This window comes from Muscardinus avellanarius (genome assembly GCF_963383645.1).
Source record: "Muscardinus avellanarius genome assembly, chromosome: 3".
NCBI classification, from domain to species: Eukaryota; Metazoa; Chordata; class Mammalia; order Rodentia; family Gliridae; genus Muscardinus; species Muscardinus avellanarius.
In genome coordinates, this window is record NC_137788.1 from 14294144 (window position 1) to 14365581 (window position 71438).

The window sequence follows — 71438 nt, forward strand, 5'->3', positions numbered from 1 at the left end:
AAAGATTATATAAACAAATAGAAAAGGATACAAATTATAATGGAAAAGTTTTAAATTTGACTACATCGAGTACTAAAATTTCTGTAGGCTAAGACAATCACAAAACAAAGTTCAGGCAGACGACCGCATTTGGAGAGAATGTTACAACAGAAAAAGAATAGTGTTCGGAATACACAATGCTCTCATAGACTCAAAAAGAGAAAGACAAAGAGCGCAATTAAAAATACTGAATAAAAGAAAGCTCAAAAGAAAATACAAAGATAACCCAAAGGACTGACGAAAAGATGTTAAGAATGTACTTAAGACTAAGCTGGTAAATAACATGGGTTTTTAAAAATATTTTATTGTGTGCATTTTAATTTTACAGCATATTGGGGTACAAAGTGTCAGAAAAATACGTGCACACAGCTCTTGTCACCCTCCCTACCGAGTCCCCCCTCCTTGACAATACTTTTTTAAAAACTGAATTGTAGCCGGGCGTGGTGGCTCATGCTTGTAATCCCCGCGCTTGGGAGGCAGAGACAGGAGGATCGCGCAGGTTCGAAGTCAGCCGCGCGCGCTGGCTTAGGAGACCCTGTTTCCAAATAAAAATGTAAAAATAAGTCTGGGAGTGTAGCCCGGAGGTAGAAGGGCTTCCAGGAACCCCAGTACCACCAATAAATAAATAAATAAATAAATAAATAAATAAATAAATAAACAAACAAACAAAATAAAATAAAAATTTAATTGTAGCTGGAATATTGGCGCACACCTGGAATCCCTATGTCCTGGAGATTGAGATGGGAGGATCACAGATTGAAGGCCAGCCTCGGCAACTCAGTGAGACCCTGTTTCAAAGTAAAATATCAAAAAGAGGTGAGACCCTGTTTCAAAATAAAGAATAAAAAAAATAGGGCTGGGGGTGGGGTGTAGATCGGGGGTAGAATGCCCCTGGGTTCCATCCCCAGCACTTCAAAAAATAAAATACAATAAAACAAAAATAAAAAGGGTGTGTAGCTCAGAGGTAGAATGCCCTCAGGTTCAATCCCCAGTACTACTACTACTAATAATAATAATAATTCTATCATACAGATCCAATTAGCCAAAAATGATTTCATCCCAGTATCCTCGACCAGTTGGCCCGTGCCGTGCCGTGCTGTTTGGACCGTGGCTGGGACAGTCACTCCGGGGCGTAACTTAGTGGTATGTACCAAGGCAAATGTGCGCCTGTTCTAGGACCCAGCACTTCGCTCTAGGTTTATAGAGACCTAGAAAACTCCATGCTCAGCCTTGATTGTGACCGAAAAAAAAAACCCAAAATGTTCTCCTATAAGGAGGGGAACTGATTACTGTTTTTTAAATGTGCCATGGTCATATGATAGAATATTATACATCTGTTAAAGGAATGACCCAGACTTGTGAATGTCAGCACGGATTGACTCACGTGGTGTTCAAAGCACGCTGTGCAGCGTTTAAGCACACAGCAGTCGTCACAGATTGTTTTTACCTACAAATACATAAGGCAAAAATGAAAACATGGGCAGACAGGCATAAACAGACCCACAATCACGGCTGCCCCTGAGAAATGAGGACGAAGACTGGGACTCGGAAGGGAATGAAGGAACTCCGTCATTATTATTTTGTTTTGGTCTGGTTTGGCTTCTGCATTTTTGCAGGCCTGGAGACCCAAAGTAATTTTGTTTTAATTTTCTTATTTTACAAAAGCTTGTGAATCAAATAGGATGAATGTTAACATCTGTGAATTAGAAGGGGTGAGTAGACGGGAGACACTCCTTCCCTCCCTCCCTCCCTCCCTTTTGGGTTTTTTTTGGGTTTTTTTTTTTTTTTTTTTTTTTTGGTGGAACAGGTATTCCTGGAAGCCTTTCTACCTCCAGGCTACACTCCCAGACCTATTTTTTTAATATATTTTTCTTTGGAAACAGGGTCTCTTAAGTCAGCGCGGCTGGCTTCGAACCTGCGTGATCCTCCTGTCTCCGTCTCCCAAGCATGGGGATTACAAGCGTGTGCCACCACGTCTGGCCCCTCCTTGTTTTTTAAATAAGAATTAAACAAAACATACTGACCTCTCCTTCCTAGAGGTGGAGGAGGAAAATAAAAAATTAAAATGATCTGTCGTTTCCTTACACCCTCTCATCTACATCTTGGGATAAGGATGATGAGAACCCAGAGAGCCTTGGTGGGTGAAGAGGTAATGCTTTGATGGGGTGTTTGTCTGCGGGGTACCGAGGACTTAACTCAGGGCTGCTCTACCACTGTGCTATATCCCAGACCTTTTTATTTTTTTATTTTGAAATGGGATCTTTCTCGCCAAGTCACTGAGACTGCCTCAGACTTGCAATCCTCCTGCCTCAGCCTCCCGAGTAGCTGGGCTTACCAGCATGGACCACCATGCCTGGCTCTTCGGTGGTGTTTCTATGGGTGAATGGAAGTCTGCCTCTGTGGTCCAGGGAGAGAGGTAGAGAGAGGAGATCGCAGGCAGAGGGGAAGACGCAGAGCTCTGTGCTGTGGTTTGCACGCCCTACCCTAAAACTCCAGTTGGAATGCCATCCCCATCGTGAGGTCTTAAGAGGGCGGAAACTTAATCAAACTATGGCGTTTGGAGGTCATTAAGGTTAAATGAGCCTCTGGGTTAAATGGGGCCCTAATCCGCTGGGACATGGCTTTATAGAGGAGGAGAGGCCTGAGCTAAGATGTGCCATGTGGCATCCTGTGCCACCTCGGGCCTCCACAGAGGGTCTTTACCAGCAAGAAGGACCTCACAGATGTGGCCGCCGCGTCCTGACCTCCCGGCTCTAACAACTGTGAGAACGAACCTTCTTCCTTTATAAATTACCCAGTCTGCAGCATTCAGTTATAGCAACAGAGAACAGACAGAGACAACCCAGAAACCTAAAACGGCACACCTGCTCAGAGAAGCTTTCAGGGAGGGTCCTGGAGGGACTGGGGAGCCAGGCGTAGGACCTCAGACTTCATCCTGTGGTCTGGGGAACTCAGGTGGCAACGTCCCGCTAAGTGGGGCCCCAGCCCTGCTTCCTGTGCACGGAGGGTTAGCGAGCTCCATTCCACTTGAAGCGAATGAAGGTGGGTCAGCCATTGCTGTGGCGGGGCCCTCTGCCTCGTCACTCTCCCTTTTTAAAAGCCGCGGCTCGAGGGCAGCTCATCCACAGAGACCATAACGGATCACTGGGCCCCAGGGGGTCAGAGAGGAGGGAGCAGCAGCTTGTAGGAGTTGTCCAGGATACCAGCTGCCCAGGGCCTGGAGGTCACTGCCCAGGGGTGACTGCAGTCCCTGCAAAGAAGAGGAAGCCCCCGGCCCCCAGGGAAGCGCAGCCGTGGTTCAACGTCCTCTCTGGGGACAGTTGGGCGGGAAGAACTCAGCCCCCCAAGATTTATGATCCTGCCCGTCCAGAGTCCAATATCAGGGCCACTTAAAATTTTTCATTATTTATTTTGAAATAGGGTCAGGCTAAGTTGCTGAGGGTCTCACTAAATTGCTGAGGCTGGCCTCAAACTTGCAATCCTGTCTCAGCCTCCTAAGTACTACGATTACAGGCATCCGCCACCGCGTTCGACTCGGGCTTGAAGCCTAGCGTCTAGCAAAAGAGGTACTGGGACAGAACCACATGTGGGCAGAACCACAAGGTGACTTTCACGGGCCCCTTCTTCCATATAAAGGCAACCATATTAGTGATATATGTTAAAACATTTTCATCTACCCAAAGTTTACTTTTTCCTTCTAACTTAAAAAAAAAAACTTAAATATCTTTATAAACCACTGGCACCGTGCATACTGTGTTTAATGAATAAGTCAGACTTGGAGGCACAACAAAGGGAGACCACGCAGGAGGCATCACAACAGTCACTGGGGTTGGTACTGATGCCGTTGCCATGGTGATGAGAGGCTGGGGCAGATGAGAAAGCTGTTGGGGAATCAGAACTGAACTCTAGGAGAGAGGGGGAAGGAGGAGGGTGGGGGAAAGGAGCCAGGCCCGGCCACCAGAGAAGCGCCTCGGCTTCCCACCCCTCGTGCAATATGAACGAAGGCAGAGCAGGACAAACTAATTGGAGCTATTTGCAGCCTAACTGGAGCTGCTTCCCGGCCCTCCAATGGGATGACCCTGCTCTGGGAAGAGGGCATCCAGAGCAGTTAGCACCGAGGAGCCCGCTCCCTTCCAAGAACGTCACTGCCAAATGAGCTCCCGGGAGAGCAGCGACACGGGCTTTCCGGAGCAAGGCAGGAGCAGGGAGCCAGCCCCCGATACGGATGTTCCTTACAGCTTCATCCATCAGCGGGCAGGCTGCCCAGCTGGCATCGGTGCCCCGTGTGGAGCCCACACCTCAACGGGAGGTGGACACGGCCTGGACCGCGGGCTGCTGTCAGCGTGTCGCTTCTCCACCGAGCTGAGCCAGCAGCTGAGGAGAAAGAGAAATGGATCCCAATTAGGTGCTGCCACAAGCTGTGACAGGATGGCAGGGGGCCTCTCCAGCTTCACACACACACACACACACACACACACACACACACACACACACCTCTCCTCTTCTTAGAAAGCTGGGTCAGCATCCACTGCCTCAAATGCTGTCCCCAAACCCAGCACTCAACTCCTTACCAAGCAGAAGAAAGCAAGAATGTGGGGTCCCTACACCCTCATCCGACAAGCCAACCTAATGATACCTCCTGCAACCATCCCGGGGTGACCCCCCTGAAATCCCCGCTCCTCTCCCCCCAGCACAGGCCAGGAACTTTGCCACGGGGAACCTATTATGACCAGCCCAAGGCCTGAACAACCCCAGTTGTTCTCAAACCTGAGAGCACCGGAGTCTCCTGGCGGGGCTGTTCAGATGCAGACTACTGTGCTCTGCCTTCGGGGCTCTTGGTTCGGCAGGTGGGTGGCCCAGGGAACCTGCACTCCCAGCCAGTTCCCAGCTGGCGCCAGCCTGGGGCCATGATTTGAGAACCAATACCTTTGCCTTTGTTCAACCTTATCCCATCTTGCACTTTGACCTTTTTACCTGACCTCTGAATCTTTACGTTTCTCCTAACTTGGCTTTTAACCTTGTCTTTCTACCCAAGCCCTTGTCTCCTCCAAAGCTGCTTTGACTCCAGGGCTAAAGGCTCCGACTCCCCGCCTGGCCCTTCTACAGGCTCACCTTACACCCTCTGCCCACACTCTGCCCGTCGGAGCGTTGCAGGAGACTGTCTCCCCTTCTTCAGTTTCCCCTTGATTCCCGAGACAGGATTCCTAGAAGGCAAAATCAGAGACGGGTTTCTTTATTTATTGACCGGTAAATGGCTCAGTTGACAAACTCACAGAGCTGAACAGAGGGCTCACATAATTTTTATACCCTTGATCTCTCACTTTGGAGAGGAGAGGAGTAAGTTTGAAATTTATTATACCTAGCAAGGTGCTTAAGTTAAATACCATCTCCCAGCTCTCTCCAGGCTCTCTCTTTGGTTTATATTAAGAAGAGCTCCCCATCATGACTCCGGGTTGCCTAAGAAACAGCTTCTGTGTCTTTCAGAAGCGTCTGCTCACTTGCTCGTGGGCAACCAGGGGGAGAGTTGGGGAACCCTTACTCTTTCCTGTCTTAGCTCTATACTCCTGACAATATTTCTAAGGCCCTGACTGGGTGTCCTATCTCAAGAGAATAACCAACGGGCACTTTCCTTATGTCTAAGAAGGACAGTGGGGTCAGCGATGCTCCATGCCCCCCTCCGGCCTCACCAGATGCCCTCATTTGCACATCAGTTAAGTGTCGGCCGCAACGTCTCCCCTGGTTCCATGACGGCCACGCGTGTCCCCAGGCCTTTGATGCCAGATCCCCCACTCCGCTCCTCTCTATTCAGTTTCTGCACGTGGTAGGGATGCCTCCAGCTGCAAGTGGCAAAGTGCCCAGCTACCAGGGCTGAATGAAGCCCATCGAGGTGCCTCCTTCACGCACTTTACTGTGTATTTTCCCAGAAGTCGGCCAGTGAGACCATCGAAGATTAGATCACTATCCGTGCATAAGCGTCTTTGTAATTCTTTCACCTGGATCTCAGGATTACAACACGCAGCCACAGTCCAAGCGTAAGATCCCTCCCCCCCAGGATGGTACTAAAGGCAGCACTCGGAGGCTGATGGGAGGTAGAGCTTCTCCCCTGGCCGGCTCCTTTCTCAGGGAGGAAGAAGCTCCCTCCTCCCAGCAAATCCTCCTACATCTCATCAGCCAGCACTAGACAGGTCACAGAGCTCTACTATCAAAGAGAAAGGTGGTGGTAAGGATCGGAACAGATAACCAAGACCACGGACCACAGCGTCCTTCAGAACCAAATGTCCTGCAGTATCCTGGGAGCTCCTGAGTGGCCAGCGCATTCAAGGCTATTGGACAGTGAGGCTGTTGGTCCATGACCGTCTCCTTCTAGTCTCGTGCCCAGCACACTGACTCCACTCACTCAACACGCACGCGTCACCCCAAGGTGATCGGGTGTGGCCCTCTCGGCAAGCTCTGTACGGAGGGCACGGTGGAAGGTGCCCGGGCTCTGCAGTCAGAACAAATCATCTCTGAACCCACCATTTTCAAGCTGTGTGGCCTCAGGCAACTCTCTTAGCCTGAGTCTCACTCTTGACCAAAAATACTGAGGATTTAATATGATGAGACATGCAAGGATGAGACATAGCCCAGCGAGGGCAACACTCGGGGAGGGACGTCAGAGCGGCAAACGCTTCCCGTGAAAGGCGTTCTGTTGAACACTTCACTGAAGCTGACGCGCCAGGTCTCAATATGACCCAACGAGGTTAGCACACCCATCATCTGCAAAGAGTAAACTGAGGCACAGAGAGGTTAAAGAAGTTGCCCGAGAACACAAAATAGAAGATGGCAGAGCCGGGATGTTGCCTCGGCCCTGGGCTCTCAACCCCTGTGCCATGCTGGAGTTTCCCCTGATCGGTGTGGCTGGGGCAAAGGCCCAGGCACCTGGCAGCAGGACCCACTCAGAAATAACCAGCATGGCGAGCAGCCGCCAGCCTGAGACGGCAGCCCCACCATCCAGAGGCTGTCAATGCTGTCAGCGCTCTCCATATCCCGGCTGATTGACAGCTGGACCCACGGACTCAGTCCCCAAGGACCACCCCCCTGATGCCAGCCCCAGCTTGACCTGGAGCCTCAGTCTCTGTAAACCCTCCCTGGACTAATTAGTCGAGTGGAGACCTGCCAACACGGCAGGCAGGCTCTCCTCTTGCTCACACTCAGCCCCTGACCCCGCCGGCCCGGATCCATAATGCATTTGTACGACTTACGTGTACCCTTGTGGGATCTCGTGTTGTGTATTCTCCACAGCTGGCCGAGTTGCTAAACAGCAGACCCAAACCCAGACCCACCCAGCAGAGAAACACAGGGATGGCCGTCTCCCCTGCAAGAGGACTGGCCCCCAAACTCCGCAGGCAGCTGACTCCCTTCCGATGCCAGCACCTGATAAAAAACATCCCGTTCTAAAATCAATCCACAAGTGTTCGTCCATCGATTGTGTTGACTTGTTTATATATATTCTATCTATCTTGTTCCGCCGCGTGCATAAGAAAAGCTCGTGGCGAGTTTCAAGACGCGGGTAACCAGACACAATAAATAGATGTGGAGTCGGGACAAAAGAAAGGCAGGGGTAATGTGAGGCAGAGATTGACCGAGTTACAGAACGCTGCTGTCTGCACGGTTGACTTGCAGCGCTTGCTGGGTACGAGCTCCCTACTGGGCAGAGCAAGAAAAACTAAATGCATCCACTCATCAGATTCCTGGGGCCCATGAAGGAAAAACAAAGCAGGTATTTGGAGAAGGAGCAGGACAAGAAAAGTCAAGGAGAAGAAGAAGGCCAGGTGGAGGGGAAGCCAGATGTGGTGGCACACAGCTGTCATCTCAGCTACTGGGGAATGGTCCCAGGAGCCACCCTGGACAACTTAGAAATAGCAAAAAGAAGAAGAAAAAGAGAAACAGCCCCAGCAGCATGGGCCGCAGCACAGGGGTCCCGGTCCTGAGATGAACCAGTGAAGCAGGCCCTGGATTTGGCCCAGGTTTTAGGGAGGGGTGCAGAGAGGAACCGCAAACCCAACCCGATCCAGCTTAGATCTAGTCCTCACCCGAAGGTCAGGCCCTGATGCTACCAAAAGGTTGCTCCCAGCAGGGCGTGGTGGCACACACTTGTAACCCCAGTACTCAGGAGGCAGGTTCGCGGCCAGCCTCAGCAACTTAGTGACACCCTGTTTCAAAATAAAAAAGAGTTTTAAAAATTGGACTAGGGGTGTCGTTCAGAGGTAGAATTCCCCTGCGCTCAATCCCTAGTGCCACAAAATAAAGGTTGCTTTAAAGTCCTGCCTGCCCTGAGTAAGTGGGCCTGGCATGGGGAAAGGGCTGGCACTCACCACCCCCCAGGCTGCTCACCTGGCCCCTGGGCGTCTCTTCCTCCTTGGTCTCACCTGGGTCCTGCCCCTGGCAGCTCAGGACTCAAGGAGCTGTAGACTCACCGCCATCCATGGGCGGTCCTCCCATCGTCCACCCTTGGCAGAAGACCGCTCATCTCGGGGCATGAATAAACAAAATGTCCCCAAGGCCCAGACGGGCCACCTCCCAACCAGTGATATGATTCCCCTGGGCACCCAGAGGCTTCGACCCTCCAGAGAAAGGAAGGGGCTGCCTTTTTTTTTTTTTTAAGCCTACAAAGTGCCAGGTATTGTGCACCTTAACTCCACCCAGGCGAACTTGCCGGATCTTCCCTCCGTGAAGTGCATACCTCCAGACCCGACACCCGCGTGGAGCCCAGGCTCTTCCAGAAATTATTGGATACTCAGATGTCTCAAAGATACCTGTGATCCCCACAAATACCTGTGACGATGCTCACAGTGTCCCCAGAACCTCCTCTACTCCCCTTCCCAAGTTCGAAGTCTGGGGAAATGACAGCAACATCCAATGGCCCGGGGTGCATGGGTCCCCTTACCCGTCTCTTCCCTCGTTCCTCAACACATCTCCCACCAAGCACTGCCAATTCTGCCTCCTACGTGGCTCTTGGAAAATTCTTTCTCCCTTTTGTGTTTTTGCCTCCCTTCCTGATTGGCCAATTGTCTACCTGGCTCTTTATCTTTACGTTTTTTTTCTGGTACTGAGGTTTGGACGCCCAAAGTATTCTGCCTCTGAGCCACACTGCCAGACTATTTATTGATTTTTTATTTTTTTATTCACCTATTCGTTTATTATTTTGAAATAGGGTCTCACTAAGTTGCTGAGGGCCTCACTAAGTGGCTGAGGCCAGCCTCAAACCTGCAATCCTCCTGTTTCGGCCCCCTGAGTACTGGGATCCCAGACATGCGACACTGAGCCCAGCATGGCCGCCTCCTCTTGCGTGAGCCCCTCTGAGAACTTCTTTTTTTTTTTTTTTTTTCAGATCTGGGGATGAAACCCAGGGGCATTCGACCTCCAAGCTACACCCCCTGCGCTATTTTTTATTCTTTATTTTGAAACCAGGTCTCACTGAGTTGCAGAGGGCCTCACTAAGTAGCTGAGGCTATCCGCGAACCGCAATCCTCCGGTCTCAGCCTCCCGGATGCTGGGATTACAAGCGTGCGCCACCACGCCCGGCTCTCTGAGAACTTTTTATCTGGGCTTGGAGCATCAACTCTGGTCTCAGTGCATCCTTGGCCCTGCAGCCAGGATAATCTCTCAGGACACAAAGCACATCTCTGATCGTGTCCATCCTGGTCAAAACCCTTCACTGGCTTCTTCTTAAGACAAAGACCCAGCCTCCGAGTGGAGGTCAACCCGTCCCCTGCCCACTTCTCCAATTGCCCCATGATGTCTGCTCCTCCCCAGCCCCATCCCAGCCACCTCTCCATCCTCCTCTGCCCGGCATGTTCTTCAACACAGGGCTGCCCTTTTGACTCTTGCTCACCTTCTTGACTTCCTCCCGGCCTTCCCCTTCTCTCAGTAGCTTCCCTGACCCCACAGCCTGGCTCAGATCCTCCCTGAGCTTTCACGGTGGCTTGCACCTGCTCTTCAGGGCCTTCACCCCAGCCAGGATGGTGAGAGCCCAGCCGGCCGGCTCCAGGTCCCCCTCACACAAGGGCAGCTGATTGGCGCTGGGCAATACTGGATACTGTTGAAAGAACCTTGAATAGGCTTGTGGTGGGTTAAAGAGTGGCCCTCAAAGCCATGATGGAATCAGATCTGAATTCCGGGAGCCTGCAGATGTGACCTGACTTTGGGTCTTTGCAGACAGTCGTGAAGATCTTGAGATGGGCAGATGGTCCCAGGTTATCTGATGGGCCCTAAATACCATCACACGTGTCTTAATAAGAGGACAGCAGCCGGAGTCTTGACCTTGACGCCCAGATAGAACAGAGAGGGACTTGAAGGTGCAGGCCTTAATGATCAGAAGAGCACGGCCACACGCCAAGTCAGGCCCACACTTGCCAGAAGCTGGAGGGGGTGAGGAAGAAATGATTCTCCCCTGGAGCATCTGGAAGGAACACGGCCTTCCAACACCTTCCTTTCGCCCCCATTCTACCTGAACCTGGACTTCTGTCCCCCCAGAACGATGCAAGAATAAACGCATGTTGTTAAAAAGCCACTAAGTTTGTGGGAATTTGTTACAGCAGCTACAGGAGCCTGATACATACTACGCAGGTGATAAAACCAAGCTCGGAGCAGCTAAGCCATTTGCCAGGGCCATGTGGCCGGTCCAGCCCTGCCTGGAACTTCCCTCAGGAAGCCCCTCAGGAAAGGACCACCTCTCCAATAGGGAAAGCCCAAGGAGGCTCAGGTCCCTGAATAGCAACACAGTGCTGCAGAGAAACGCACCCAACCTGCTCAGGTCTCCCTGCCGGAATCTCTAGACCCCACCCCATTGTTCCCTCCTTCCCATTCTCCTGCTCTTCCCTTCCTCCATCTCACAGGACAAGAGACACAAGTCCCGGGGCCGTGCAGAATGCAAAGCCAGTGTCAACATCACCTCGAAAGCCTGGCCTGCTGGCTCACTCTAAAGCAAGGGCCACCACCTTGCATTTCACCAGGCAACAGCAAGCCTGGGGCACAAGCTAGCCACAGGCTACGTGGCACATCTCCGTAACCCCCAAGGCGTTTCTGCGAGACAAGACATCCCATCCCCATCTTTTGGCTGGGGAAACTGAGGCTCCAAAAGGCAAAGAGCTTTGTTCAAGGTTGCTCAGCTAAGAAGTGGCCGTGTTGAACTTCAATCCGTGACTGTAACCTAGCGCTTTTCCTACCCGCCCCATGGCTACCAGTCCCTGCCCAAAGAGACGGCTGGCCCCTATTCAAAGAAGAGCCCAGGTGTCCAGCCTTCTCCAATCGTCCTCACCAAGTCTTCGGCCCCAAGTTCCCATCTATTCACCCCCAAAAATGAAGCACTGCTACCCCTAGCTGGCCCAGGCTCATGGGAGTCAGAAGCAGTAAGAGATACAAAGTTGTGTTGAAGGTAAAGGCTTCTGCCTGGGATTATTATTATAAACACTGTACACTCGACTCTTGGCTTCTCACGCTAATGGGAGGGAGCAGCGGTGCAGATAATTAAAAATGCATTTATAGTTGGCTTCAGAAAGAGTTTTTGTTCTCATGTTTGGATATGGGTGGGTCCGGTGTTCTGGGAATTCAGTGTGACTTCATAATCCTGCTGGGAAAAATAATAATGATAACAGACAGAAGACTTGAGATCAACAAGAAAGCCTCCTGCTCTCCGCCCAGCTTTTCCCCCCGGCTCTGCTGAGGATGGAAATATCACCTCCAAGGTGCATGGGAAAGCACTCCCCGCCCCAGAAGAACTTCAAAAGGAATGATGTTTTAAATCACTACATTTGGGATGGTTTGTTACGCAGCAGTAGGTAACTGATACACCCCACTGTATGTTCCTGGGATGTCTGCGTCCTCTCTAAAGTTTCAACAAATTCCTGACCACTCTAGCGCCCAGTGTTTTGCTATTTCTAATCCCTTCATCTGGTCCCCGTATCTCCCCCTACCCTCTTCCTTTCCCAGATCCAAACCCCATCTCTGTACCCAGCTATCCTCCCAGATACCTTATAAAACGTTCCGAGTACAACAGCCTATACCAAAGGTTGGGGCTGGGGAGGCACAAGGATTTTCATATCACAAGATCTCAAGCAACTTACAGCGGGTGCTAGAAATCTCTGTTCTTAAAAAAAAATGTTCAATCACTGACTGGCAGCTTCCTTTCCTGGCTGGGTCTCCCTGCATCTGCCTCCGCCCGCCCTTTCTCTGCTCTCCCGCGCCCCCCCCCCACGCCTTCAAATCCCGGTGCATGCCTGGCTGGCGGTTTAGCTATCTGCCATTTGCAGAGACTTCCCGCTCTGCGTCTTATCTTCCGCCCCAGAAGATTGTGAAAATATTTTTGCAAAACAAAGATAGTTTTCCCTAAGGGCCCTCTGATGCCAGATATTAAACTAATAGTTGCACTTTTTAATCCCGCTACAGAAGCGAGGGAGGGCGCTTCCAGGTGTCCCTCCCATGTCCGTTCTTTTCTTCCTTCTTATCTTCAGATCACTAACTTTAATTCAGGGTAGCTAATTGTCTGGGCTCCTTTGCAGCCCAGAGTGGACGGGAGACATCTTAAAGCCTTTGAGGTGTAAGCAGAAATCTGCAGACGGTTTGCAAGGGTGCTTGTACTTTCCTGATGTCGGTACTGCTCGATCCTCCTGCATCTTCCTGCCTAGGATGTAGACCCGATGTCTGGCAGTGCAGCAGCCATCTTGCAACCAAGAAGAAAAAGTCACAGGCCTGGGACGACAAGGCAGAAAGACAGACCAATTCTGCACTCTTAATGACCTCCTTCTTGACACATCTGGACTGCTGGATTCGGCACTCCATGCTCAGTGTGAAAAGTAAACCATTTGCTCAGGTTTTTCTGTCTCTGCCTCTGAATGCAAGCTTATCCGATCCAATAAGTAATCACATTTGGATTTCAAAAGACCTTTTTACTGCGGCTGCTTCAGGTAACAGGATGGCCACGTCAACCTCAAACTAGATATTAAACAAAGTTGCTGATGATGTCAACTAAAGCTTCTCTCCAGTATGCGTAGCTTGCTAGACTTGAGAAATTGTGAGTAGAAAGAAACAGCTGGGAACCCCTACCTCATCCCAGAACAGACAGAGCCTGAGCCCTCCTGGGGCAGAGATGTGCCCGTATCCACGTCAGTCTCCTCGACGACATTCCCTGCTCAGAGGGGACCCCTGGGCGCATCAGTGGAGCAACTGTGTGATGGTTGACACCGAATGTCCCCAGAGGGAGCAGGCTGGGAGCGTCTACGCCAGCCCTCTGTCCCAGGGTGGCCCTGAGGAGGTGGCTTCCGCTGGGCACTGGGCGGACGAGATTCCTCGGGGAGCAGCCCAGCATACCCCAGCATACCTGGTCCTCACGCCTGGCTGCGTCCCAGCTCAGTCACTGCACAGGTGGATACAGGTGGCAGGATATTGATTCAACGAGCTGCTCGTTTGCAAAATGACAATATCAACTGCTCCGTCTTATGGTTATAAGAATCACGTGGAAGGATGCATACCGCATACCTACCACCTGCTCACGGGGATAGGTGCTCGCTTTCCTACCGCTGCCGGCAAGGAGGTCATTTGGGTGCTGGAACCGGTCAGAGGATAGCAACCCAATGCATGAGAAAGAGAGAGGGGGACCAGCAGAGGGACCACCTGGCCTGGGGGAGCGAGCCCCAAGCTCAGAGCCCACAGCACCTGCTGGCCCCACTGGGACCCTCCTCGAACCCCCGTGTGCCAGGACTCGTCCACACGTTCCCCTGGCTTCTAGGTTACGGTAAGGCATGATCAGGGAGGGGGCTCCTGGACCAGAAGCGAGTGTGGGCCACCGCCCAGGCCTGGCCTCACGCTGCCCATCAGCCCAGGCCTCCCGGCCTCCGTTCCCAGATGACAGGGGACCCCTGAGGCCCCCCCAGAAAGGGCAGCTCTTCAGGGGCCGGACAGAGCCTCCCGCTGGAGCCTCGGGCCAGCGTCCCCACACCAAGCAGGGACCTCCAAGGACCATCTGGCCTCGGTGGGTCCATCCCGGGTGCGTATCCGAGACCGGGAGCATCGGAAATGAGCGGAAAACATGAAGTACACGTGACTCACTGCTCTGGGAAACTGAGCTGGACGGGCCTTCATCCCCTCCCTCACTCATCCCCTCCCTCATTCATTCCTTCCCTTCTTTCATTTCTTCCTTCCTTCCTTCCTAGTCAGTGACAATGTTGGCAATAACCCATCAGGCCTCCAGTGGCCCCGGCTTCCCACGAGGCCCCATGCCTGCACTGGATACAGTGACGTGAATAAGGTCTTCCTGGAGTCCACTGTCGGAAAGCAAAAGCAGAACCCAGAGCAGTAGGGGCTGTCACCGGGTCCGGAGGCGAGCCCCAGTGAGGAGGGAGACCCGGCCCCCCAAGCAGAGCCTCCAGCCTAGCTCTCCCGGGACTGTCCCGTCCTGGGAGCCCCGGCGGTGCCAGGCTCGCGGGGCCAGCTGGCCACCCCATGGGAGGGAGTGCCCCACACCCCAGCCTGCAATGGGAAGAGGACGAGGCAGAGGGACGCCGGCAGGGCAGGTGACGGCCTTCCCTCCTCCACCCCGGGCTGTGCCTCCCGGTCCTTCCTCCCCAGCCCAAGCTGTAGTGCGGGGCAAATGGCCGCTGCGTTCTCCGTAATCATCTTCCTCCACCAGCAGAGAGCCAGGGTGCTGCGTGCACTGTGCTCCCGGCTCCTGGGCTTGCCTTCCCTGTCACCCGTCTCCAGGCCAGCCAGAACTCTGGACCAGACGCCCCCTGGGCCGCCTGGGCTGGGTGCAACAGCCCTGGTGGGCGCTCCCTGGTCCTCGCCTCGGGAAAGTGACCCGCGCCGGCCTCCCACTCCACCCAGCTCCTGCTGCACTTGACGTATCGGCCTAATATCCCTGGAATTGTTTTTTGCTTTGTGTTTTGTTCCCTTAAACAGCCCCTGGGAGGCCCTGGTGCCTTGCTCTAAGCATGGACACTGTTAGCAATTGCCCCTGGTAGCTCCAGCCCAGCCACGATGATGCCCAAGCTGGGTTCCGGGGGACTGGAGGCTGGCGTCCTGCGGCCGAGGAGGGGGTAGGCTTTTGGAAGCTCTGCCCCTCCAGGAGCCAGAAGCAGGTCGGTGCATTAATCTGCACCCTGTTCCAGGTTCAGACCCAGAGAGGAACAGAGCCCTCCCACCAGTGGGCTGGCTCCACCTACCCTCCCCCTAACCGACTGCCCCCTCCCTGTCTCCAGAGTCTATAGTTTTTAAAATTCTTCCCCAAATAATCATTTGCCTAAAGCCAAGCATGATGGCACATGCTTCTAATCCCAGAATTTGGGAGGCTGAGACAGGAGGATCTTGGTTCAAGGACAACCTCAGCTACTTAGCGAGACCCTTTGCAACTCAGTGAGACCGTTTCAAAATAAAGAATAAAAATAAAAATTACGGCCGAGTGTGTAGTTCAGAGGTAGAATGCCCCAGTACCACACACACACACATACACACACACACACACAAAAAAAATAGATAAATAACCATCTGTCTTTCTCCTTACTCCCTTTCCGCTTCCTCCATAGACAGGTGGGCAGTGCCCTGGATGATCCCAAGGACCGGGCTCCAGCCAGGGTTGGTGCTCCGTGGACCAGCCCCCGACCCTGGACTTTCAGCATCTCCTCTTTAAATAAGAGTAAAACTTTCTGCCTCGCTCATTTCCCTGGGTATTCAATATTTACTATGGGGCAGACTCCCCCGTGATCAGGCTGGTGTAAAAGTAAAATCAGAGCAGCAGCAACCGCGATAGTATTAACCAAGTGCCAACCACAGCGCTGGGCGCCCCTCCTCGCCATCACCTCCGACGTCGCCTTCGCCCACCGCGCCGACGTTTTGCCCGGTGTGGGCCGTGTGACACGCTGCTGGCCCTCCACCACGAATGTCAACCCAGTGAGCACCCGCCCCAGTGCCACGAGAAGGACGCGCCCCGTTAGGGTTTCTCAGCCATGGACGCTGAGTCTTAAGAGAAGAGGTAGGACTTGCCCGAGGCCACAGTGTCACAATGCAGCCAGAACTCAAGTCCAGGTCAGTAGGACTCGCGAAGCCCAGCTCTCAACCATCACGTTCAACACCTCCAAAATATCATAACGCCGCCAGGCACGATGGCGCAGCGCTTGTGATCCCAGTACTTGAGAGGCTGAGACAGGGGGGCCGCTGGTTTGAAGCCAGCCTCAGCAGTTTGGCGAGACCCTGTTTCAAAACAGAGAATAAAAAATAGGGCTGCGACTGTAGCTCAGAGGAAGAACGCCTCTGGGTTCAATTCCCAGGACCAAAAAAAAAAAAAAAAAAAAAAAGATAAAAAATAATAATAATATAGAGTAACACATCTGAAGGTGGGATTTAAAAGCAGATAACATTCCACGAAGCTGACAGTGGGCAGCAGCGAGGCCTGGGATGCATCTCTCCTCCCTCACAGCCCTGGGATACACGCCTCGGGGTCCTTCACTCCCAGATTCAATCTGGGCTCTGCCGCTCGCTGGCTGTGTAGCACCAGGCAAGTTACGTCACCCTCTGGAGCCTCCATGTTTTCATCTGTCAAATTAAGTCAATGCACGGACTCCTCCAGGTTGCTATGTGGGAACTAGCCCGGTGGCCAGGGCGCAGACTCAGCGAGTCCTCGTCTCCCTTCCTCCCCGTCCACAGCCCTGGCCCCTCGGCCATAGAGTGGGGTCCTTGGTGGGACTTACACCCCAGGGTTCCCTGTGAGATCAGGCTGAGCCTGGATTCTACCTGGCTCCTCAGCTCGCTGGCTCCTCCCCGCCTTTTACCGTTCTTACTCCATCAGTGAGAGTCCTCCCGCAGAGAGCCTAGAGCTCCTCCCCTCAGGCTTTGCTCCTGGGGCAGCCTGACCTGGGCTGGACAGAGCCACACAAGGAGGCTGCAGAGAGTGGGGGAGGCCAAGCCCAGAGCCCCAGATCTGGGCCTGGCCTTGGCTAAAGAGGCTGGAAGAGCTGTGCTGAGCAGGGAATTCTTCCTGGAAGAAAGCTCCAAGCGCCTGGGGCTGAGCCGGGCGTGGTGGCGCACACTTATAATCCCAGTACTTGGGAGGCTGAGACAGGAGGATCACAGGTTCACGCCCAGCCTCAGCTACTTAGTGAGGCCCTCCACAATTATGAGACCCCGCTTCAAAATAAAGAATACAAAATAGGGCTTGGAGGTAGAAGGCCCCTAGGTTTCATCTCTGATACTACAAAAAAAAAAAAAAATACCATTGGGGGCTGCTGCCCCTCCTCACCTGCCAACCGGGGGATCGCCGAGGTCCCTGCCGTGGCGCTGAGCCCACCCGCCATGAGAGCAAAGGGTCACAGGGGACTGTCCCATGCGAGATGTCTCGGCCTGGGGCATGGCACTGCGCGAGCCCGCACAGCCTGCTCCAAAAAGCAAAGATGAACAGCCCACAGGACACCTGGTAAAGCCCACTCCGCCACTTCCCTGATGGGAGAGGAGCCTTGGGAGTGCCCCATGCCAGCTGTCACCTTGGTTAAGGTCCCTGGCCCCTCTGCACCCCTGGCACCGTGAGCCTGTGGGAACAGGGCCATGCCAGGCCCTGCACTCCAAGCCAGGCAGCCAAGGTCAAGCCCTGACATCCCAGCATCCCACTCCGCTCTCTTTTTTTTTTTTTTTTTTTTTTTTGCGCGATACTAGAATATAGCCCTAGGGCTTTTCTACCTCCAGGCTAAACTCCCAGACCTCTTTTATGTTTTATTTGGAAACAGGGTCTCACTAAGTTGCTGAGAGCCTCACTAAGTAGCGGAGGCTGGCTTCGAACCTGCACGATCCTCCTGTCTCAGCCTCCCAAGCACGGGGATTACAAGCTGCGCCACCACGCCCAGCCCCTGCTCTGCTGTCTTCTAAACGGGGGTGCCATCTCGGTGTTCATTTGTTCACCCCACAAATATATTTTTCAGCATTTCAGGCTCTGTTGAGTCTTCAGACCGTGCTCGGGAGTAAATAACAGAAACAGCAGAACACGCAGAGCCGGGCGACTGCGTCTATTGCAGGAGAGTCATGGGTGGGGCAAGGACCCAGCCCCGCGTGAAACCTCTGCCACTTCCCAAGCTGTGCGATCTCGGGCATGTTACACGACCTCTCTGTGCCCCAATTTCTTCATTGTAAAATGAGGGCGATGGTAGTGCTTCCTTGACCCGGTTCGTGGGAATGGAAGGGGAAGGTGCCGCTCTGGGGTTCCACACGGCACCTGGCTGGCTGTGAGCACCCGTGTGTGGTCGCCAGAGCTATTAGGGTGGTTTTTCTCCAAGTCCACAAAGCAGGGGTTCACCGGGGTTCAAGGAGGTGGAGCGGGAACTGGGGAGACTCAGCCTCTCCCGCTCCCCGCGATGGCCTCCGAAGCGGAGCCCCGGCCCCGCTAAGAGTCAGAAGCCAGCGAGCCTGGGCGGGGAGCCTTCCAGAGCGCCTCACCTGGGGGACCCCTCGGGGTATGCCCGGCCTCTCGCGGCCACCGTGGCGGCCAGCGGTCCCCGCTCTTCCTCGGCTGGTGGCTGTCATGGCATCTCTGCCTCCGTCCTCACACCGTGCCCGTGCGTCGGTGTCTGCGCCCGCGTGCGCACTCTTCCAAAGACACCAGGCCTTGGCTCTGCCCGCCCTAGGCCAGCGGACTTCATCGTGGCCGGGTACATCTGCAGAGACCCACAGAGAAGGGCGCGTTCTGAGGCTCCGGGGGGGGGGAAGAATTTGGGGGAGACGCGATTCCACCAAGATCAGTCAGTATCCCTTATTGTATAGAAGACAAAACAGACACCAGGAATGACTTGTTCCAGGTCATAGGGCCGCCCGAGGCAGGACCAGGACCCCAGCTCAGTCTGCCCGGCCCCGGCCCCGGCCCCACTCCTGAGGACCTTGCCATCTCTCTCCCGGACCAATGCGACATTTTACACAATTATTTCTCTCACCTCTGCTGCAGCCTCCTGGAACTGCAGCATTACGTTTTGACTTCTCAGGTGCAGACATCAAGCTCAGAGAGGCTGAGTGCCTTGTCCAAGGCCACACAGCACGCTAGTGAAACCGCCAGGATTAGAACCCAGATCACTCCTCTTCTGACTCCATACCAGTGCAGTTCTCCCTAAAATACCTCCATTTGTCCCTTGACTTAGTGACAACTTGAACCAGGAGGGATCACAAATCACTATCTCACAATTTGAAGATCTCTCTCTCTCTCTCTCTCTCTCTCTCTCTCTCTCTCTCTCACACACACTGGGGATTGAATCCAAGGGCATTCTACCTCTTCTGAGTTACACTCCCAACCCTTTTTATTTTTCATTTTTGAAACAGAATCTTGCCAAGTTGCTGAGGCTGGCCTCAAACCTGTGATCCTCCTGTCCCAGCCTCCCAAGTACTGAATTACGGGCATGTGCCACTGCGCAAGCTAAAAAGCCTTTTTTCAAAGCCAAGGATCTTCCCAGCGCCGGGAGCGGAGAAGCCAGGAACCCTCCCACCCACCCTCTCCCACCCCGCTCTGTTCCGCTTCCTCACCAGCAAGCATCTCCCTGAGCCAATTAGCCAGCCTGGGGGTCCCAGGGGAGCCCGTGGGTGATGGGCTTATTGATCAGCCGAGTGGCGAGCAGGAAAGGGAGTCGTTTAAGCAGTGTTCTCTGTGTCCAGGGTGGAGAGTAGGTTGTGTTTACTGCGGTGGTAATTGAAAGGCAGTGGCCGTCACCCCGCCTTATCCCCGCCAAAACCTAATTGCCAGACCAAAAACTGCTGGAGAGCTGGGGCCGGGGCTGGGGAAGTGGGGGAGAGGGAAAAAAAAGAAAGTTAATATGGCCCAGAATCAATAGCGAAGCTTTCACAGTGTCAGGCTCCACAAATGGAGCCGGAAGACAGGAAGCTGCTGAAAATTAGCCTCCGGGCAACTCGCTTTGAAAACTAAAAGCTGGTAAATGCGGGCGCAGAGGGAGCCCTCGCTGCCCCTTCCATCAACGCGCTTTCCAGGGCCCGCACGAGCCTGGTGCCGGGTCAGAGCTGCAGGCCTGGCTGAGAGGGCCCCTGGAGGGCCCTAATTTGTCCCCTTGAGAAAAGATTCAGGACACGGAAAGCCTGCGCTGGCCGCGACGCAGACCCTTCACATCGGCTCAGTGACCTTGAGTTCTGTCATCTGCAGGATGTGCGCCTGCTGACAGAGGGTAGAGGGTCCTGGGAAGACCAGGGAGAGCCCAGGGCTGCGGTCCCAGGTACACCGCCTCCTGGCTGGGGGGTGCTGCGCAGGTGACTTAGCCTCCTGTACCAGAGGGAAGTAAGGCTGGACATGGGGGCACACGCCTGTGATCCTAGTTCTTGAGAGGCTGAGATGGGAGGATTGCGGATTTGAGCCCAGCCTCAGCTACTTAGCAAGACATTCTTTCAAGGTTAAAAAATTAAACTAGGTTGGGGGCATAGCTCAGAGGTGGAATGTCCCTGGGTTCAATCCCCAGTACCAAAAGAATAAATAATGGGAAATGATGATGCCTGGCTGCAGTCTGTCCTCCCAAAGACACCTGCACCCCAGTCCCCGGAGCCTGCAGATGCTGCCTTATATGGAGGGGGACGGAGGGGTCTTTGCAGATGGGATTATGTTAAGGATCCTGAAACAGGGAGATTATCCTGGATCGTTTTCTGGGTGGACCCTAAAGGCCACGCCAAGCGCCCTTATCAGAGCGCGGAGAGGGGATCAGACAGACACAGAGGACGGGTGGTTTGAGGCGGAGAAAAGAAAAATTGAAGGGCGCCGCCATCTTCCTCAAGCAGAGGAGTGCAGCGGGCCTTGGGAGGGAGCGCGGCCTCCTCACGTGATCGGGGCCCAGGGTACTGACATCGAAGCACCGAGGTGTGTGGCCGCAGCCGCAGGGAACTAAGGTGCGGCTTTGCAGAGTCGGAAAGACAAGCAACACCAGCCGGGCGCACGCTTGGAATCCCAGTACTCGGGAGGCTGAGACAGGAGGAGGAGGAGGAGGAGGAGGAGGAGGAGGAGGAGGAGGAGGAGGAGGAGGAGGAGGAAGATGTACAAAATGCCATCCAACCATCCTGACCTCTCATGAGAGTCTTATCACTCACCCCCACCCAATTCCTCCAGACCCAGAGGGGATCCCTTGGTTGATTGGGGGGGGGGATCCTGTAATTGAGTGCAAAATATTATGCAGATATATATACACTGTATGCTTGTCTGGTTAAATGTCCAATCACTGTCAGACTCTCAAAGAGGGCTCGTAACCTAAATAACATTCAGGACCCCTGGAACGATCCTCCTCCGGCATCTCCAGCCGCGGCAGCCCCAGAGGCCAGCCGTGGGAGCGGCCTGCAACTTCCGGCCCCTGCCCGTGCCCCCAAGGACGACACCGGTGTCTGTGAGCGCAGGACACGTGTGAAGAGGCAGCATGAAGGTTGGAACGCCCCGGGACTCCAGAAGACAAGAGAGAGGCCCAGGGGGCTGCAGACGCCACACCTGCCGCCGAGAGCCACAGTGCGCACCTCCCGCTAGATCCCTCGCTCTCCAGGGCGGCCATGGCGGAGTATTCATGCCAGAGCTGGCCTTTATTCTCCTGGAAAACAGGTTGTTAAACATTTTCCCAGCATACCGCTGAAAAGCCCAGCCTCAGAGACAAGCTGTCTGTCCCAGAGCTTTGCAAGAAATCCTCACCACACAGATGCGCGTGCACACACACACACACACACACACACACCCCACACACACATGCGTGCACACATGCACACCATTTCCAGAGGAGGGAACTGAGGCCCCGACAGGTGATCTCCCTGCTGAAGCTGCACCAGGAATCGGTGGTGGTTCTTGGCCGTTGTCTGCCTCCCGCAGGGCCCGGGGCCCGGCAGTGCACAGCCCCACCATCCAGCCTCCTGCAGAGACCCCACCTCGACCTCAGCAGCCCCCACTGTGTCTCCTTCCCCCGGGGAAAGCCACAGGTCCAGGGTTAATGGCGGGCTTGAGAGCCGGGGAGGGAGGCCGCGGTGCACCGCGGCAGCCGCCCAGTGCTGCACGTCCCACGCCTGCCCTCTGACTCCGTAATTGGCACTTCCTCGGTAGAGCCATCTCGCGGAGATGAAAAATATATGTGTGTATGGATGTGGTAGGGATCCGCCGAGAGAGCTGAAATAGCAAATTAATGGTGCCGACTCCTTAGGAAAAGCTGCGAAACTGGGAGAAGGTGCTGGGGAGGGGCAGAGAGAAGGCTCCGGCCTCCCCGGAAGGTGGTCCGGTTAAGTGCCTCCTCTCCAGCTGCAGATGAGCCGGAGTAAGAAACGCTCAAGGAATTCATAACAGAGATGCTTGTTACCAAGCAGAAGCCTGCAGAATCCACACCGCCTGGGCTGGAGGAGATGAGAGTCAGGTTGCGGCACCTTCTGTAAGAAACGCTATCATATTGGAAAGCAGAGACGGTCGGCTCTGATGACCTAAGCAATTCAGCATCCAGGCCCCAAGAGGGAGAAGAGGAAGCAGGTGCCATCCGTCCATCCATCCATTTCTCTATCCATCCATCAGTTCATCCCCTTATTCATCTACCCACCCATCCATCCCTCCAGTGAATCATCCATCCATCCATTCACCCATCCATCCATCCTTCTGTTGACTCACACTGAGCTCCTGTCTCCCCAGGGCCTTTGCACATACTGCTCAGGCTGGAACACTTTTCGCTTCCAGTGCCCACACAAAGGATTCCTCTCAATATTCAGGTCTTAGCTCAAATCCACCTCTTTGAAGGGATCTTTCCTGACAACCTGCTTACGTCAGCTCTCCTTCTAGAACCCTCTGTGAGGAGTTAGAAGTGGCCAAGCAGCTTAGGGCAGAGGACTGAGAAATGGGGAGGGCTAAGAAAAACTAGAATGCAGAGCAGTAACAATGGCCAGACAGAGACAGTTCAATACCAGGACCTCAGAGGATGGGGCAGAATGAAACATCAGCCCTGCCCATCTGACGAGTTCCAAGGACAAGTGGTGTGCATGGATTCCAAGCGTAATCAGAAGGGAGAATGGGGGACAACGCCAGAAGGGGAAAAGCTGGGAGAGAGAGAAAACTGGCCAATCACGAGGGGGGTAAATTAGGGATTGAAACTGGACCATGGATATTAAGTCTCAGGAGCCACATGAGACCAATAAAACACGAAAGGGCATGAAAACTGGTCTCGCAGGAGCTTCAGCAGCAATTCTCCTAGGGTCCCCGCCCCTGCGTGGGGTCCTCTCTGGCGTAGCCTCCCATGACCCCTGGGGACTATGACGTGCGATTGTTGACACTGGCCCGGCCACTCCTGGACCGTGCCGAAGGCCCGGCCGGGCCCTAGTGCCCCCACCTCCCGACAGGCTCGCTCACTCCACTTTCTTTGGCTTTCAGTGAACTTTTATACTCTCACACTTACTTTTCTGTGGGTTTCATGCTCTGACTTTGCAAGACAAGGGCCCGGTTAGAAAGATCCAGCCGGATAACCTCGGCACTGGCTTCTGCCTACATGGTTTTACACGTTTGCTTTATTCTTTGTTCGCTGCCCAGTCCTCCCTCTCTTACTAGAAAGCACCGTCCCCCTGCCGCCCGGCCAGCGTCCAGGGTACGTAGGTGCAGGAGCCGGTGGACAAGCTGAGGCCCTGCTACAGGCCAGGCCCCTAGAAGAGACTAGTCACTTCCTGCATCAGTCAGGGAAAGCTATGTCTGCTGCATTAACAAGCTAGCCCAGGAGCTCTCCAGCCGCTGTAACAGGTGTGTGTGTGTGTGTGTGTGTGTGTGTGTGTGTGTGTGTGTGAGAGAGAGAGAGAGAGAGAGAGAGAGAGAGAGAGAGAGAGAGGAGGTGTTCTAAGTGCTGCCATGGAGACAAGGACACAGCACCAGGAAAGCCTGATGGTGTTCAACAGGGCTTCCCACAGTGAGCTGAGTTTTGAAGGAGACAGAAGTCTCAGGCAGCCACGGGGCCCGGGGGGTTCCAGGAAGAGGAGTCAACAGGGAGAGGCCCAGTGGAGGATCTGGGGGACTATGGTTGCTTGGTAAGAGGGTGGTGTGTCGATGTTGCTTTATAGGAAGTCAGGAGTAATGGTGTGAGGGAGGGAGCGGGAATTGGCATAACTGGTGGAGAGAAAAGAGAGAGGAGGCTGGTGCAGGAGGCCAGGTGGAGAAGGGGAAAGAGAAGGGGATGGTAAGAGGGGCAGAGGACAGGATTGGGATGAGGGATTGGGATGGAGGAGCCTAGCATGCCACCAGAAATCTCTCCAGGGACCCTGGCTGAATCCAAGGCACCACTGAGCCAGAAAAGTCAAAGTCAAAGCAGAGGCCAGCAGGGAGTGGGATTCTGTTCTGGGTCTGGTGAACTTGAGATATTTGTAAGACCTCCCCCTAAACACACACACACACACACACACAGACACACACACACACACACACGCACACACGCATGCACACACGCACGCATGCATGCACTAGACAACCCTGTCCTCTGGGTACTGCCCAACTGCAGCAACAGAAGAGCCTGGTAGCACGGGGACAGAGATGAGAGATGGCACCTGGGTGGCTGGGGATAGAAATCCTCCCTCCAGCTCCTCCTCCAGAGGTTGGGATGAGATCTGGCCATTGGTCCAACCTCTCATGTTCCAGATAAGGAAGCAGGTCCAGAGATTAGTTATTTCCTGTATCAGTCAGGAAAAGCTATGTTTGCTGCATTAACAAACAGTCCCAAAAATGTCAGTGGGATGGACTCAAGCCACAAGGCTTATTTCTTAGTGTTCAACGTAGCTGAATCAAGTCCTTGGTGGCTTGCTGTGTCCTCCTCCTCTTCCAGAACCCAGCAGTCTCAACCGTCATAGCAAAGAGGAAAGTCTCTGTGGAGTCTCCCATGGACAAGCATGACACCTAGACACCCCAAACTTGTCAGCAGGCCGCAGTCTCTAGCTCTACCCAATTCCAAGATTTCCCGAGGAGCCGTTCTCCACCTGCCCCAAAGGAGGGAGACTGGCAAAGTTGGGGACTGCTCTGATAAGCTTATAGCCCAGGTCACTCGCAGCAGAACAGCCTGGCGTTGGCCAGCAAGTGACCTCCAAGCCAGACATGGTGGTGCACACTTATAATCCCAATACTTGGGAGGCTGAAACAGGGGGATCCCAAGTTCATGGCCAGCCTCAGCAATTTAGTGAGGCCCTCTCCAACTTAGAACCTATTGCAAAATAAAGGAATAAAATAGGGCTCAGGGTATAGCTTGGAGGTAGAATGCCCCTGGGTTCTATCTCCAGTACACACACACACACACACACACACACACACACACACACACACACACACATCCAGTTGAGCCTTACCGCGCCCTGCATACAGTGAATCTCACTACTGGACCAGCTGCTGGCCCGGATGCCACGGTCCCACAGATGGCAAGTCTTAATCAAGATCACACCCTGCAAAGAGATGGGGTTGGGGTTGGAACCCGGGGTTTGTCCCTCTGCAGGACCAGCCGGAGGAGCGAGAGACCCCAGGAATCGCCTGACTCTGGGAGCCCAAACACCCCGCGGGTCCTCTCCGAATCCCACCATATCGTTCCTGAACGCCGCATCCAGCTCCATCCTCCGCTCTCCAGGGACTAGACGGTGAGACTGAATTGAATCTAAAAACCTGTCAAGCTGCGTGGATCGTGAGAAGAAAAGTGCCACACACTCTCCAGGTGTTTTCATTGGAAAAGGAAGGTACAAAGCCCAGAGTCGTGCTGTCTTTGTAAGCGGGACGAGCTCACCAGCTGGAAAAATGACAGCTCCCAGCCAGCGCTCAGTGCTAACGGCTCAGCAGCCGCTACCCAGCGCGGAAGCAGGCCCACTAATCGTGCCGCCCACGGCCCCCAGGGCCCGGTCTGTCCAGACGTTTTTCCAGTGGAATTAACACTCCCGCACTGCCTGGCTCTGAAGAGAACCAGGCCCCAAGCTCTTAAAATGCAAAAACACACGGCGCTTTCTTTATTGCTTAATTGCTGGTGCTGGCCCAGAGCCAGGCGTGTACTAGGTGCTCCGTGAACGCCAGCGAGAGAGTAAATGATGTACTTGTGTCTTCCAGCTTTATGGATTCACCTGCCCTTTAATATTCAAAAAGAGTGGCTCCAGGCACAGGCCGAGGACTCTTCTTGCTCTGAATCCCCCAAGGGGGGAAAGTCACAACTTCACTCTCTCCTGGCACCTGGTCCTTCTCTCCTCCCTGGGACCCAACACAAAAGCCTCATCCAGCCCAGCCCATTTGGCACCACTGCTCCCAGCTAACCCCGGGCTTGGGCACATGCATGTATCCAAAATCTGCTGAAGATTCAGCGACTAGTAATGGAGGGGAATTGCACTAACCTGAAATGTGCTGTGAAATGCTTTCTTCCACACAGAGCTGGAGATGGGAGCCCTCGCCAGTGTGGTCCCCAGCCCCGCCCTGTCCCTCTCTCCCTCCCAGGAGCCTCCCACCAGCTCTGGGCCTCTCTCCCCATCCCCCACTCAGCTCTTGGCTTCCGTTAGAGAGCTGATCCTCACTCTGATGCCCCTCTGGGACCCCAGCTTCCCCTTACCAGCCTGGTCCCGGGAAGCCTTTGAGATTCCTGCTGTTCCTCCTGGAGTGTGGAATTTGGGGGATCTGTGAGCAGGAGGCCTTAGGACAAAGATTTCTTTCTACCCCAGATACAAAGGGTGCCACCTAGCCGGGCATGGTGGCACACATCCCTATAATCCCAGCACTGGGGAGGCTGATAAAGAAGGATTGCCAGTTGAAAGGCAGCCTCCGCAGCATAGAGAGATTCTCAGCAACCTAGTAAGACCCTGTTTCAAAAACAAGAATAAATAAATAAATAAAAAGGGGTCTGGCTCGGAGGTAGAACGCCCCTGGGGTCAATCCCCAGTATCACTACCAAAAGTAAAAGGGCCCCACCTCCGCCTTCCCCTTTTAGCTGTCATGAAGTTTCAGGAACGCAAATGGCAACTTTTCTCTTCCGTCCATGCGTTTATCCTCACAGTAACCATCTGCAGGGTGCCACGATTCTTAACGCTTTACAGACAAGGAAACCGAGGCCCAGAAAAGGAGCTGTAGGTGGTAGAAACGTAATTCAGTGGCAGCTCCAGGGGGTCCGAGGTCCCCGCTGGCGGCTGCCCTTCACGTGGCACACGCCGTGCCTGTCCCCTCACCCAAAGTCTACACCCAGGTAACCACAGAGAAAACATGGAGGGCGGGCGGCCCTTCTCGTGCAAATGGAACCGCAGAGGATGCCCCACAGGCCGGGTGCCACTGGGGTTTGGAACAGCAGAGATGGGCAAAGCCAGAAAATTAACATGTACGGGAGGCCCGAGGGAACGTCGGCACCAGCCGGGCACTTTACACACAGTTATCGAGTTCACCCTAGCAAGCTTTCCACCACCTGCCGAGAAGAGGAAAATGAGGTCCACGGGTCACACAGCTTATAAACAGCCAGGCTGAGACCTGATCAAAGTCTGTCTGCCGGGCTCTGAAGCCCACACTTCTCCTCTCCATCACAACACCATCTCCAGGGGTACCCGTCTCAAGGCGAGCCCGTGGAGAGGGGCAGCCAAACCCTTACAGCAGCAAAACTCAGCAGCCGGGCACACGTGGTGGCCCCACTCCCACTGGCTGCTCTGTGGAAGGGGAGCGGTGCCCACATGCCGCCAAGCAACTGGTCTACCTAACCCACTGGCCTTCGTGGTTTCCCAAAGCCAATGTGGGAGACCCGGCCTCCTGTGTGCAGGCACCAACCCTGCGCTTTCTCACCCATCTGTCCCACAGAGAGCTCTGGCAGAGGGCTTCCCGGGATACCATTCTGAAACCCTACGGTGGCTAATGAATGACTAAATAGAGGAACAAAGGCAGTGCTACACACAGTGGCAAAATCATAGCTATTTGGAAGTGGCGTGTATACACACACACACACACACACACATATACACATACACACACATACATACACACACACACACACACACACACACACACACACACACACACACTTTACCCGGTCCAACCTCTCCGTCTCCACTCTGATGCTACCCCCATTTTATGGACAAGACTGTATTGATTGTTAATAAGAGCTGTATTAATTGCTAATAAGAACAAGTTTTCATACTTGGACAAAACAATAAAATCCTTTTCTCTGTCTCTAAGATGTCAGCCAAGGACTGTCGCCAGGGTTGACCTTGGTCAGCTGAAAGTCGGTTGTCAGTCCAGCTGAACACTGAGTGTTAAGACACAGACCTTTACACTTAGAAAAAGAATTATATAGACTCTCACAACAGTTTAAAGTTGAAAGATGAAAAGCAAGCTGTGTTAACCCAATATTAATTACTAATTACATAAAATAGTCATAGCCCCAAACCTCTATACTTTAAAAGATTATACTCCTATGTCTTTTCTTTATTATAAAACAAATTTTCAAGTAACTTGTAGCAGACAGATATAGGGAAAGGCTGAGAACTCACCAAGGACGCAGACGGATGGCGCATGCCTTAAACTTCAAAGTGGGCATGGACCATGTAGCCCCGACCTTGTAACCAAGCAACACATTTTGATCAGTGATGTCAGACCTGTCGGTCCCTGTGAGAATGACCATAAATGGCTAACAAAAAAGGCTTACCCAGCAGAAATGACCGGCGGGCCTGCACCTGCTATATCATGGGCTCATATCCCGGTGCCGCTGGGCTAAGGTCCGTGGCCAGGTCAGCAGTTCTGCCTGAAGCTGCGGGCAGCGGCCTGGCGTGGGTACCAACTGCTTCCTCGTCGATTTGACAGAGGGGAAACCGAGGCACGGGGAGGGATAGCGGCTCATCCCAGGCTCAGCCAGCTGCTTCTGGGGCTGGATCGAGGATTGAGTCCACATCCAGGTGGCCTCCCGCCCCACGCTTTCTCCGCTGCACACGCTTGGGCTTTGGTACCTGCAGGGGGTTCCTGGAATCAATCACCGTGGACACTGAGGGACCGCGGTACACGTTGGGGTGTCCAGGTCACGATAAAGACAAAAAGGACACTCACAATGGGGAGGAAGGAGAAGTGGTGACTTTCAACACTTTGCTCAGAAAAGGCTTTCCCGAAAAGGCGATACTGAGTAGGGTCCTGCTGGAGAGAGTGAGCCACGTGGTTATCGTGAAGAAATGCAGGCTGGGCAGCAGGGATGGCACCTGCAAAGGCCCTGGGGTAGGGACAACGGCAAGGAGAGGAGGGGAAGAAGAATGGGGAGGAAACGAAGGACACTGTAACCAGGGTGACGAATCCCTGAGAGGTTGCTCTGAGATGCCGACCATCTGACCAGGCTGACAGGGAGCCGGCATATTCACACCCAGCCCAGTGCCTGGCACACAGAACTCGCTGTAAGCGGCATTCATGGTTGCCCTCGCGCAGTGAGCGCCATCGTTAGGCTCATTAGTGAGGCATGGATGGGACTGGTTTTCATGGCAATTTCTGGAAATGCCCTGCATTCTGGACCCTGCTCCTCTAGAGAGAATGCCCCGGGCCCTTGGGAGCTTCCTTGAGGGACACCTGTTCACACAGGAGCTCCCTGCACCTCTTTAGAGCAACACCAACGTCTCTTCATCTCATGCAAAGGCTCTGCAGGGTGACCGGGGAGACGCTGGGGGTGTGGGGAGGACCAGGGAATTGAATCAATGGAGGTACCAAGCCCAGGCAGCCCTGCCGGAGGGAATTCAGCCCAACCCTATCTCCATAGGTGGGGAAGAGGCCTGGGGAGTCTGAAGGGGAGTGTGTTGGTCAGCGTTTTTATCTGTGACCAAAAACTTGACAAGAACAACGTAGATGAGGAAATGTTCTTTGGGGCCCACAATTTCCAAGGTTCGGTCCACGGTTGGCCGGCTGCAAGGCCGGAGGATGGCAGCAGCAGGGTGTGGCCAAGGAAAGCCGCTCGGCTCACAGCCGCGGGGAAGCCGGGAAAGCGAGAGAGGACGGACCAGGCACAGACACGCCTGCCTCCCCCTACCACACAGTAAATTTATTCAGACTATTAAGCTTTTAATGGATGAATCCACCGAAAGGGTTAGAGCCCCCTGAGCAATTGTCTCACCTCTGGACACTGTTGCGTTGCCAACATGTGAGCTTTTCTGACGCAGGACAGAGAGCAGGGGTGCCCATGAGGGGGACCAGAGAAAAGATGAGTAAAAAAGACAAGAGGGGGCTGCAGGAGGAGTCTGGAAGGAGCTTGCTCTAGGGAGCTACCCATCTGACGGGGGAGGCCCAGCAGCACCTGCCTCTGCCCTCTGCCCTCTGCCCTCTGCTCTCTGCCCTCTGCCCTCCAAGATGAACTGCCCCAGGAGACCCCCAGCATGGGAACCGCCAAAGTGAAAACCTTGCTTCAGAAATTGAGGCCAAGAAGAAACACAGTCACAGAAGGTGGCCGGTTGCTGATGCCGATAGAAGCGTCTCCAAAGGGGACATCGGGGCTGGTTTTAAAGTCCAAGAAAAACCACAGGCACAGAAAGAAAAGGAGCATCAGCCAAACCCAGAGAGAGCTCCGTCTTTCGAACACAGCTTTGTGCTAATTAGAGAGCTGAGACGCAAAAACACAGAACAAAGGAGAGGGCGCGGCGCCCTGTGACACCCGTGGCCCCTCCGCCTCTCTGTGCCCTGCACTTTTACACTGTGGAGTCGCCCTGTGGGTAGTTTAACAGCCATGCATTAGGTCATCGTGCGTGGCAGGCGGCATCTTGGCCTGGGGTTGCGGCGGGGAGAAGACCAGCCCCCTGTCCTCGCGGGGCTGTGGCCCACTGGGGGAGATCGGCACGGCATCCACAATCCTGTACCTAAAACATTTCCAATGAACAATAACTGCTATAAAGGAAGTGAAAAAGAAGAGCAAGGTGGGCAAAGCCAGCAGGGCCCCCTACAAGGAGGCCAGGAAAGCCTCTCTGAGAAGGAAGAGCTGAGACGATCCCGCGTGTGGAAGGTCCAGGGCAGCAGCGTCCCAGGCAGAAGGTGCAGCAGGAGCAAAGGTCCAGGGGCCAGGACAGAAAGAATGCTCGTGTAGCCAGCCAGGGCACAGCTCTGTGTTATCAGAACCTCAAGAAGAACTTTCTGCTTTTCAAAGAGCCACGAGCCTGGATTGGGTGATAGGGATTTATTTGTCCTTGAAAAGACATGGTGACATCCACACGGATTAGATTTACCCTGGAATCATCCCACAAGGATCAGGTTTCTCCAGCTACAAGTGCCACCGGGAGATGCGCGGCTCTGGGCTGGCAGGCGCCGGCCAGCTGGCAGCTCTAGAGCGGGCTATGCTCTGGGCCCCGTGGAAGCCCCCGGGATCCCCACACGTAGCAGCTCATGCGGAAAGTACTGCTGTTGTCCCATTTTTCAGATGAGGAAACTGAGTCTCAGGAATATAAAGTGTCTGAGGACGCCCCTCGGGTGAGTGGCAGCTGGGACCCCTACCCAATACCCACCCCACCCAGACGCTGCGGCGCCGCCTCCGCTCACCCAGCCGGAGGATGAAAAATGACCCTTCTTCCCGGAGCCTCCATCCCACTGATGATTTGGGGGAAAGATGCTAAGTAATTGGACGGAGAAGTTCACTAGCGCATTATTTTTATAACCAAACAAAGACAGATTGATGGCAGAAGAGAACTCTTAAAGAGAGTATCTTAAAAAGAAAACTCAAGACTTTGACAAGGATTTCTGGCCTCTCGCGTGGCACGGGAGTGATCCGTCATCACGCAGAGAGCAGGCCGGGGTCCAGGGAGCAGGGCCGGCTCCCGTGAGCCCCTCCAGGCCGTCTCCCAGGCAGGAGGGAGCCCCGCAGACACAGAGATCCAGGGACGGGGACCCAGAAGTCGTAGGAAGCCCAGCAGCGACGGCAGAGGACCCAGCACGCTGGGCCACCGTGTGGGGGACAGTCGCCCAGAGCAGACCTACCTCCCTTCTCCAGGACCAAGATTTTTGCTCGACACCATCATACCCATAACAAAGGGGGCAGCCTACCTGAAGAGGAGCCATCTAAATGACCCAGGGGAGAGGGGTTGGGCCCCGAGCCCGCAGGCACAGAGACGGGCCTGGATTTCAGTAAAGCAGCTCCTGGGACAGGTGGGAAGGGGGATGGAGAATGGGTAGGTCTAAAGAGAGACCTGCATGTTATGACAGATATTATACCTACCAGAGATCGTGGGGGAGGACGCGATTATGGACTATTTGTACATAGAAATATATTTATTTAAGCTGTCATGGTGGTGCTTGACTGCAACAGCAGTGCTCGGGAGGCTAAAACAGGAGGATTGCAGGATCGAGGCCAGCGTCAGCCACTTAGCGAGACCATCGGCAACTTCGTGAGATGCTGTTTCCAAGAAAATAAAATAAAATAGGGCTGGGGATATAACGCAGAGGTACAATGACCCGTGTTCAATCCTAAGTACCATCAAAAAAAAGGTATTTATATATCACGTAGATAAATATATTTCAGGGATGTTTCATGTCGATGGACCAAGTCAGGGGTGGGCCGGAGGAGTTTGCACCCTGTACACCGCCCCCAGCTCTGCTCGGCGACACGGGCTGTGGCTTGGCATCGGCCTTGGTAGGAATATTCACACCACAGGGATCGGCAGGTGCCGCCGATTAGGGTTTTTCTGAGAGCTGATTTAGCAGCAGACCCTGACCACACGGTGCATCGCAAGCTGGAAACGGGTTTTATCTCAAACAAATTCTAGGTGTGTGGTCATGAGCCATATAACTGTGTTTGGGACACAGACCCGATATGGACGGGCGGTGGTTCCATAAGATGGTACCAACTCAGCCGGGCACGGCGGCGCACGCTTGTAATCCCCGCGCTTGGGAGGCGGAGACAGGAGGATCGCGCGGGTTCGAAGCCAGCCTCAGCTACTTAGTGAGGCTTTCGGAAACTTAGTGAGACCCTGTTTCCAAATAAAATATAAAAAAGGTCTGGGGGTATAGCCCGGAGGTAGAAAGCCTCTGGGTTCCACCCCCAGTACCACCAAAAATAAAAAATAAAAAATAAAAATAAAAACAAAGCCAGCAGGGCGTGGTACCCTTATAATCCCCGCCCTTGGGAGGTGGAGACAGGAGGATCGCGCAGGTTCGAAGCCAGCCGCGCTGGCATAAGAGACCCTGTTTCCAAATAAAATATAAAATAAGTCTGGGAGAGTAGCCCGGAGGTAGAAGGCCCCTGGGTTTCATCCCCAGTACCACCAAAAAATAAAAGAAAAAAGAAAAAGATTGTATCAACTAGTAACACTGCAGATACTAGACAACTGTCTTAGTTTGTGTATACGTTTCCTCTGAGGTGTTCACACAGCAACGTTTCCTATCAGTACATTTCTCACACTGTATTCCTAGAATCCCTGTGTGTGTGCATATCCATAGATTATGTATATGTATTAGAGAAATTACATATGCAAGGTAGAGTATGTTTATTTAATAAATAGACCAACATAAATTATAGATATAACATATCACATATGTATAATTTATGGTTAGCTGAAGCCTAGAAAATTGCTATTCCAGCTGGATGTGGAGGCGCGCACTTGGAATCCCAGTACTTGGGAGGCTGAGACAGAAGGATCACAGGTTCACAGCCAGTCTTGGCGATTTGTTGAGACTCTCTACAACTTAGACTTTGCTTCAAAATTTAAAAAAGTAAGGCCGGGCGTGGTGGCGCACGCTTGTAATCCCCGCGCTTGGGAGGCGGAGACAGGAGGATCGCGCAGGTTCGCAGCCAGCTGCGCTGGCTTAAGAGACCCTGTTTCCAAATAAAAAAGTATAAAAATAGGTCTGGGAGTGTAGCCCAGAAGCAGAAGGGTTTCCAGGAACCCCAATACCACCAAAAAAAATTTTTTTAAGTAAAATAAAAAATAGGGCTAGGGGTGTAGCTCAGAGGTCGAATGTCCCTGAGTTCAATTTTCAATAACACACACACACACGCGCACACACACACACACACACACACACACACACGTTATTCTTCAGCTATTTTTTTATCTACCTGCAAAACGGCAGTTTCATATGGTTGTACCTAATAGAAAATTACAAGCACCCTAGACTGAAGGTTGGAGAGGAGGCAGAGAGATCTGGGTTCCAAAAGCAATGCCACCGCCCGCTAGCTGGGTGGCCCCAGGCAAATGGCTCGCCCTCTCTGAGCCCGTTTCCCTGCTGGGACTGCGCAGTCTGCAAAGGAAACCACAGGAGGAGAAGCCTTTCGGGTGCCGCGGCCTTTGGGCGGACACCCTGCGTGCCTTCCTGGGTCTCGGGAGAACTCTGCCTGCAGAAACAGACTCCCCGGGGAAGCATCTTTCTTGGTCTCCATCCTCCCTGAGTCGCCCGGCTCAGAGCGACGAGGTGCCAGCTGACAGGTGTCCCAGCCTGGCACCGGGCTGCGTCTGGCTGGAGACTGACCTCCCCGGGCCATCAATCAGCAGAGCTCTGGTGACTGGCGCCGGTGCCCAGGGTGACGCGCCATCGGCCGCCGGTCCCCCATCTCCTGCGATCCTCCGGAGGCGACGGCTCGTCAGCAGGACAGAGGCAGCGGCCGGGTGGCGCACTGGTCCCAGCGCTATTTTATTTTTTATTTTGAAACAGGGTCTCACTAGCTTGTTGAGAGTCTCACTACTTGCCGAGGCTGTCCTCAAACCTGCGATCCTCCTGTCTCAGTCTCCCGAGTATTGGGGTTACAGGTGTGTGCCACCACACCCAGTTCTATTCTGCCCATTTTACAGAGAAAGAAACTGAGGCCCAGGAGGGTGTGACTTGCCCGTGGCACATGGCTGCAGGCACAGTCGGATGTGACAGTTGGCCGTCTGGCTCCAAAGCCCACACACTCACCTGCTGTCCTGGCCGGGAACCTGTGTGCGCATAGTAGGTGCTGGCACACAGTAGGTGTTCTGATTGGATAACATTGCCAACTTCTTGTGTGTGTGTGTGTGTGTGTGTGTGTGTGTGTGTGTGTGTGTTACTGGGGATGGAACCCAGGGGCATTCTACCTCCAAACTACATTCCCAGCCCTATTTTTTATTCTTTATTTTGAAACAGAGTTATAAAAGGCTTCACTGAGTAGCTGAGGCTGTCCACGAACCACAAGCCTCCTGTCTCAGCCTCCCGAATGCTGGATTATAAGAGCGCACCACCACGCCCGGCCATTGTCAACTTCTCATGTTTTATTTCCAAAGAAGGACCCTCTTGACTGAGACACCCCCTTCCAGGACTTAGATTGAAGGCTTTGGGGCCAGGGTTACGAAAGCAGAGGAGCGCGGCCATGGCTTTTGACAGCAGACCCAAGCTTTGATCAGAAAGAGCCTTGCTGCGGTCCGCCACCCGCCTGCCCTGAGCCGCTGCCACTGCGTGGGGGACGACTGGGGCGGAACAGAAACCCAAGGAGGACGCCCCACGCAGGCAGCCACAGTGAGCCTGGCGTGTGGGCTCAGCCAGCCTCCCGAGCTCCCACCAGGGAGAAGAGCCCCCGCCCCAGCCCATTTCTCCTAAGGCAGCCTGAGAACTAAATGTAGGCCTCTGCGGGCCAGGACGTCTGCTGTGTGACCTCAGGCCGGTGAGCCGACCTCTCTGGGCCTAACTGGCATTATCACTAAAATGGGGATGTCCACGCCAACCTTGCCAAGTTGCAATACACAGAAGTGTCTGGCACCTAGCAGATGCTTAATAAACGGTAGCTGTCGTTTGTGATTTTGCTTAGCCAAGCCGCTGTTTCGGAGCCAATGACAGTTAACCCGCTTCAATCCCCGCAGCTGTTGGCCAAAATCTGCCTGGTTTCGCTGCGCCCAGGGGTTTGGATTCAGCCCGTGGCTTTTGGAAGACCCGGTTGAGTTTCACTGTTAGTTGTGTGCAAAGTGTCTGGCTGCTCAAACCCAGCGCGGCCAGCCGGCTCTTCAGAGGACCAGTCTCTGGGCTCAGTGGCGCGGGGCGTGCTGAAGGCAGCTCGCTGTTTTGTGCGCGTCTGCAGAACAGCCAGGTGGAGAGTGGAATTTCAGCTCTTTTTCAAAAACAAAGGTCTGGCTTGGGCACCGGCCCGGCTCGGCTCAACCCCAGAGGCAGCTAGTGTGGTGCTAAACCCACATCTGCCGGGGAGACGGAGGCGCTGACAGCTCGGGACGCTGCTCCAAGCCTCCATCTTTAAAAGAGCCAACAGGAATGGATTCGCTGCCTTGTTCTGGAACGTTCCAGGTGAGGCCATGGGGTCTGGAGCGCCGCGAACGCCATAACCAATACTGGAATCGCCTTGATTGATAGGAAGAACACCATGAGCTCATGGGAAATAGCCAGAGAAGGGCCAAGGCCCTGCTCCCAGCAGACTCCATTGTACTGGACAGGACAGGCCTCAACTCCTGGCCTCATAGCAGTTGAATGCAAAAAATTTGGAAGAGAACCTGAGAGGAAGGAGCCGGGCGTGGCGGCGCATGCCCAGAATCCCAGGACTTGGGGAGGCTGAGACAGGAGGATCGCAGGTTTGAAGCCAGCCTCAGCAACTTAGCAAGACCTTGTTTTCAAATAAAATGAGTAAAAATAGGTCTGGGGGTATAGCTCGGAGGCAGAATGCCCCTGGGTTCCATTCTTAGTACCACCAAAAAATAAATTAGTTAAGATTAAAATTATAAAATAAAAAAGGGCTGTGGGTGTAGCTAAAACGTAGAATGCCCCTGGGCTCAATCCCTAGTATGAAGAAGAGGAGGAGAAAGAAGAGAAGAAGGTAGAAAAGGAGGAAAAGAGGAGGAGGAGGAGGAGGAGGAGGAGGAGGGGGAGGAAGAGGAGAAGGGGGTTATGCACCTGGGGCTCCATCAGAGGCCCCAGGAAGGATCAGTGTGGCCAGGAAGGAGACACAGCAGGAGGCCTGAGAAGCCGTGGGCGATTTTCCCCCTACTGCTGTGTGGTCTTGGTTCTCGGTTTGCCCTCTCTGGGCCTCTTCCACCTCATCAGAAAAGCAGAGGGCAGATGTGGTGGTGGGCGGTGTGCGGCTGGCCCCCCGGGCTCCGTCACCTCCTCACTCCCGGCACACCACAGCCCCCCGGCCCTGGCCAATAATCACTGGATGAAGACGCGTCTCCCTCCACTCCCCCGCCATCTAATTTTCCCAAAGGCAAGCTTTTGATTAGAAAAGCGCTCTCCGTCATTACAGGATGTTCCTGGTGCAAATAACAGCCAGTGTGTATCTGATTTTAAAAGCATTGATCTCCAGCCCATTCCAATCCTAATGAGGCAGAGACGGGGAGAGAAGCCATTATCCCCACAGCCCACTGGGGAGTCGCTCCCCAGCCCTGCCGGCTGGGGCTGCAGCTACGGGAGGAGGAAGGCGGCCACGGCACCCACGGGACCCGGGACAGGAGAGGGAGGGCCGGGCGAGTGCGCCCACCCTCGGGGCGGCGCCCGCGGCCAGCCAGCCATGGTCAGCACGCATGATTTTTTTAAATGCAAATCTAGATTTTTATGTGAAATCACCTGATGTTTAAGTGCCAGCAACTAATTCAATAATTAAAAAGGAAAAACTACCAGGTAAGGCAAACAGAAACTCTCTGGGCAGGAAACAGCTGGCCCGGGGGCTGCTGGGCAGGGCAGAGGGCCTGTCCCGAGGGAGAGGTCTCCGTGCTTACCCCAGGTCTGCCAGGCTGATGGCGGAGACACAGCGTGTCCTTGGGAACGTCCGGTCCTGGTATAAGACACACATCTATCTATTTTGGTGCTGGGGATTAAAACTCTCTGGGTTCTACCTCTGAGCTATACCCTCAGCCTTCTATATTTTTATTTTGAAAAGAGTCTCAGTAGGGCTGCTGAAGGTCTTGCTACATTGTTGAGGCTGGCCTCAAACCTGTGATCCTCCCATCTCAGCCTCCCAAATACTGGGATTACAGACCGGTGTCACCTTGTCCAGGAATACAAATCATTGTGTTTGGGGTGGGTGCGGGGGTAGTAGGGATTGAGCCCCGGGGCATTCTACCTCCAAACCACACCCTTAGCCCTTTTTTGGTTTTCATTTTGAAACAGGGTCTCACTAGGCTGCAGAGGGTCTGCGGCGTGGCTGGGGCTAGCCTCAAACCTTCAATCCTACCATCCCCGTTTCCCAAGTACTGGGCTTCCGGGCGTGCACCGCCCCACCCACGGAGGCAAATCTTACCTTTCAGAGGCTTCCCCGGAGACACTCAAAAATGTGTGAATTTTACATAGACTAAGACCACTACATAGACGGCCCGCCTGGGGAAACTTTGGGTGAATCAGAGAGACCCCGGCGACACGTTCCTATAAACTCTTAGAGGACTGGCAGGACGTGGTGGCCAGGGTCGGCGGCCCAGGCGGGCGTGCGGCGGGCACAAACACAGGGCGAGGTGCCCGGGGGAGTCCAGTTGAATGAGAGGCACGGCCCTGGATCCCCAGAGCCAGTGGGCTCCCTGGGGTCGCCTGGGCCCACTGTCCTGCCACAAAGGGGAAAACAGGTTCTGGGGGGAAGGAGTTTCAGGAGACTTTGAGGGGGCCTGCTCAGAGGAGGAGCCCCTCCGGCCATGCACTCCCGCCGCCCCTCCCCAGGCTGCAAGTGGGGCCCTGTAGAGGTGCCATCTACAGCCCGTGGCTGCCCTTTGAATTAACCTTTAGACTGTGGACTGATGGCTCCATCCATCCATCTCCCACCGACAGCCCCAGAGGTCGGTGGGAAAGTGTGGTCCAGCAGGGCAGTTCCTGGGAGAACAGAGAGGGCCTGCAGACGGAGCCTCCCTGCTGGGGCGCAGTGGGGGCTGGGAGGGGGTGACCTGGAGCAGGCAGGCGTCCCGTCCCTGACCCTTCTCTCGACCCCGCGAGGCCCGGACCCACGAGCCACATCACAGGTACCTAGAACCGCGTACTTACCCAGGGCCACCCAGCCGGGAACAGCAACTCTGGCTAAAGAAAATTTATTTTCCCTAAAGAGCAGACAAGCCACATCACACGCCCCAGCACCTCCCTGTGGCCCCCGCCAGCCCCACACCCTCTTCACTCAAGCCCTGGGCACTCCTGCTCCCTCCTTCCAGAGCATTCCACCGCGTGTTTCACACCGCTGGGGACACGGCTAGGCTGCAGTGGTCGGGGTCTCGAGCACGGGGACCAGCCGGAGGACCCGTGGGGACAACTGGGCGCCAGCTCAGAACACGTCCCCTGGATGCTCATGAAGTCAGATTTTCTCCCTTGCATCACTTAAATTCTTCTAATTAAAGTCTAAAAAACGTATAAAGTCAGCCAGTATGCCTGTAATCCTAGTACTTGGGAGGCTGAGACAGGAGGATCGCAGGTTCGAGGACAGCCTCAGCAAATAGTGAGGCTTTCATCAACCTAGCGAGACCCTGTTTCTAAATAAGAAAATCGAGCTTGGAGTGTAATTTAAAGGTAGAGTGCCTCTGGGCTCAGTCCCCAGTACAATAAAATAATAATAATAATAATAATAATAATAATAATAATAATGTATCAAGGCGCCATACTTAGGTACCCAGCTCCGTGAACCGCGGCCATATCTCCACCCACACCAACGCCCAGACGCTGTCCCTCGGCCCAGATGGCTCCCACGCACCGGCGATCAAGGCAGCCTTTCCCAGAAGCTGGCGCTTTTCCGGCCTGTGCGGCGTCATCCAGTGTCACCTCTCCTTGGCTGTCATCGCAGAGCATGCAGCCGGTGCCACGTCCCACTTCCCAGACAGCTGCAACAGGCCTCCTGAATTCCGGGTGTCCACTGACACCCCTGCCTCCCCAGAGCCCCGCGGCGCCTGTGTCCCTCCCTTGAATCTGAGCGGCTCTGTTGATGACCTGGGCTAACAGCGTAGCAGAAGAGGCTTCTAGGCAGTTATAAAATGGCCTGCCTCTCCTCCCGGCCCTCCCCGGAGGAGGAGGAAGTTGCCCGGCCCAGCTCCCGGGCGAGGCCACGAGGGGCCCACCTTGGGAGTGGATTCTACAGCCGGACGGGCCTCTCACGGCGCCATATTGATCATTCCTGTAACTCCAGTGCCTGGGAGGCTAAGGAGTGGGATGGAGGTTTGAGGGTAGCCTCAGCATGTGGGAAGACCCTCATCAGCCTAACGAGACCCTGTTTCAAAATGAAAAATAAACAGGGGCTGAGGGTGTGGTTTGGAGGTAGAACGCCGTGCTGAGCAGACGGCCACCGTGCCACATCTTGCCCCGACCGAAACATGTGAGCAAAAGAAACAACTGTTTTTGCTTGATGGCACTCAGAGGTGGCTGATCATACAGAACAGGAAACTGGTCCAGTAAAAGATTTTTTAAGCAAAAGAGTGATTTTCAAATAAGTCTTCTACCTTGGAAATAAAGAGAGATACAAGCCAGGCAGGGTGGCACATACCCGTAATCCCCGCACTTGGGAGGCCGGGACAGGAGGATCACGGGTACTCAGTGAGGCCTTCTGCAACTTAGCAAGACGCTATTTCAAAATAAAGAATAAAAAATAGAGCTGGGGGTGTAGATTGGAGGTAGAACATCCCTGGGTTTCATCCTCAGTTCTACAAAAAAAAATTTTAAATGAAAATAAAAAAATACATAAACAAATAAATAAAATAGGGTTGGGGTGTAGTTTGGAGGTAAAACACCACTGGGTTAAATTCCCAGTACTGCAAGCAAATAAATAAATAGAAATACAACATAAGATGGTGAGAGAAAGAGAGAGAGAGAGAGAGAGAGAGAGAGAGAGAGAGAGAGAACACATTGGGTTTTATCATTAAAACATTGCGAGGTTTGTATTAGTTAGCTTAAGCTGCTATAACAAGTGTCACCCCTGCTTAAATGACTTAAATGGCAGCTATTTATTGTCTCCCGGTCCCACAGGGTAGAAGTTGGAGGAAGTTCAAGGTCAAGGTGCTGCAGGCTGCTATCTTCAGCAGGAGAGGAAGATAGGCTCCACCCCAGGCCTGGCCCCTGGCTGGAGGCTGCATCTTCCCGGTGCCTGCCTCGGCCTCCAAGGCGCCCCCTTCTCTAAGGACAGCAGCCCCGCTGCGCCATCCTGACTAACCACGGTCACCCTGACCTTATTTCCAAATAAGGTCACATGGCAGGTACAGTGGGGTGGGGGTTAGGACATCAACTAAAGGCGGGTGCAGAGGCCACAGTTCAACCATAAGGAGGCGGATTCTGCTCCGGCTGGGTCCGGTTCTCCCCACGGCCACCAGCCCATCTGCTCCTCTCCACAGCCCTCTCCTCCCCCCGGGCTCATTCCCGGGCTCCACGCAATTACAAGAGGCTTTCCGTGCAGGCTCGTGGTCCAGCAGAGGAGGTGGACACCCGACCCGATCCCCTCCCTCGGATCCTCTCCTTTCCCGGGCGTGGACCCCAGCGCCACGTTGGGCCCATTGCTTAGCCAAGGGAGGCCCAGCCTCCGCGCAGTCAGGGATGGGCATCAGGAACCCAATTCCGAGAAGAGAGATGGAGCCGGCGCCCACCCAAGAGGACAGCGCAGGTCGTGCTGGAGGCCTCGTGCCCACCAGCAACGCTCCTGCAGGTCCAGACCCCCGCCTCCCCGGCTCTTACGTCACATTTCCATGCAAATAACAGCAAGATCCGAGCCCAGCCTGGGATGAGGAGCAAAACTAATATTTAAAGGCACTTATTAAAGACACTCAGAAGGCCATTCGAATGTCAAACAGCTGTGCGCAATCCTTGATTTGGTAATCCGCGTGTTAATGAATCCCAGACATGCAGATTCAATTCTCTTTAAATCGCACGTGGTTTTAAAATGTATTTCTCGCCGGCGTGTCTGGTTCAGGATGAGGTTGGCGCGGCACCTGTGGGGCAGGTCCGCCGCTCTGGGGGGCAGAGAGGCAGCTGATGGGGAGAAGAGAGAGAGCCGGCGGCGGTCACGGGGACGACGGGGACCGGCGCGTGTGGCGAGCGCGGCCGCCACGTGGGCTCTTAAGCTTAGTGAATATTGGCTGGGACCCGCCGTGCGCCGGGCCCCGCCTGGGCACTGGGGACACAGAAGTGGAGACAGTAATCCCAGCCCCTGCCCTTGCATTCACGTGAAGGGGACAGACCAGGGGGAGGCAGATTGCTAATCACGGTGATGTCAGAATGCCCTGGGTGCTATTAAGGAAAGAAATAGCCCTGTAATGATGAGGAACGGGTTGGGGGCAGAGGAGAGTGAAGGAAGGAGGTTGCTCGAGAAAAGAGAAGCTGGGGTGAGGGGGCCCACGCCTGCAACCTGTAATGCCAGTCCTTGGGGAGCTGAGACAGGAGGATCGCAGGTTCAAGGACAGCCTCGGCAACTTAGCGAGATTCTGTTTCAAAGTTAAAAAAAAATTTAAAAAGGGCTGAGGGTGTAGCTTGGAGGTAGAATGTCTCTGGGTTCAATTTTCAATACAGGAGGAAAGAAGGGAGGGAGGAGAGAGAGACAGAAAGGAAAAAAATGAAAGAAAGAGGAAGGAAGGAAGGAAGGAAGGAAGGGAGGGAGGGGCAGGCTATGGCGGCACAGGCTTATAATTCCAGCTACTCTGGAGATTGCGTCAAGAGGATTCAAGGCCTGCCTGGACAACTTAGCAAGATCCTATCACAAAATAAAAATAGAAAGGGCTGGAGGTGTCGCTCAGTGCAGGGCACCCTGGGGTTCCATTCCCAGTCCTCAAAAATAAATAAAAATAAAAAAGAAGAGAGGCCGGGGACAGCGTGCAGAGGCTGGAGGAACAGGCCCAGCAGCCGAGGCCCGGAGGGGAAGGGCTCTTCCTGGGAGACCCCAGGCCAGGCACCCGCTGGCCTCCTCTGCGGCCTCCTCTGCGGGTCCCCGAGGCTGAGGCCGCTGTGCGTCAAGTTGCAGATACAGGGCCTGCGCACCTGCCTGACGGTCTGTTATTCTTTAAGAAAATATTTAGTGAAGAAAAAGAAAAACACACAAGCGTGCAAGAAATAGCAGCACACCTTTGGCAGAAACAGGGACCAGGGAAAGGACAGACCTTAAATATATTTCCATGGCTGTCGGGGAGGGCTGGAGCCGGGGATGAGGCCAGAGGACTTTTTAAAATTTGTGTGTTTGTTTTGAAACCCAGGGGCATTCTACCTCCGAGTCACATCCCCACCTTTTCATTTATTTACTTGTTTGTTTGCTGAACTGGGAGAACCCAGGGGCATTCTACTTCCACGTTATATCCCTAGCCTGATTTTTTATTTTTATTTTTTATTTTTTGGTACTGGGAATGAAACCCAGGGGCATTCTACCTCCAAGCTACACTCCAGCCCTATTTTTTATTCTATATTTTGAAAAGAGGTCTCACTGAGTTGCAAAGGGCCTCACTAAGTAGCTGAGGCTGTCCGCGAACCACGATCCTCCTGTCTCAGCCTCCTGAATGCTGGGATTACAAGCGTGCGCCGCCACGCCCGGCTCTTATTTTTTATTTTCGAAACAGGGTCTCACTGAGTTAGGTGCGAAGGACCTCGCTAAGCAGCTGAGGCTGTCCACGAACCACCATCTTCTGGTCTCAGCCTCCTGAATGCTGGGATTACGAGAGTGTACCGCCACGCCCGGTTTGTGTTTTGTTTTTAAAAAAACAGGGTCTCCCTAAGTTGCTAAGGCTGTCCCGGAACCTGCGATGATCCTCCTGCCTCAGCCTCCCACGTGCTGGGATTCTAGGCGCGCGCCACCACGCCTGTTTGGGTTTTTAAGTATCTTCCTGGCACCCTCAGCCGCCGTCACTGTCGGGGCGTTAATTTGTTCAAGACGATGGCGTCAGCCACCGTGATCTTGGCTCAGGCGGGCGAGCCTAGGAGGCGGGCCCCTTTCTCAGCCCCACTTAGCAGATGGGTAGCTGAGGCACTGAGAAGAATGAATGAATGGGTGAATGAATGAATGAGAGAAGACTGGACTCCACACGGCTGCTGAGGGGCTCACGGGAAGGAGCCCACAGAAGCTTCAAAGGCCGGTGCCGTGTGTCCCCGGCCAGGGTGGGAGCTGGCCCCTCCATCCTTCCCAGCCAGAGCCTGGTCAGGGGCGGTGACGACATGGCGGATCGGAGCTCGCAGAGGAAGACGCAGGAAGGAGCTGGGAGCTGCCCGGGCGGCCCCGTGTATCTTTAGCGCTCTCTGAACCTCAGAAGACAAGGACCCTGTGAGCCTCTCCCGCTGGCTGATGGAGGCCTGAAGCCTCCCACTGCTTGCCAAGGCCCTCACAGGAGGCATGGGGCAGGGCTGGGTGGGAAGGAGGGAGAAGCTCCGGCTGGGGGTGCAGCTGGCCTCAGGGGCTTGGGAAGGAAGGGCCCCCCCCAGCTAGACACGGGAGGGCACCCGGTCACTGACTGACTACGTGACCTCAGTAGTCCTCCCAGGACTGAGTCCCCTCATCCACAGACCACCTGGGTCATCTCAGCCCTCCCCTGGCAGTGGGACAGAGGAACGGCGCAGGAACTGGCAGCCAGTGACATTTGAGACAGGAGGATGGGAGGCTCGAGGCCAGCCTCGGCAATTTGTTGAGACCCTCAGCCATCTAGTGAGACTCCATTCCAAAACAGAAAATAAAAAGGGCTGGGGCTTGGACGTAGGAGGCCCCAGTTTGGTGCGCTCAGGCCTGGCACCAAAGGCGAAGCCTCGCCTGGTCTCACATCGCCAGGCGAGGCCATAGCGGCCCCCAGCGCAGGACGCGCCCAGCCCTGATCGGGGGCTGGGGGTCTCATGTTCAACATGCCCCAGGCATCACGCCTGGGAGGGGACGGTGTGGGCTGAGGGGCATCTCCACACCCAGCCTCCCTGCAGGGGTCCGACCCAGGCCCTAAGCAGGTCTCCCGGGGCTCTGAATCCAGCCCTTACCCACAGTGCTCTGAGGCCTCCTGTGTCTCCAGGCCATGGGGGGACGCCCTGGGTTGGGGGCCCCTTCCTATTCCCGCATCCCCCACCTCTGGACTGCCTAGGGTCTCCCCAGATACGCCACATGGCCCAGTGCCAGAGAGTGGAGGACTCCACACCCCGACTGTTCCCAGGCGGTTCCCGCCGGTATGGCGGGCGCGTGGCTGAGGCCTGTCTCTGCCTCCCCGGCTCATCTGTGTCCCTGGTTGGCCAGGTGTTTGTCTGTCCCCCTGGGGCAGGGCCTGCCTCGTCACGATAGATCCCAGGGACACGGCTGCGCCTCCCGTCAGTAAAGAAACCTGGTCACAGCCCTGCTGAATAGGGGGGCGCCGCCTGCGGGGCGTTTCCACCCATTTGTGGGGGAAGAGCTTGGACCCAGGATGAGCTGCTCTCCTGACCCGCCCTCCCCCACCTTACAGGGCCTCTCGGGAGCCCAGTGCAGTCTAAACTAGTGCACGCAAATGAGATGCAAATGCCATGCAAATACCAACGGGCTGGCTTACACAATGTCCTGGCCTCTGGGAGAGGTCTCCCGAGACAGTCAGAAGCTGCGCCCTCACGGGGCCTCTGGGTGCAGCTGGGGCGGGGCAGGAGAAGCCAGGGTCCTTGTCTGAGGTGGCCCCCGCTGTCCTATGCACGGGCCCCACCCTTCCCAAAGGCAGCCTTGAGTAGGGACTTGGAGCAGGGCTGAAGCCAGGTCCCCCTGCGATGCCAAGGACCCCCTACCCTTAACAAGCTGCACACCTATTACCCCCTCGGTTCCGACGCGGCCCTGAGCAGGAGGGATCCGGGAGCCCATTGTACAGAGAGAAAACTGAGGCTCAGCAGGGTTAAATAATTTGCCCAATGCCACACAGCTGACGGCGGGTCTGCCATCAGCACCGTGCGGCCGGCTCCGGGTCCCCGGCACCCACGTGCGCCCACGCTGTTCCACCCGGTGCCCTCTCTGCCCCCTCGTTCCAAGACCAGGCCTCCTATCCCGCCTCCCCGCGAGGTCCGCAGTGGGCAGAGCTACCCCGCAGACCTGTGGCTCTCCCCGCGATTTGGCTGCACCCTATTCAGGCCGCCACCTGTCACCCCGCCCGTGCCGCCTCAGCACCCGGCCTCCGGGCAGGGCTTCCTGCCTCCGAGCCTTTGCAGGTCTCTTCCCTCTCCCGGGAGCCCAGGGCCGCCGGCCATTGCTCAGTGCCATAAATCAAGACCTCCGCTCACACTGCACCCCAGAAGGCGGCCCCCGAGCCAGTTACCCCAACCTGGCGCCTCCCCAGCCCCAGTGACCTGCTCCTGGCTGGGTGTGTCTGTCTGTCTCCCTCCCCTTGGGCAGGACCCACAAGGGCGGGGGCCTTGCTCTCCTTCCCTGTGTGTCCCCAGCACAGAGCCGGCACTTCATAAATATTTGTTGAATAAATGAATAAATCAGCTAATCAATTGAACAATCCTCCGCAAAGGGGAATTTTGTATTTTTAAAGATGCTCTGGATCCAGAGCCTCCGTAGAGAGCCCAAAAGTGATGGGCACCTCCCTGCCTTCATCCAGTCATAGAGTCAGTCAACAAACACTTCCTGGGCTCTTGGTCATGCACCTGGCGCCGAGATAGGGCAAGAAGTCGGGCAGGTGTCCACCCCGTCCGCGGAGCTCAGCGTCCAGAAAAGATGCTGGGCAGCGGTGGACGAAGCGGCCAGGGCTACCCGAGCTGCTTGAGGGTGAGAGCCCTCTACCATCTCTGCCTGTGTCCTACTTTCCCCAGACTCTGAGCCCCAGTCTGGGGACTCATTCATTCATTCATTAATTCATTCATTCAACTTCTGCTCTCCAGGGAGTGATTCACCGTCTGCAGTATGTCTAGGTCTCAGGGTCTCCGTTTACCCCCCTGCTAACAGGGATAACCGTGGTATTTGCTCTGAGGAGGGGTTGGAAGGGCCTGGTCATGGTGCTGGGTACACACAGAAGAGCTGGTCACTGTTACCAAGCTGTACGCAGGGGCCCAGCTGGGTTCTGGGAGAGCAGAGAGGACCCAGACGCTCTCCACAGGACACTTCCAGAAGCCAGGCGTGGTGGCTCACGCTTGTAATCCCAGTGCTTGGGAGGCGGAGACAGGAGGATCACAGGTGAGAGGCCAGCCTCAGCTACTTAGCGAGGCTCTCAGTAACTCACAGAGATCCTGTTTCAAAATAAAAAGTAATAAAATAGAGCTGGGGATAGAGCTCTGAGGTACAATGCCTCTGGGTTCAATCCCCAGAACCACTATGTAAGTGAATAAATACATACAGAAATAAAATAGCCGGGGGTGTAGCTTGGAGGCAGAAGGCCCCTGGGTTCAGTCCCCAGTACCAAAAATAAAAAGACGCTTCCAGACACAGAGAGAACAGAAAATCAAGGGAGCAGGTGCTGAAGAACATCAGGACAGAGAGTGGGGAGCCGGGGGGACAGTGGGCTTGGGACCCACCCTGCGCTGCAGCGAGTCCCGAAGTCTATTAAGCTGGGTCCAACCTCTCCGTCCACAACCACTTCTCATTTTTGTGCCTTAAAATAATTTTTCCAAGCCGGGCGTGGTGGCGCACGCTTGTAATCCCCGCGCTTGGAAGGCTGAGACAGGAGGATCGCACGGGTTCAAAGCCAGCCTCAGCTACTTAGTGAGGCTCTCAGCAACTAGTGAGATACTGTTTCCAAATAAAGTATAAAATAGGGCTGGGAGTACAGCCTGGAGGTAGAAAAGCCTCTGGGTTCCACCCCCAGTACCACCAAAAAAAAAAAAAAAATCCCCCTGAAAGCTAACACTAGGCAAAAAATATTTCTGCCATGACTCCATCAGCTCTGAGACCTGGGGAGACCCCAGCTGAAGGCGCAGGGACCCTCCTGGAGCTGCAGGGGTCCCCCGCCAAGGGAAGAGGCGGAGAGAAGCCCAGGGCTACGGGGGGCCAGGCGGCCAGAGGCTCCTCGTCTTCAGCCAGAACCCTTTCTGCCAGTGAAGGAAACCTGCAAGCCACAGACGGACAGACAGGAGGGCGGGAAGTGGGGAGCCGGGAGCGACTGCAGCGGCTGAGAAACCAATCAATCCACCACCCTGGGTACAAACGGGGAAAGTGGACCCCCGGAAACTATGGGGTGGGCGATTCATGGGAGAAAAGAGCTGGCCTTCGGGTCTCCGGGCCCAGCCTGGGGTCTCCCGCCCCAGAAACGCAGCGGCGGCGCCTCGCCTTGACTCTGCTGCCCCCTGGTGGCCGCGGCTCCACGCTCCTGCCCCAGGTCTGGCCTGTCCCCGGTGCGGAGCCCACACATAGCCAGGGTCGCCTGGATAAGGAGCTGCAGAAAGAGCCCTGGGGCCCTGGCCAGCACCGCGGGTGGCGAGCGGGCTGCAAGGGCCTCCGGATTCTCCCGGCCCCACTTTGTCCCCTGGCCTCCCAGCTTGGAATCCCAGCATTCGGGAGGCTGAGGCCGGAGGATCGCAGTTCGCGGACAGCCTCAGCTACTTAGTGAGGCCCTCCGCAACTTAACGAGACCCTGTCTCAAAATAAAGAAAAAAATAGGGTACGGGGGTGTAGCTCAGAGGTCAGATGCCCCTGGGTTCCATCTCCAGACCCGCAAGAAAAATAAATAAATAAAAAATAAAATAAGGTCCACAGGAACCACCATCACAGGAGTTCAGGGAATCAGAGAATCAGGACCTGTGGCTTCACTCAAAGGACAAATGACAACTTCTCGGTAGCCCTCACGTTATGAGCGAAAAAGCTCCAGGATCTCTCTATACGCCTCCAGCAAGGGCTCGCTGCGCACCTACTAAGCACCAGGCACTTCTCCAAGCACCTGGGAGACCGCCGTGACAAATCACAGGTCCCTGCCTGCACAGAGCTGATTTCCAGCAGAGAAAGGAAGAAAATCAAAATAGTAACAGACTGGAGGATGACGGGTTTGAGGTCAGTCTCAGCAGCTTAGCGAGATCCTGTTTCGAAATAGAAAATAAAACAGGCCTGGGGCTATGGCTCAGAAGTACAACACCCATGGATTCAGTCCCCAGTACCACAAAGTAGTCGCAATAACAAGAATATTGTGTAGGAGGTGATAAGCATGTTGAGAGGGGGCTAAATATTGCTAGAACTTCAATTTTGATAAAGTGGTCAGTCTGGGCCTCGCTGAGAGATAACATTTAAGTAAAGACAGCCAACCAGACATGTGAGGAAGGGGAGGCCTGTGCAAAGGCCCTGTGGCAGGAAGGCTCTTCATGTTCTCGAGCAGCAAAAGTAGCCAAGTGGCTGGCCTGTGGAGGCAGCGGTGGGATCAGGGCCTCCTAAGGACTCTGAGGCTGCCACACAGGGCCGAGCAAAGGGGTTGCGGGACCTGGTTTGTGGAGAATGTACTTAGAGGAGCAATAGCCGAGGGAGACTAGCTAGAAGGGCACCCGGATGTGGCGCTCGCCCCGGGGGGGGGGCAGGCGGTGGGAGAGGCGGGCAGAGCCCAGTCTGTTTTGAAGATACCGCACTTTGCGTGGGCCAGGCCTCAGGGACAGACCTCAGGGACAGACCTGCGGTCGCCCCACTATGGGGCTGAGTCTCCAAGACAAAGACTTAAGCCTCTCTCTTGCCGCTCACCTGGTGGGGGAAGGTTGTGGGGAGAGGCCAGCTCCACACTGTCCCAAAGCCTGGGGCGGAGGGCAGTTAAGGGGCCGGCCCTGCCCGCCCCGTGCCCCATAAAGAGAGCCAGAGCGTGGGCTGATGGCCCATTAACAGCCTCGGCTCCCGTGTCCTCACAGGTTATAAGCCCGTAAAACCCGCCTCCTGAGCTCAGGATAGACGGGCCTTCCTGGGAAAGAGGCGTCCAGCTGTCGGGTGTCCTCAGGCAGGGCACGATGCATCTCACCCTCCTCCCCTCCAGCCCAGGCCCAGACCCCGCATCCCACCCCAGCCTCAGGGCCCCAGCACCCCTTCCTCCGTCTGCAAGGAGGGCCGGGGAGGGGAGGGTGTGAGGCAGAGAAGCTGTGAATGTATACAAGCTGTGACCACCCATCCCCCCCATCGGGTACACCGCAGCCCCAGCTCGCTGATAGCAAACTAGAGCCCAGCCCAGGAGGACCTGGCTGGAGCTGCGCACCCTGACCCCGTGTCCACACCCTCAGCCCTGCCCCCAAGGCCCAGGAGCACCTTGCCCTTAGCATCACGGCTGCTGCACCGCTGCGTGCCAGCATCTGCCACCTGGAGGCTCCCCTGCCCCGCTCCCGGGAGCCCGTGTCCTGTTCTCCCTCAAGCCTGACCTTGCTACCATCCACCCAGCAAATACGGACCATCCTGAGGGGCAGAGTGACGTGCACCCCAGTCCTCGGGGGGCGGAGACAGGAGGATCTCGGGTCCCGGGTCCATCTCAGCAACTTCTCAAGACTCTCAACTTAGCGAGACCCTGTTTCAAAATAGAAAAGGGCTGGGAATGTAGCTCAGAGGTAGAACAGCCCTGAATTCAATCCCCAGTACCAAAACAAAGAAACACAAGATATCTTGATGCACAACGTCCTCACGGCAGGCTCGTTCCCAGCTGGTGGTAGTTCACCCGACCCACCCAAGCGTTTTATGAGTCGCGTATTGTTTTTCCCAGGAAACTGAGGCACAGGAAGGTTAAGAAGCTTGCCCAAGGTCAACAGCCGGTGAGCGGCACAGCCGGGCTCTGAACCCGTCTCTGCAGCCACCAGGAACCACCACATCACCTGTTTCCCTTCCCTGGGTACCAGAGCTTGCCTCTCGGGGTCTCTCTCTGGAGGAGAGGTGGTGGGCAAGGTCCCACCCCCAGGGTCCGGTAGAGTTTCTGTTCCCACTCCTGGGCGACCAGAAAGAGCTCACCTGACGGCCCCGAGGGTCAGCTGCCGGGCATCCACTCGCCCACCCGAGAGCGCGATGCGACCCGCACCTGCATCCGGCGGACGCTGGCGCCACCTGGCGTCCTTCCGCGGCGCTGCAGCCTCTGCGCAAGGCCGACCTGCGGGAGCCGACCTTGAACCCAAACCTCAGGCCCTGCCGCCCTGTTTTCCCCTGTCCCCCCAGGCCACTGCTTACTCGGTATTTTTTTCAAATCAAGTCACGTGTTCTACACAATCTTCTCCTACACGATTTCTGAGAAACCCCAGGTTTGATGAGCGGATCGCATTTTGTCTGAATGTGCTTCCAAATAAATCCTAACTGCTCAATGTCAAAATTTATATTCAAGTCGGGCACGGTAATGCATGCCTGTAATCCCAGCGCTTGGGAGGCTGAGCCGGAGAAGTTCAGGTTCAAGGACAACCTCGGCAATCTGGCAAGACCCTGTTTCACACCAAAAAAAATCAAAAAGGGCTGGGGATGTAGGCCAGAGGATGAATGTTGCTGGGTTCAATCCCCAGTACCACCAAAAAAAAAATTATACTCGCTGGGTGTGGCGGCGCATGCTTAGAATCCCCAGCAGCATCGTGGTTCTCGACAGCCTCAGCTCTTAGCGAGGCCCTTTGCAACTCAGTGAGACCCTGTTTCAAAATAAAGAAGAAAAAATAGGGCTGGGGGTGTCACTTGGAGGTAGAATGACCCTGAGTTCCATCTCCAGTACCATAAAAAAAAAAATTATACTCAAACCAGGAGGATCGCAGGTTCAAGGCCAGCCTTGGCAACATATAATAAAAGGGCTGGGGGTGTGGCTAGAAGGTAGACGGCCCCTGGGTTCAATTCCCAGAGGGGGGAGAGAGAGAGAGAGAGAGAGAGAGAAGGTATTCAATGAAAGCAGCTAACATGTCAGCCCTCACACCACCCTTTCAGGGAGGTTGTCCCCTTATTATAGCTGAGGGCACAGCTGAGCGGGCTCGGCTCACCCTAGGCCTCCACCCAAGAGAAGAGAGAGCCCGTGTCCACGGGCCCCGGCAGGCTCATTAAAGCTTCCTGTGAACCAGCCCCAGATGGGAAACAACGGGAACATCGTCGGCAGGTGGATGGGCCGGGCGTGGTAGCACACGCCTGCGATCCCAGTACGTGGGAGGGTAAGGCAGGAGGACCGCAGGTTCGAGGCCAGCCTCAGCCACTTAGGAAACAACCGTCTCAAAATGAAATATAAAGATCTGAGGCTGTAGCTCAGTGGTAGAGTGCCCCAGCCTTCAGTCACCAGTAACACACACACACACACACACACACACACACACACACACACACACACACGTGCTGGAGAAGAAGCTAAACAAAATAAACACATCCTGTAAGAGTCCCTTCATATAAAACTCTAGGGCATGCAAACGAATGCATCGTGCTAGATCTAAGTAAGAGCATGCGGGAGGGGCTGCCGGGAGGCCACGACGTGACGGAGGTGCAAGGAGACTACCGGGGGTGACGACGTAGCTGTCAGCGTGGCTTTGGTAATGGTTTAAACAACTATATATATATATATATATATATATATATATATATATATATATTTTTTTTTTTTTTAACTTAGTTGGCAGCCGGGCGCGGTGGCGCATGCTTGTAATCCCCGCGCTTGGGAGGCGGAGACAGGGGGATCACACAGGTTCGAAGCCAGCCGCGCTGGCTTAAGAGACCCTGTTTCCACATAAAAAAAAATATAGAGAATAGGTCTGGGAGTGTAGCCCGGAGGTAGAAGGGCTTCCAGGAACCCCAGTACCACAAAAAAAAAAAAAAAAAGTAAAAAAAAAAAATGGCTGGGGCTCTAGCGCAGAGGTGGAAGCCCCCGGCCCGGTGAGGCTGCTCCCTAGGACACGGTCCACCGTGCCACATCTGAAACAGCTGTGTGCTGATGGTGCTGCCTCAGTTTCCCCTCTCGTACCATAGGGTCTGGACTAATTAACCTGTACGCCTTTTTCTGAAATTTTGGCCTCAGAGTGGAGGTTAGGGTAACGTGGACCCTGACAGTGTCTTGTGACCTGCCCAGATCGCTCTAGCCAGGGACAGACAGCTTCTGAGACTTTGGGAAGCTTAATACCAGACTATTGATTTTTTTTTTATTATTGGGAGTGAACCCAGGGGTATTCATTCTACCTCTGAGCTACATTCCGAGCCCCTTTTATTTATATTTATTTATTTATTTATTTATTTATTTATTTTAGTGTGTGTGTGTGAGTGTGTGTGTGTGGTATTGGGGGTGGAATCCAGGGGCATTCTACCTCCACAGTGGCACACATTTATAATCTCAGTCCTTGGGAGGCTGAGACAGGAGGATCACAGGTTCGAAGCCAGCCTCAGCTACTTAGTGAGGCTCTCAGCAACTTAGCAAGACCCTGTTTCCAAATAAAAAACAAAATAGGCCGGGTGTGGTAGCACACACTTGTTATCCCTGTACTTAGTGAGACCCTGTTTCAAAAGAGAAAATAGAACTGAGGTGTAGCTCAGAGGTAGAGGGCCTCTGGGCTCTACCCCCACTACCACAGAGAGAAAGAAAGAAGAAAGAGAAAGAGAAAGAAAGAGGGAAAGAAAGAAAGAAAGAAAGAAAGAAAGAAAGAAAGAAAGAAAGAAAGAAAGAAAGAAAGAAAGAAAGGTCACACTGAGCTGCTGAGGCTGGCCCCAAACCCGCGATCCTCCTGTCTCAGCTCACAAGCACTGATATCACGCGCACGCACCACGACACTCAGCAATCCTCCCCCTTTTGCCTCAAAATGCAAAAGAGTAAACTCACTGCTTCTCCTTATTTTTCCCTCCTGGCCGCGCTATCCCGCCGTGTGGAGGGCCTGACTTAATTCACCAGCCCCTCATTGCCGGGCTGGGTCATTTCCCACCGCTGCATAGACGCCGTGAGGGGTGACTTTGGAGACAGGGGTCATTTCGCGTCCGTGTCGGTATCTCGGGGGGACACGTGGGGAGTCACTGGTCAGAGAGAACAAGCATTTGAACTCTGGAAGGTTCTTGCCACGGTACCCGCCACCCCGCCATCACGGTGCCCACACACCTCAGAGACGGCCCCACCAGCCAGACAGGAGGATGCCTATTTCTCCCACAATCCCCAGTAGAAGATGCCCCGCCCTGTCGGGTCCCGGCCAGGCCGATGAAGGAGATGCCCCGTGCGGACACTGGTCTCACGGGAGCCACAGAGCGTCTCTGGCCGGGTCTCGCACGGTGGGGTCTCCTCGGCCGCCGACTGGCCGCATCCTTTGCCCGTTTCTAGTCGGGGTGGTTGGACCGTCTCATCAGTGCCCGGTGACCCTCCTCCTTCCCTGTGAGCTGCGGGTGTGTTCTCCCTGTGGGTCATTGTTCTGACGTTGCTCACACATTACTGGCATTTTTTCTCAGCAGAATTAATGTGCTTTCTTGCAGACTATTTTCTGTTTGGGTATAACTAAATATATCAATCTTTTTAATAACCTCTAGATTTTTGAGTTATCATTAAAAAGCTGGACCCCGTACACATAAAAGTGTGTGCGTATGTGTGTGTGTTTGTATGTGTGTGTTGCTAGGAATCGAAAATTCTACCTCCAAATTACACCACCCCCAGCATTTCCCGTTTTCGTTATGAAACAGGGTTTCACTAAGTTGCCAAGGCTGGCCTCGAACCCGGCATCCTTCTGTCTCAGCCTCCCAAGGACTGGGATGATAGCGTGGACCATCACACCTGACACACACACACACACACACACACACACACACACACACACACACACCTGAATGTCACAAAGGAATTCTCCGACACTTCCTTCTTCCTTCTAAAATACTTATGGTTTCACTCTCAAACTTAACGTCTTTAAAGTTTTTAAATATTACCCCCAGGTCAGAGCATAGCAGGCAAGTATTCTGCCACTGAGCTACATCCCCAACTCCACACTTGCATCTTGGATTCCTTTGAAATTTATTTTAGCTATAAAGTAGAAAACCCAGCCAGGCATGGTGGCGCATGTTTGTAATCCCAGTACTTGGGAGGCGGCCAGCCTTCGGCTACTCAGTGCGGCCCTCCACAACTTTTTGAGAACCTGTTTCAAAATAAAGAATAAAAAATAGGGCTGGGAGTGTAGCTTGGAGGAAGAATGCCCCTCGGTTCCACCCCGAGTTCTACAAAAATAAATAAGTAAATAAGAATCCCGAACTTTTTTTTTTGGGGGGGGGGTAAGTTATCCATTCATCCCAGCACCTTGTATTGAAAAATGTGGCTTTTTCCCACTGGTTTGATGTCTTAACTACATCAAATACTAAATACCGACCTGAACGTAGACCTCTGTCTGGTTTTCTGTTATATTTCATTTTCTGCATGGGAATTCATGGGTCAAAACCACACTGAGCCGGGCACTGTAGAGCACGCCTGTAATCTCAGGACTTACGAGGCTGAAACAGGACCACAGGTTCGAAGCCAGCCTCAGCAACTTAGTGAGGCCCTGTTTCTGAATGAACACATAAAATAAAATAGAGCTGGAGGTTTGTATAGCTCAGGGGTAGAATTCCTCTGGGTGTAATCTCCAATATCACAAAAAACAACAAAACAAACAAAAAACCCACAGTGAGTTTTTATGTGTTGCGTGTATTGTGGTGCTGGGGATGGAAGCCAGGGCCTCAAGGGAGCTGGGCAAGTGCCCTGTCAGTCAGCTCCATCCCAGCCCAAAAAAACTGCTCCAGTGATCCAAGCTCCATGCCCTGGTTGGTCCTTGATTTTTTTTTTAATTTTTTAATTTTTTTTTTTTTTTTTTTTGCAGTACTGGGGGTGGAACCCAGGGGCATTCTACCTCCGAGCTACAACTCCAGCCCTATCTTTTTATTCTTTATTTTGAAACAGGGTCTCACTGAGTTGCAGAGGGCCTCACTAAGTAGCCGAGGCTGGCCGTGAACCGAGATCCTCCTGTCTCAGCCTCCTGAATGCTGGGATTACAAGCGTGCGCCACCACGCCCAGCCGTGGTCCTTCCCTTTGACACTCTCTCTCTTTCCAGAATTTCCTTAGGTATGCTTACCAGTTAATTTTTCATATGAGCTTCGGGATAAACAAAACTCCTTGAACAAAAACTGTTGATTTTTTTTTATCAGAATCAAAGAATAATTATCAATTAGCTCAGAGAGAATTAAAATGTCACGGTGCTGAGTCTCCTTCCTGAAACATGATGTCTGTTTCCACATGTGCACATTCTTTTATCTTCTAGTAGTTTTGTTAATTAAAATATTTATTGGCTCCAGCTTAGCGAGACCTTCAGCAACTTAGCAAGATGCCTGTTTTAAAATTAAAAAGTAAGCCGGGCGTGGCGGCGCACGCTTGTAATCCCCGCGCTTGGGAGGCTGAGACAGGAGGATCGCGTGGGTTCGAAGCCAGCCTCGGCTACTTAGTGAGGCGCTCGACAACTTAGTGAGACCCTGTTTCCAAATAAAGTATAAACTAGGTCTGGGAGTATAGCGTGGAGGTAGAAAAGCCCCTGGGTTCCACCCCCAGTACCACAAAAAAATTAAAATTAAATTAAATTAAAAAGTAAGCCTGGCGTGGTAGTGCATGCTTGTAATCCTAGTACTTGGGAAGCTGAGACAGGAGGATCACAGGTGCGCAGACTCAGGAACTTAGACACTGTTTAAAAAATAAATAAATAAATAAAAGCCGGGCATGGTGGCTCACACTTGTAATCCCAGCATTTGAGAGGCTGAGACAGGAGGATCATGGTTTGCAGACAGCCTCGGCTACTTAGTGAGGCCATTTGCAACCAATGAGATCCTGTTTCAAAATAAAGAATAAAAAATAGGATCGGGGGTATAGCTCGGAGGTAGAATGCCCCTGGGTTCCATCCCCAGAACCACAAAAAATATAAAATAAAATAAAAAATAGGGCTGGAGGCATATCTTAGAAAGGCAAAATGCCCCTGGTTTCAATCCTCAGTGCCAATAAATAAATAAGTAAAAGGTGCTGGAGATGTGATTTGGAGGTAAAATGGCCCTGGGTTTGATCCCCAGTATCACAAAAAAAAATAAATAATAATGAAATAGATATTGAAATAGAGCGGGTGTAGAGAAAAGTCACAAGTCATTAATTAGGGTGCGGCTTGACGGATGTCCACAAAATGAAGGCCTGGCGAGGTGACCACCCACACGGGGACCTGCGGGCCGCAGCCCTCTCTGCCACAGCGCTAGTCCACACTCCTGTCCTCGTAGGTACGGTCTGGCTTTGAAGGTTGTCATTTCAGCCAAACCGCGTGCGTTCTTGGCATCTGAGCTCCCCTGAACATTGTAGAATTCACCCCCGCTGCTGTGCGGACGCCGCTCCATCCACTTCCATTCCCCTGCCGAAGCGCGTTACTTCTGGTGGCTCTTTGGGCTCTCGGAAGTAGCGCTATTATAGGGCTACCGGAAGTAGGGCTAGACAGGGGTGGTGGCGCGCGCCTGCAATCCCAGGCCCGGGAAGCTGAGACCCGAGGATCACAGGTTTGAAGCCAGCCTCAGCAACGTAGGGAGACCTTGTTTTGAAATAAAAATAAATAGGGCTGATGGTGCAGCTGGGAAGTAGAATGCCTCTGGGCTCCATCTCCAGCATAAATAAATAAATAAATAAATAAATAAATAAATAATCTAGTAGTATAGCTCAGAAGTAGGATGGCCCCGAATTCAATCCCTGTAATGTTAGGAATACTAATCATAATAATAGTGTTAGGAATAGAACTTTCTAGCGCATATCTACTCCTACGTGCTCATTTCTGTTGAGCCCTCCTAGGGAGAGTGTGGCTGGGTCATAGGGTGTGTGTTTGTGAGCTCTAGAAGATACTGCCAAATGCTCTCCTGAAATACAGTACTCGTTTCTAGGCTAGCCAGTCGCCCGCTCGAATTGTTCCTGTCAATTTTCCTGACTCCCTTGCAGCTAGATGAGCCACAGAATGCTCAGTCCTCACCAACAAATGAGCAATGGGGGCCGTGAGCCTCTCCACGCGCCACAGTGGGCCAGCCCCATCCGCGCTCTCCTCCCATCCCTCTCTCTGGAGCCGCAGTGGCCTGGCATCAAGTGGCATGCCCAGGGGAGATCGGGGAAAGACACTGGAGGGCTCTGCCTCCCAAGACCCTCTTCAGAGCAGAGCTGCCCCTCCAGCTAAGCAGCTGGCGTGTGGTGTCAGACTTCCCCATTCTTCAATCCCCAACACTTCTAAGAAGAAAAAGGAAGCCGGGCTGGTGGTGCACACCTGTAATCCCAGTACTGGGGAGGCTGGGACAGGAGGATCTCAGGTTCAAAGTCAGCCTCGGCAACCTTGTGAGGCTGTCAGCAACTTAGCAAGACCGTGTTTCCAAATAAAATAAATAAATAAATAAATAAATAGGACCAGGTATCATGTATCTCAGAGGTAGAATACCCCTGGGTTCAATCCCCAGAACAAGAGAGAGAGAGAGAGAGAGAGAGAGAGAGAGAGAGAGAGAGAGAGAAGAAGAAGAAGAAGAAGAAGGAGGAGGAGGAGGAGGAGGAGGAGGAGGAGGAGGAGCTAGATTTTGTATCCTTAAGTACAGCAGGAGTGAGCTGGGTGTGGCGGCGCACACCTGTAATCCCAGTACTTGGAAGGCTGAGACAAGAGGATTGCAGGTTACAAGCCAGCCGGAGCAACTTAGCAAGGCTCTGTTTCCAAATAAAAGGCGTAGCTCAGAAGTAGAATGCCCACGGGCTCGGTCCCCAGTATCCCTTCCCCCAAAATATACAGCAGGAATCAATACCAGAAGTAGGGTGCTAATGCGTAGGACTTAGCAGGTAGTGGATGAGAATTATTGGCCACACGATGAAGGCTTCCTGTGTCCCTTACCTGTCATGCAGAGAGGAAAGTTAGCTGACGAGTGTTTCCCTGTGTCACAGGTGACTTCTGTATAGACATGCCTGCTATTTAGAGCAGAGATGCCGTGGCTGTCGTCCTCATTCCTGAGCGCCTCTCTTGGTCTTAACGTCATCGGGCGTGAAGATTATGACCTACCAAGGTCTGTGTCTGCTTTCTCCTAATGGACCTTGGCTCGATGTTTATGTTCAGCTATTCTAAATTACTTGGGATTTGGATTTCTAATCCAATTCAGATTCTTTTCTTTATATCTTTTGGAGGGGATGGAGGAACTGGGGCTTGAATCTAAGGGTGTCCTACCTCTGAGCTACAACCCCAGCCCTTTTTATTTTTGTTTTGAAACAAGGTCTCACTAGGCTGCTAAGAGTCTTGCTATGAGCTGAGGCTGTCCTTGAACCTGGAGTCCTCCCGTCTCAGCCTCCCAATCTCTGGTATTATAGGTGTGCGCCACCACGCAGCTTATTATTAATTTTCCAGTTTTATGGGTGTTATGGTTAGATATAGAGTATCCCCTGAAATACTCACACATCGGCAATGCAGATAATTAAATCACGAGAGCTCTAATCTGACCCATGGGTAAATTCATAATCATTGAATGGGTTTACTGGGTGGTAATGCAGCCATGGCTGGAGGAGACAGGCGTTGGGGATGTGGCTCTGGGGACTCCTCCGTCCCTCCCTCTCCTTACAGCCTCCCTGATGTACAAGCAGAAGCAACATCCCTCAGTGGACGCTCGGACCACCTGCGGCCATCCCGCTTGAGAGCCAGCCCTGCGGATGGAAACCTCTAGAACCGTGACCCATAAACCTTTTCTCCTCCAAGCTGTTCCCGTCCAGCCGGGCATGGCGGCGCACGCTCGTAAGGGGTTACAGGCTTGGGAGGCTGAGACAGGAGGACTGCGGGTTCCTGGCCAGCCTCAGCTGCTTAGTGAAGCCCTCCTCCACAACTTAGTGAGATCCTGTGTCAAAATAAAGAATTAAAAGATAAGGCTGGGGGTGTCGCTCAGAGGTCGAATGTCCCCTGGCTTCCACCCCCGTACCACAAAAATTAAATAAAATAAAAAATAAAGAATGTTATTGTCCAGTGGTTTGGTCAAAGCAAATTAAACAATGTCTTAGTGTCTTGTTTTGTTCCAGGGTTATGTTTAGTTAGTTAGTTAGTTTGTTTGTTTGTTTGTTTGTTTGTTTGTTTTTGCAAGTCTGGGGAATAGAACCCAGGGGCATTCTACCTCCGAGCTACAGCCCCTGCCCTATTTTTTATTCTTTTTATTTTGAAACCGGGTCTCATTGAGTTGCGGAGGGCCTCCCTAAGTAGCTGAGGCCGTCTGCGAACCGCGATCCTCCTGTCTCAGCCTCCTGAATGCTGGGATTATAAGCGTGTGCCACCGCGCCCGGCTTGGTTTTTTTAGTTTTGTTATTTCTTTGTTTTTTAATTTTTTTATTGGTGCACTGTATTCATACATCATAATGGAATAAAAGCTTGTGTAGGCATACATGCACACATCGTCCAGTTAGCACCTACTCAATCCCCACACCATTCCCTCCCCATCCCTCCTTCCCATGCTTGGCTTAATAGTTGACATCAAATATTATGGCAATTTATCCAAAATTAACAATGATAATCTCACATAACAGATTCATTTGTCTGATATCAAGCTTTTGATCACTTACAGATAACATTTCAATATTTCTTTTTGCTTTCTTTCTTACCAGAAAATATTTTTTCTTTTTTTTTAAGGTGAAACTATCATACATTTTTTTCAGAAAAAAATCAATCCTAATATGAAATATGAACTCTAAATACCCAAAACAATCTCAAAAAAGAACAAACCTAGAAGATGAACATTTTCTGATTTCAAACCTTATTCTTAGCTTATTCTTTTAAAAGGGGTTCTTTTTTTTTTTTTTTCTTTTTTTTGGAACCGGGGATCGAACCCAGAGCGCCACACCTGCAAAGCAGGCGCTTTGCCACTGAGCTACATCCCGGCCCCATGATTTCAAACCTTATAAAGCTACAATAATTGAAACAGTGTCGTACTGCTATAAAGGCAGATATATAAACCAGTGGAGTAAAATAAAATGCCTAGAAATAAATTCTTCCATATATGGTCAAGTTATTTTTGACAAGGTTTTCAAGAACATTTGATGAAGGATATAATAATCTTTTCACTAAATATTGTTGAAAATAATAATTATATGAAAAAGAATAAAATTGGACCCTTACCTAACACCATATACAAATATCAACTCAAAATAGATAAAAGACCTAAATGTAAATCTTAAGACTATAAGCTTTTAGAAGAAAACCTGAGTCATAAAACTTCACAACATTGAAATTGGCAATGATTTCTTGAATATGATTCCAAAGGCACAGGTAACAAAAGAATAAACAAACAAACTTCCTAAAAAATAAAAAAATATTGTACATCAAAACAAATGTAAACAGTTAAAAGTTACTGATAGAATGAGATAAAATATTTCCAAATGCTATATCTGAAGGTATATTAATATTCCAAATAGAAATCCTAAAAATTAGCAACAATAAAAGCAAACGATACAATTTAAAAATAGGTAAAAGACTAAAATAGATAATGAATCTCCAAAGATTTTTATATACCCAATAAACACATGACTATCACTCATCCTTATAATATAACTAATCATTAAGGAAATACAAATAAAAACTATAGTGAAATACTACTTCACATTTGTTAGGATGGCTATTTAACATGAATTACCTTGTTTCTCTGGTTCTGGTGTGTATTGCCTATTTCTTCTTTGTAGTTAATCTCCTTGAGTATTTTTTCTAGCGCTGGTTTTGAAGACATAAATTCCTTCAGTTTCTGTTTGTCGTGGAAGCGTCTTATTTCCCCATCTAATTTGATAGATAGTTTTGCTGGGTAGAAAATTTTTGGCTGGAAGTTGTTTTCTTTCAGAGTTTGGAATATGTTACTCCAAGCCCTTCTGGCTCTCATGACTTGGTTTGGGAAGTCTGGAGTGATTCTAATTGGTTTGCCTCTGAATGTCACTTGGCCCTTTGTTTTTGTTGCCTTTAAGATTCTCTGCTTGGCTTCCACATTGGTCATTTTGACAATTATGTGGCGTGGGGATCCTCTTCTCTGATCCTGTCTAAAGGGGGTTCTATAAGTTTCCTGGACCTGTGTATCGACCTCTTGCTCTATGTTTGGAAAATTTTCTATTATTTCTTTGAAGAGATTATTGATCCCTTTGGTTTCAACTTCTTCTCCCTCCTCTATTCCAGTTATTCTTAGATTAGCTCTCTTAAAATGGGCCCATATTTCTTCAATGTCAGATTCCTGCTGCCTGATTGTTTTTCTAAGTTATAAATTATGCATTCGTTCTTGGAGTGATCATCTTCTAGGAGCAAGATTCTATTCTCCATGTGGTCTAATCGATTGTTTATAGTTTGAACTGATGCCTTTACTTCAGTGATTGCATCCTTATTTCTTTTAGACTCTCTCTAAATTCTTTTCGAAGGTCCTGTTTATTTCTACAGTTATATTCCTGATTTGGTCTTCTGGAGGTCTCTAAATTTCTGTGTTATCAGGTTCTGATGTTGTGGGGTTGTGGGCATTCATTGCTCCATTGTTATTCCTCTTCCCATAATTTCAGAAGTTTGTGCCTTCTCTGGGTTCTTCCCTTGGGTCACTATGACTTCACTTAAGGTGCTCTGGATCTTGAGTCTGTGGTAATCTCAGTCACCACTACTCCTTTACTGGGTTGTATCACAAAGTCTCAGACCCAGGGGGTTAATCGAGGCTGTGCAAGACCGTGGGGGTGCCTGGCTGGGCGTTTTCCCATGGGGAGCTGCAACTAGAGTGTGGTTTCTCCGCCACCGCTACTCCTTCACTGGGTTGGACTGCAAAATCTCAGACCCAAGGAGATTACCAAAGCTGTGCAAATCCCTGGGAGTGCAGTACAGGGATTTCTCCTTTAGGGGCCGCAATTTCACTCACGGTTATTGTGTGCGCTGATCAGGAGCTGTCGCGGGGCACGGTGAACTCACTGTCACTGCTGGCAATATGGCGCCGCTGCCACGCCCTTGGCCATGAGGCTGGCATATTTCTCCTCTGGTTTTGAGCTCTGTTCTGAGTGCCTGGAAGGAGTGATGAACTTGGCCACTGGGAGTTTTAGACATTCTTTGTGCTGAAAGAACTGCTGAACTACACTAGAATGATCCTCAGCTGCTCACTTCAGCTCCTTGTTTACCTTTCCTCTCTGGAGCCTGGTCCTGTGAGGAAAGATGGCGCCGGCACGGCTCCGCTGCTGCATTGCGGGCTGGTTTCTTTTCTGGTCTCTGGTTGTTCTTCTAGGCTTTTTTTCTCTGTCCCTTGTGTTTACATTTTTTATTTCTCTGCTGATGGTGTTTTCTGGCTATGAAAAGCGCTGATTTTGTGGCAATAGAGATCGAGTTTTAGCAGGACTCATAAACGCTGCTTTTCTCGGTCGCCATCTTCCTGGAAGTCTCTTGTTTGTTTTTTTTTACTGGAGATTGAACCCTTTAGCATTCTACCTCTAGGCTATGCCCCTAGCCCTTTTTACTATTTTGAAACAGGGTTTTGCTAAATTGCAGAGGGTCTCAGTAAGTTCCAGAGGCCGGCCTTGAATCTGTGATCCTCCTGTGTCAGCCTCCCAAGTTTACAGACATGCACCACCAGACCAGCTTGTTTTATGGATTTTTAGTGGGGTTTTTTTGTGTGTGCATGGTACTGGGGACTGACTGACCCCAGGGGCATTCTACCTTTACTACCAGTCCTATTTTATTTGTTTGTTTGTTTATCTTTTTAAACAGGGGCTCACATGATTGATGAAAGTCTCACTAGGAGCTGAGGCTGTCCTCCAACCCGTGATCCTCCTGCCTTGGCCTCCCAAGTACTGGGATTACAAGCGTGCACCAGCACACCCGGCTTGTTTTATGGGCTTTAGTGTTGTTCTCCTTTCCTGTGGTTCTTCTGCTGTGCCGTCATTTGGATCTTAAATGTCCCACATCGGTCAATGTGGTAAAGGCTTGCTCCTGGGATGTCTTACTGGGAGGTGTGGACCTTTAAGAGGCGGGGCCTAGGGGGAGGTGTCTAGGTCATTGGAGGCGTGCCCTTGCAGGGGATTGTGGGCCCAGCCTCTCCCTCTCTCTCACTTCCCAGCCATGAGGTGAACAGCTTTGCTCCACCAGGGATCCTCCCAAGATCCACTGTGTCAACACCAGCCCCAAGCCATCAAGCCAGTCAATCCGGGGCTGGAACCCCCAAAACTGTGAGCCAAAATAACCCTTTTCTCTCTATAAGTTGATTGTCTTGGGTATTTGTTATAGTATCAGAAAGCTGATAAACACATGCAAAATAAAGAAATATATCTTTATATACTTTATATATTATATATAACATACATAAATATATTTATATATTTATTATATACAACATACATAAATATATATTTTATATATTATTGTATATATATATACATATATATATATATATATTTTTTTTTTTTTGCAATACTGGGGATTGAGCCCAGGGCATTCTACCTCAGAGTTACACCCCCAGCCATATTTTTTTTCTGTTTTTTTTTTATTTATTTTTATTGGTGCATTGTAATCATACATCACATTGGAATATAAGACTTGAGAGGCTATACAAGCACACATCATCCAATTAGCCCTCATCCAGTCCCCATCCCATTCCCTCCCCCTCCCTCAATCCCATACTTGTTTGGTGATTAACTTTGATACATTTGTTTATGTACCTCCTGCTTTTTAAAGAGGCTCCATCCTCCCCTATTCCATACCCTCTGATTAGTCACCTTAATTGCTTCACTATAGGGCCCTTTCTATAGCTTGACCTCTTCCTGTTGCCCGTTTCCTCCTACTTATTGCTGATTAGGGGAAGCATCTGGTTTTAATTTTCTGCGATATTTCTCTGTGCATGCCGCGTTAAATACCGATCCCACTCTTGACGGCTCCAGTTGTGGCCTGGCTACCTGGTGGACTGATCAGACCTCGCTGGCTCAAGCAGCAGCCTTGCCTCATGGGAGGCCCCAGTTCTGGCCTCGCTGGCCCCAACACTGGCCTAACCCCTCAGCTGGCTCCGATCCTGGCCTCAGAGACCCCAGCACCGGCCTTCCTCACGGCAGGCTCCAATGTTAGCCGATGGCCCCGGCACCGGCCTAACCCCTTGGCAGGCTCCGATCCCGGCCTCGCTGGCCCCAGCACCGGCCTAACCCCTCGGCACGCTCCTATCCCAGCCTCGGAGGCCTCAATAATGGCCTTGCCTCACAGAAGGCTCCGATGCCGGCCGTTGGCCCCGGCACCGGCCTAACCCCTTGGCAGGCTCTGATCCCGGCCTCGGAGGCCCCAGCACCAGTCTTGCCTCATGGCAGGCTCCAGCACCAGCCTAACCCCTTGGCAGGCTCTGATCCCGGCCTCAGAGGCCCCAGCACCGGTCTTGCCTCATGGCAGGCTCCAGCACCAGCCTAACCCCTCGGCAGGCTCTGATCCCATCCTCAGAGGCCTTAATAGCGGCCTTGCCTCATGGAAGGCTCCTATTCCGGCCAGTGGCCCCCGCATCGGCCTAACCCCTCAGCAGGCTCTGATACCGGCCTCGGAGGCTCCAGCACTGGCCTTGCCTCGCAGCAGGCTTCAGTCCTGGCCTCGCTGGCCCCAGCACCGGCCTAACCCCTCGGCAGGCTCTGATCCCGGCCTCGGAGGCTCCAGCACTGGCCTTGCCTCGCAGCAGGCTTCGGTCCCAGCCTCGCTGGCCCCAGCACTGGCCTAACCCCTCGGCAGGCTCTGATCCCGGCCTCGGAGGCCTCAGTAACGGCCTCCCAGCTTTGCTGTGTCCATCGCTGGCCTCACCCCTCGGCAGACTCTAATCCGAGCACCCTCTTTGCCCAACTATTTGTCCCACGTTCTCGAGGGTGCATGGTGGTGGTAGCATTCTGCCTCTGGGGTCATTACTTCAAAGGTTCCAGGTGTAATGCATCAGATCTCTGCCTCCCCTGAGTACTGGCCACTGCCATTGCCACTGCCTCTACCATTTCAAATCTTTCCCAAGCTCTCTTTTCACTCTGAATCTTGTCCAATCTACCTAAGCATACGCGACGGTAGCATTCAACCTTTGGTGTAATTTCTCAAAAAAAAAAAGAATAAATAAATAAGGTTGGTAGGCTCCGATTTCTGCTTCTCCTGAATACAAGTCTCCGCCGCCAATGCGGAGACCGCTTTCAGCACCGCCTTTCTCCTTGGTCTCCGCTAAAGTCTCTCTCCTTACAGGTGATATCCAAGATTCTTAACAATGTAGAGAAGCAGTCCTCCTTAGCGGGGAATTTTTCCAATAATTCCAGTTCATTTGGATAAGTTTTGTCTGCATCTCCAGTATCCTGGCATCTGCCACCTCCTTGACCCCTCTCCGATATTTTCCTTTTTTCTTTTTCTTTTCCTTTTTTACAGGGTCCTTCCGGGTGGAGAGGGGTTTGCCTAGAGGTGCCCCGCCAACGCCTGCCCACCCGCCCAGGGTCGGGGGCCCAAGGGCCCCGGACCACCCCAGCCATATTTTTTATTCTTTATTTTGAAACAGGGTCTCACTAAGTTGCAGAGGGCCTCCCTAAAGAGCTGAGGCTGGCTGCGGACCTGCGATCCTCCTGTCTCAGCCTCCCAAATGCTGGATTACAAGTGTGCGCCACCACGTCCACAGTTTCATATCTTTATTAGTACAACTTTATATACTATTCCTATTATACCATGTCTCGGGAGATAAAAAAAAAAAACATTTTTCTTCTTGCCCGTCGCCCTTCGCTTTCTCCCAACATCCCTAACTAGCCATTAACGTTTTCATAAACATTTCCCTCCGTTCTGTTACCTGCCTGATTTTCTTTAAAGACAGGGTGCCGCCGAGGCGCCGAGGCTGGCCTCCGATTTGCAATCCTCCTGCCTCAGCCTCCCGCACGGCTGGTTAACAGGCGCACCCCGCCACGCCCAGCTGGTTGCACACTTTGCTGCTTTGTGGTGTCTCAGCAGCTTTGAACGGCGTCCTCCCACTCCCGAGACTCCACAGTGACACCCGCTTCCCTGCGTCCTCTCCCGCTCCCTCCCAGTCCTCCCTGTGAGCATCCTCTGGGCCGCCATCTGTCCCTCTACCTCCCACATCTGTGCTGGGCCCGGCTCCACACCCACAGTCCACACCTCTGTGGAGGGAGCAGCCGCTGCCTCGGTCAGGGGCCGGGGGGCGGGGTGTCTGTGTGAAGGACACCGCGACTTGCAGTCCGGCCTCCTCCAGGAGGGCTGGGGGCCAGCTCCCCTCCCCGCATAGCGTCTGGGTCCCTGTGGATCACAGCAGGAGGAGTGAGCCTGGGAGGCTGAGACAGGAGGATCCGGGTTTGCAGCCAGCCTCAGCTATTTAGTGAGGCCCTCAGTAACTTAGTGAGACCCTGTTTCAAAATAAAGAATAAAAAATCGGGCGGGGGGGTGTAGCTCAGAGGTAGAATGGCCCTGGGTTCCATCTCCAGTACCACACACAAAAAAGTTAGCCAGGCGTGGTGGCGCACACCTGTCACCCCTTGGAGGCCGAAAGAGGAAGACAGGCTCAGTCAGACTTTCATCAGCCTAGTGAGACCCTGTTTCAAAATAAATCTAAAAAATAGGGCTAGGGGTATAGCTCGGAGATAGAAGGCCCCTGGGTTCAACCACCAGTATCACATACACACACAAAAAAAACATGTTTAAGGGAGGCATGGTGGCACACGCCTGTACCCCAGTACTTGGGAGGCTGAGACAGGAGGATCACAGATTTGAGGCCAACCTAATGAGCCCAGTGCAGCTTAATGAGACCTTTAGCAACTTAGTGAGACCATTTTAAAATAAAATAGGGCTGAGACGGGCGTGGCGGCGCACGCTTGTAATCCCAGCATTCGGGAGGCTGAGACAGCCTCAGCTACTTAGTGAGGCCCTCTGCAACTCATTGAGACCCTGTTTCAAAATAAAGAATAAAAAAAAATAGGGCAGGGGGGTGTAGCTCAGAGGTTGAATGCCCCTGGGTTCCATCCCCAGACTCGCAAAAAAATTTTAAAAATTTAAAATAAAATAAAATAGGGCTGGAGGTGTAGCTCAGAGGCAGAATTTCAATCCCCAGTACTACAAAAGAAATAATAACAAGTTTCTAAATTACTGTACAGTGGGACACGGCGCTCCTCCAGTAGCAGACCCTTATGCGCTCACTGACTGCATGAGACCACACAACCCAGTGACCCGCCCCATCCAGGCTTGCAAAAGTACAATCTATGGTGTTTGAATTAAAACACTTTTTCCATAATATGTCTCATGGCTAAGAGAAACATGGCCGGATCTTCCCTTCAGTGTGCAGACGTGGAGTCCCTGCCCCATGGGGAGCGCGGTGGGGCGGAGGCAGCTTGCAGGGGGGCCCAGCTCCCAGGGACCAGCGGCCGGCCACCCTGGATCCCGAAGAGCAGTGCGCCCGGTGTCCACTAGGTGGCAGCATTGCTCCGCAGAAATGGCGGCGTGCGGGGCTCAGAGCGCTTGGGGGCCCGGGAAGTCCCAGAAGCTGGCTGAGCCCCTGGCCTTCCCGTGAGGACAGCAGAGACGTGCGCCTCTCGGCAAATCCCGCGGGGCCCCACGGGGACCTGCACTGCGCTCCATCCGTGACCATGAAGGTTCAAAGAGGGAATGGTGACTTGCCGGACAGACCCCCGTCCTCTGCACAGAGAGCCCGGCTGCTGTCCAGTCTTCCTCCCGCTGCCCCTGGCATCTGAAACTGGCTGAGAGAGGGCAGTGGGGCTCTCTCCCTCCACATCCCAGCCCTATTTTATTTTTATTTTGAAACAGGGTGTTGCTAAGTGGCTGAGCCTGGCCTTGAACCTGTGATCCTCCCGTCTGGGCCTTCCAGGTACCAGGATGGCAGGCGTGCGCCGCCACGCCCAGCCTTCTGAAGCTGTCTCTCTCTGAACTCAGAATGGTGTCCTCGGCTCCCAGGATGGGACGTGGCACAGGGAAGGTGCCCCACAAAGGTGTCTGAGCGCGTGTGTATGAGAGATACCCATCCTGGCCTGATGCGGGGGCCCCCACCGAGTCCGTCCCGCCTTGGAACTCGGCAGAGTCGGGACAGCCCCCGCCTCCCGGCCACGGCCTTCCGTGAACCCGGAGCTGAAGTTGGCCGTGTCAACAGCTTCCTGGAAGCTTAGGCCTGATCCCCGGCTCAGGGGGGTTTGGGGGAGTGTGACATGGCCCCCGAAACTCCCGCAACCCAGCCCTTCCACTGCAAGATGGAGCGCCTGGGATCCCGCGCGTAAATTCCACCGAGGCCGGCCGCTGGGGTCGCACTGGCCTGGAGCCAGGGCTGTCCAGAGCCTCCTGGGAAAAGAGGTTCAGAGATAAACGCACAGAGGAGGGGAACGCACAGAGAGGAGACGAGACGGGGCAGAGCTACAGCAAAGACAAGAGCCACGCAAAGGGGCAGCCGGGAGGGAGGCGGCGGAGGGATGGCCAGACACCTGCACAGCCCCCCTCTCCTCCTCCGGCATCTCGTTCCTGAGGGTGAGGGCGCACGCCCACAGAGTCTTTATCCCAAAGACAAGACTGATGGCCATACTGGTCCTCAGACCTAGAGGAGGAAGATTCTTCCTAACCAGTGCCCAGACCGGGGAGACGTGTGCCCAGGGTCACACAGCAAAGCTGGTGGCAGATGGAGGGACTTGAGGACAGCGCACCGGGGGCTGCAACACTGTCACCGCCCCTCCCCAGCTGGCACAGGGAATGGCCGGGTCCCCTGCTGCCTCCGCCAAGGCTGGGTCCGCCTCCTTTGCCCCCCCAGGGTTCATGGCCACCCCCCCCCATATAGCAGGGCTTCATGGAGAATGAAGGTTGGCCTCTAAGACAGGACTTCAAAGCCGTAAGACCACAGAGGAATAGACCTGTCAGACTAGGACCCAGCAGACCTGGCTGCGGCTCCAGCTCAACTACAGACCCCCTGCGTGGCATCTCTGGACCACATTTTCCTGGAGAAGGAGGAGGGCGGGATGATTGTCCCCAGAGAATCTTCCACTCCATAATGATCCTGACGCACACACCCCAGCTTTGGAAGGCCAAGTAGTTTCACGGCGTGAGAGCCCTGACCAGGAGCTCGCCTATTACTCAACACCCAACACCAGGAACCTCAGGGGATGTTTGGAGCCGGGCGTGGTGACGCACGCTTGTAATCCTAGCATTTGGGAGGCTGAGACCGGAGGATCACAGGTTTGCGGCCAGCCTCAGCTACTTAGTGCGGCCCTCCGCAACGGACCCTGCAGGGTGGTTCTGCACCTGGCCCGCGGAGACCCCGGCCCGGCTCTCCAGGAGAACAGGGCTGGGCACGGCCTCCACTCCGGGCCCTCGGCCTCCACCCCAAGCGCTGCCCCAGGCTGGGCGCCAGGCCCCGGAGCCCACCTGACAGCTCTGCCAGCCTGGCACGCAGGGAAAATAATCGAGGTCAATTCCTCAGCGCTCACACGCACCACCCACCTTCCTCCCGGCGGGCCTGGAGGATTTATGAATTGATGGTGGCATTGTCTTAGAAAGGCCGGAAAACGTGGCGAGCCAGCCCTGGGGACAGCCCAGGATGGGCTGGAGGCACAATGGTATTAGCACCCAATTACTGAGGGATCAACACCCGGGCTCCTGCAGCTCCAGCCAAGAGCCACGTCCTCCTGGGACCCTCTACGGGGCGGGCAGGAACCCGAGCCCTCTGGCTCCCTGTGTGGCTTCCCCAAGTCCCCTGGCCCTCTCTGGGTGCCCTACATTTGCGTTCAACAAGCCCACCCCTTCCCATGGCCCTGGGGTTGGTGCACCCCCAGGAGGAGCCAGGGTCTCAGCTCCCACACCAAGCACCCTCCCCCTGGGTTCAAATGCAGACCCTGCTGCTCAGCAGACAGCTAGAGGGGCGCCCCGCCGCCTGGGCTCCCTCAGCACCCCATGGGGACACCCGCCAGCCCTCTGGTTCCCCCACGGATAATGCAACCTGAACGCAGCCTTTTAGAGCTTGGGCTCGCTGCTCAGCGTCCCCGAGCCCCCCCCCCAGGAAACCTGGTGTTCACATCTGCGTGTGACAGGTGCAGATTGGGGGCAACGCGGCTTGGGACACCTCACAGCTGAGAGCGCCATCCACGGGGCCTCCGGCTTTCACGACCCCTAGACAGCGCGTCTAGGAAGGCGCCCATCTGGGCTCACCTGACAGTCTCGGAGTCCCCGGGGCAGGGAACAGCCCCAGCAGCTAGCACGTCCAGCAAGCGTTCAGATGCAAGGGTTGGAAGTGCTTTGCGAGGGATAGGAGCCTCTCATAGTAGCAGCCCAAGGGAGGCAGGGAGGCCGAGACGGGGTGGAGGCTGCTCCCGCAGGAAGCATCAACAAAGGCTTCAAGTTGGGCCTGGAGCGGCACCGTGTCTTGGGCCATACAGCCCAGCATCCAGGCCAACCAGGACCAGAGGGGCGGAGCCCAGGCGCCCCTCCGCCATTCAGCTGGGGGCCCAGGGCCTTCCTGGTCTCAGAGGCCTCCCCAGGTGCAGCCCTTCCGGATGGATAACCGTGTGGCTGCGGTCTCTTTCCACACACCTATGGCTCCCTGCCCTCCCCGCCTGGTCCTCGTCTTCCTCCCGCCTGGTCCCACAGACCCCACACCCCCTACACCCACCAGAAGTTAATTCCTGGCAAACTTTCCTTGGGAGCAATTTCGCTTCTTATTACGCCCGCTGCGTGGGCCCTGCTCGGCGCTATCTGGCCGGCTGCAGCAGGGAAGCCTGCCTGACACTTGCCGGGGAAGCAGAGGTGGGGGGGGGGGGCTCCTGGGATTATGATAAGGGCCGGCGGCCGCTTGGTATGCCAGCCCCGGCGCCCGCGCCCTCCCGGCCGCGCCGGAGATAGGCCCGATTTTCCATG